The 60,248-nt window shown below is 45.2% G+C and overlaps 3 protein-coding genes and 2 non-coding genes across 8 annotated transcripts; 3 read left to right on the top strand and 2 right to left on the bottom strand.

Moving 5' to 3' along the window:
• Positions 1-4,940: 4,940 nt before the first annotated feature.
• LOC123450227 (putative B3 domain-containing protein Os03g0621600) lies at positions 4,941-45,341 on the top strand. Its single transcript, XM_045127586.1, has 7 exons — positions 4,941-5,065; positions 6,269-6,291; positions 6,437-6,511; positions 43,172-43,218; positions 44,075-44,531; positions 44,676-44,866; positions 45,090-45,341. Exons 1-7 carry the CDS (start codon positions 4,941-4,943, stop codon positions 45,339-45,341), a joined length of 1,170 nt encoding a protein of 389 aa, XP_044983521.1.
• On the top strand, positions 43,750-43,823 carry TRNAV-AAC. Its single transcript has one exon. It is a non-coding gene; the product is annotated as a tRNA-Val (tRNA).
• Positions 43,879-43,952, bottom strand: TRNAI-AAU. Its single transcript has one exon. It is a non-coding gene; the product is annotated as a tRNA-Ile (tRNA).
• A 6,736-nt stretch (positions 45,342-52,077) lies between the features above and the next one.
• On the top strand, positions 52,078-54,003 carry LOC123451117 (B3 domain-containing protein Os03g0622200-like). Its single transcript, XM_045128125.1, has 4 exons — positions 52,078-52,533; positions 52,676-53,129; positions 53,211-53,419; positions 53,553-54,003. Exons 1-4 carry the CDS (start codon positions 52,390-52,392, stop codon positions 53,826-53,828), a joined length of 1,083 nt encoding a protein of 360 aa, XP_044984060.1. The 5' UTR covers positions 52,078-52,389; the 3' UTR covers positions 53,829-54,003.
• A 595-nt stretch (positions 54,004-54,598) lies between these two features.
• On the bottom strand, positions 54,599-58,005 carry LOC123447743. 4 transcript variants are annotated; one of them, XM_045124392.1, is made up of 4 exons: positions 57,733-58,005; positions 57,551-57,648; positions 56,179-56,248; positions 54,599-54,802 (listed from the first exon to the last, which is right to left on the bottom strand). In XM_045124392.1, exons 1-3 carry the CDS (start codon positions 57,885-57,887, stop codon positions 56,226-56,228), a joined length of 276 nt encoding a protein of 91 aa, XP_044980327.1. In that variant the 5' UTR covers positions 57,888-58,005; the 3' UTR covers positions 54,599-54,802; positions 56,179-56,225. The 4 variants fall into 4 exon arrangements, 3 of the variants coding, with proteins under 3 accessions (XP_044980327.1, XP_044980326.1, XP_044980328.1); XR_006631529.1 differs by having other exon boundaries at positions 57,513-57,648; positions 57,733-58,003; XM_045124391.1 differs by lacking the exon at positions 56,179-56,248 and having other exon boundaries at positions 57,513-57,648; positions 57,733-57,988.
• Between the last annotated feature and the right edge of the window lie 2,243 nt (positions 58,006-60,248).

Below are 60,248 nucleotides of genomic sequence, written 5' to 3'. Positions count from 1 at the left end.
GAGAAATCAACCCGTCCATTGTTAATTTTACCATGATGAGAAATTGAGTGGAACAAGCAAAGTAAAACAAAGAGGCTACATGAATTTATCAATGAACTGTTATCTTATTTCACTAATGGGGTAGAGAATGTGGGATCAGATGACAAACTGAAGGTGGTGTTTCATTCTCTGTCTCTACGACAATGCAATCTTACATTCAATACATTCATTCATCAGCAAACAAATCCCCACAAAACAAAATTTCTTGCCGGTGTTTGGCACACGGTTGGAGGCATGGGGAGGGGATCTCACGAGATGATGAGTTTCTGCCGGAGGAGGGGATACGATGAGGGGAGCAAGGGTAAGGCGTCTCTATCTGGCCATAAGGAGTTGTCGTTGCCGCGCCATAACCTCGGAGTTCCCCGTGTGAGCCATGGAGGCCCACCTCCACCTGCAAGTACTTCGCTCCTCCACGCCTTATTTGCGTGCCGCCGCCGTTCTGCATCGAGCAGACGCATCATCCCCAGCCACTGTAGCTGTCGCGTTGATTTGATCCAGAAGCTGTGCTCGAGCGCCGAAACGGAGGCAGCAAGCGGGCAGAGGTACGGCCGCGGAGGCGGGTGGGTTAAGATCGACAACAGTGGTGGTTGAGGTCGGCCGCGGCGGCGAGTGGTGTGGCAGCGGCCTGGGCGCAGGCTATGGTGGACCAGGGTCGACACGATGCGCTCGAGCGCCGCAACGGGGGCAGTGAGCCGGGAGAGGTACGGCCGCGGTGGCGGGTGGGTTGAGATCGGCAGCGGTGGCGGTTGAGGTCGGCCGCGGCGGCGAGTGGTGTGGCGGCGACCTGGGCACAGGCCAGGGTGGCCCAGGGTCGACGGGAGGAGGCGATGCGTACGGGTATAATTTTTGCAGCGAATCTTTTTTTCTTTTGCGTTGCAGATAAATGATGGAGCGCGGGGCTTTTTATAAAAATGACGCGGTGGGTTTTCCGACGGAAGCGATAGCCTCTTTATTATTAGGTATAGATATACTATATCAGCAAGGTTTCCACTTTTCTGGTTTATTGACTTTTTTTTGCCTTCTACTGTTCAATTACGTGGGCAGCTTTGAATAGTAGTAGTTTTAGATTTTTTTTCTTTACCTTCTACTGTTTAAATTACATATGTAGCTATGAATATTAATATTGAACAGTACATACATGGAACGGTGACCGGATGTGCCAGCAACGAATTCCGAAATATCTAATTTCCCTTATTTTTAAGCTTTCAAAGGAGAAAAAATACTGAAAAGGACGTGGATGTCGCCTAGAGGGGGGGGGGGGGTGAATAGGCGCTTTAAAATAGTTAAGGTTTAGGCTTGAACAACTGCGGAATAAAACTAACGTTTAATATGTCAAGCACAAAACCTACAAACAACTAGGCTCACCTATGTGCACCAACAACTTATGCTAAGCAAGATAAACAACTAAGTGATAGCAAGATATATTACAATAAACAATATGTCTATCACAAAGTAAAGTGCATAAGTAAAGGGTTCGGGTAAGAGATAACCGAGGCACGGGGAGACGATGATGTATCCCGAAGTTCACACCCTTGCGGATGCTAATCTCCGTTAGAGCGGTGTGGAGGCACAATGCTTCCCAAGATGCCACTAAGGCCACCGTAATCTCCTCACGCCCTCGCACAATGCAAGATGCCGTGATTCCACTAAGGGACCCTTGAGGGCGGTCACCGAACCCGTACAAATGGCAACCCTTGGGGGCGGTCACCGAACCCGTACAAATGGCAACCCTTGGGGGCGGTCACCGAACCCGTACACGTGGCAACCCTTGGGGGCGGTTACCGGTACCCGTACAAATTGCTCGGGGCAATCTCCACAACCTTATTGGAGACCCCGACGCTTCCCGGAGCTTCACACCACAATGATTGAGCTCCGAGACACCACCAAGCTTCTACGACGCCAAAGCATCCACGAAGAACAATATCAAGGGTACTAAGTACCAAAGGTAGTAAGCTTCTCAACTTCTCACTTCCACGTATCACCGTGGAGAACTCAAACCGATGCAACTAATGCAATGGCAAGAACACACGAAGTGGTCAAGTCCCTCACACTCAAATCCCTCCACAACAACAAAAGCTATGGAGAAATATGAGAGGAAGAACAAGGAGCTCACAAAGAACTCCAAGATCAAGATCCAAGGGGTTCCCCTCACATAGAGGAGAAAGTGATTGGTGGAGATGTGGATCTAGATCTCCTCTCTCTTTTCCCTCAAGAACAAGCAAGAATCATTGGAGGGATAGAGAGTAATCAAGCTCTAAGAATGTCAACAATGGAGATAGAACAAGAGCTCAACGGATGGATGAGGCCAAGGGGGAAGAAGACCCCCTTTATATAGTGGGGGGAAGAATCAGACCGTTACCCCCACTCTCTGCCCGAGCTCCAGCGGTACTACCGCTGGCTGCAGCGGTACTACCGCTGGCACTCCAGCGGTACTACCGCTGGCCCCAGCGGTACTACCGCTGGGCCCCTGGTAGTGCAAAGGCACTACCACCGCCAAGAAAGTCTTCGCAAAAAGGTCCGTCCACGAACAACCGCTAGGCAGGCGGTACTAAGCTCCTGGAGCGGTACTACCGCTGACCAGGGGCGGTACTACCGCGAGCCAGCGGTACTACCGCTAGGGCCAGCGGTACTACCGCCAACTCTAGCGGTACTACCGCTAGGTCCAGCGGTACTACCGCTCGCCACTGAAACAGCCATAACTTTCGCATACGAGCTCCGAATCGAGCAAACCCAAGCTTGTTGGATTCAGGACGACAAGGGCTATCCAAACAGCGAAAGATATAGAGATGTGAGATCTCTATGAATGAAGAACCGGCAAAAACTCCAACATCGAAAACATCATAGTAGATGCATATGGACTCCGTTTTCGATGAACTCGAGCTTGTCATGAAGATGACCATAAGCTCTAAAACTCACAAAGAGAAACACCAACTAAGAACCAAGAAGTATGATGCAAGGATGCAAATGGTTTGAGCTCTCAACGAACGATACGATCAAGCTACTCACTTGAGAGCCCCCCCTTGATAGAACAACAATCTATCCTAACCAGAAAACCTATCAAGGGCAAACCTATACCTTGCACCTCATCCTCTTGAGCTAGATGATGATGATCTTAGCTTCCTCAAGATGGACCACCTTTCTTGATTGTGTTGGCTTGATGAATACTAGTTGATTGCTCCCCATACTCACTATGGGTGAGCCACTCTTCAGCATATCTTCACAAGTCCATTGCCACCATAATGGACGGCAAGCTTCAAGCATGCTATCTTCGTGCTGATCCACTTGAACTTGCACGTCGCAATCTTGATGACGATCACACCTTGACGTCATACTCCATGGGTTGTATGAGATCTTCCCTTTGACGCAAGCTCATGGAAACACACCATACCATGGGATCACTTGATCCCTCTCGGTACATCTTGTACGCTTTGTGTGTTGATCATCTTGGTTTACTCTTTGTCTGAGATCTTGATCAACCATTGATGATGATCACAACTTGACGTCATACTCCATGGGTTGTATGAGATCTTCCTTTTGACGCAAGCCCATGTAAACACACCTAACCCCCACATAGAACTCTCACGAAGACCATGGGTTAGTACACAAACACGTAATGGACAATGCTTACCATACCATGGGATCACTTGATCCCTCTCGGTACATCTTGTACGCTTTGTGTGTTGATCATCTTGATTTACTCTTTGTCTGAGATCTTGATCAACCATGTCTCTCTATGACCATTCTTTGGATAATACCTTGGATACCATCTTGGTCATCATATAAACTCCTTGAACCCAACAGATGGACTTCAAGAAGTGCCTATGGACAAATCCATACCATGGGATCACTTGATCCCTCTCGGTATATCTTGTAGGCTTTGTGTGTTGATCATCTTGATTTACTCTTTGTCTGAGATCTTGATCAACCATGCGTCTCTATGACCATTCTTTGGATAATACCTTGAATACCATCTTGGTCATCATATAAACTCCTTGAACCCAACAGATGGACTTCAAGAAGTGCCTATGGACAAATCCTATAAATGTAACTTAAGGCAACCATTAGTCCATAGGAATTGTCATCAAGTACCAAAACCACATATGGAGATACATGCTCCAATATATGCTCCAACAAATACGCACGTCAAAAAGATTTCTTACACAACATTTCTTTCTTCCTCATCCACCATCACGTCCTTATATAAAGAAGGGTTAAAATTTAGGATTTTTTTATACATTATTTCTCTTCATCGGCGTACCGACACAAAACCATCTCAATTGTCTCCCGATCCTTTATGATGGTGGTGTTGCTGGGGCACAAAATAGTAGGCTGAAACAGTATATTCGCATGAACAATAATTTATTGGGGAAAAAAGTTTTCATCGATTACTGTTCATTTTTACATCACGACATCAACGAATAGTTCACTAACAATTACCCCCAAAAAAACCAAAATAATATCTTAATAAACCTAGAAATGATATCCAAAACTATAAACAAAATAAATCAAAATAGCAACCATGAATACTTCAGAATAGAAAAACCAATGAAACCAAACAACACCGAATATTACTTGTAGCGGTTTTAATATGGCCAATGCTACTGTTAATTAGTAGCAACGCTGGGTGATGACAAGCGCTACTGCTAATCGTATTAGCAGTAGCGCTTGCTCTTGACCAGCTTTACTACTGTGATAGCCCAGGTCCATCACTCCCTTGCCCAACTTAGCAGTAGAGCATATTCCCAACACGCGCTACTACTATGCCATACCATATATTTTTCTTCTTTCCCGTGCCCCTCTCACTCTCTCCTCACTCTCTCGCTCGCACACCCTATGCCCCACACTCGTCGGCCCGCCCCCGCACGCGCGATCTCCCTCCCACGCGTGGCTGCCCTTCCCCCATGGCCGCCCTTCCCCACATACCGGCCCTCCCCCCCGCGGCCGCCCTCCCCCACATCTCGGCCCTCCCCCACATCCCGGCACTCCCCATGCGCTCCCCCATCCCGACGGTCCACCGCTGCCGCAGGTAGCCTCCTGTCCGACACAGGTAGCCCTGAGTAGTTTTGCTTGTAGATGAGAATTTTTTAGGTATTGAATTTCCTAGGACTTTACTAATATAAATTTGCAGTAAAAATAATAGGTATAGAAATTTTTAGTAAAAAAATTATGTCTAAAAGTTTTTAGTAAAAAAATTAGGCCTATTTGGATATTTGTGTATGTTATTGCAGGGAACACCTCCGAGTGGCATATATTTTAACAAAATATTGATTCATCTCCATTTCGACAAATTTTAGGCGCTCGATATGTCTTGATTTTAGAAAAAGTTATGCCAAAATTTTGGCATGACTTCTGCTAGAAAGTAGAAAATATCGAGTGCCCGTGATTTGACAAAACATAGGCCATTTAGAGATTTTCATTATCATTTTCACATTTTTATTATCATTTTTCACTAGGATTAGTAATGCTTATAGGGTTGACTATCATTCTGTCGAAGCTCTTTGTGTGACTTTCTGTATGTTCTTGATGGAGGAATACCGACTGTTGTCGTGGGGGTCGCTTCCTCTTCCTTTCTTCTTGCAATTTATACCTCGGTAAAATGCGCAAGAAGAAAGGGAGAGGTGTGACCATCACCGACGGTCAAAATATTAGTGTGAGGGAGAGAAGAAGAGGAGGAAGTGATCGACACTGATGGTCAAAATATCCGAGGAAGAATCCCGACTGTTATCGTGGTGGCCACTTCCTCTTTCGTTCCCGTGTGCTAGAGATTTTGGTAATGCACGCAAGGATGAAGGAAGGAGCGGTCATCACCGACGGTAGAAATAATAGTGTGAGGGAGTGTCCACCAACATACACCACCATACCAGTCTGAGAGAGTGTGCACCATATACGCCATGAGATATGAGAGTTTTTCAAGGAAGCGACGACATGTCGAAGCTTAACCCATGCGGATTTTTCATATATATCAATAGTTGTCGTCGATTTTTATTCTTTGAATCATGAACATAGGAAATATCGTCTAGCAACGAGGAGATCCGTGAGTGTGATTATTGCGGAGAAAATCAGGGTCTATGCGACCGTCACCTCACGTGCGAAACGGCAGGTTCTTCACCATCAAGCTTGATGAGACTTTTCATATTTTTACGGCACCCAACGATGACAATATTTTTGCTTCTTTGCTTTGTGTTTCTTTGCTTCAATGTATAATTTATGTTTTTTACAATTGGACTAGTGCATCCCCTGCCATGGAAGACCGTATGTCTTGAATAAGCTCGGTTTTCAAAAAATGGAGAATATGGAGACGGAGAGAGCTCACCTAAAGACTAAACATGGTTTCACATTTTTGGTTACACTATACAATGCAATTATCACTCACATTTTGGTTTCTCAACTTGGGAAGCTCTAGGCAAGACATATGAATTTCAGGAGGATATGGAAATAACCTTCGATATTGGTCGTGAAGATGATATTGAAGGTAATATCGACATTTAGGTGGATATCGATATGCTTCCATTTTTTTACCTCAATGTGAGTTTGACAACCATATTTGTTAAGTGATTTGCATTGTTTATTTAAAAATAGTTGGTGTTCATCCCGAAAATCCATTTCTTAGCCCAGGCTCATCTGCACCCCTGCTGAGTAAAAAAAATCAAAACAAACACTAAACAAATTTAAAAAAAAAATCCAAATTGTTTTGGTGATAGATGATTTGATGCGCGAGGTTCGCTCCAAATTTTGTACAATTTGAACATCTGACCAGCTCTTGGCAAAAAAGACAAATCGAGTTAAATGTGATTGCGTAAATAAATGTCCATCAAATCCTGTACATAATTACGTACCTAAATATATATTCCAGGATTTTACTTTTTAATCATTTAGTATATGATAATACATAGGGGTGTGTGACCCAATATTTGCAGAAATACATTGCTGTTTTATGATGCTAGAAAAAGTGATTGGAGACAATATTGATGAAATTTATATAATATGCTAGTATTCACACTTCATAAAATATTTCTTCTATCATTTACCTACTTGAAAGGAAGCAGGAATTAAGCTTGGGGATGTTGATACGTCTCCAACGTATCGATAATTTATGAAGTACTTATATCATATATGCCTATGTTTACAATACTTTTGTATGGTTTTGATGCACTATATATTCAGAACTACCCCGTACTAGCGTTGTTTTGAGTAGAATTACAGTGGTGTTATTTTTGTGCAGAAAATAAAAGTAATCAGAATCGCCCAAAACTTTTTTATGATTTTTTTTGGATAAAATAAGAAATACCGGAGCGAAGAGCCACCGGAGGGGGCCACCCGTGGGCCATAAGACAACAAGGCGTGACCTGATGTGTGGTGGGGCCCATGTGGCTCCATTTGGCGTGATTCCAATGCTGAAAAATCCTATAAACCCCAAAACCCTCAAAAATTAGGAGAGACTCTCCGCCTTGTTGCCGCAACTCTCTGTATTGACAAAAAACCAATCTCAAGAGAAAAGAGTAGCGAAAACAGGAGAGAAACAAAGACATAGATCCAATCTCGGAGCGGCTCTCGCCTCTCCGGGAGCCATGGAGGTCAAGGACGAGAGGGGAGAACCTATCCCATCTAGGAAGAGTCCATGGAGGAGGAAGCCTAAGGGGGAGATGTTGGACATATGTCCTAGAGGCACTAATAAAATAGTTACTATTTTATTTCCTGTTTCAAGATAACTGTTTATTATCCATGCTATAATTGTATTGAATGGAAACACAAATGCATGTGTGGGTGTATAGACAAAACAATGTCCCTAGTGAGCCTCTAGTTGACTAGCTCGTTGACCAAAGATGGTTGAAGTTTCCTAGCCATAGACAAGTGTTGTGAGTTGATAACGAGATCACATCATTAGTGAAAGGATCGATATGGTTGGCTAGAGGGGGGGGGGGGTGAATAGACAACGACCACTTTTTAATTAATCTTAGCAAGTTAAGGTAAACACTATACGGGTTCACAAATAATATGACAATGAGGTGAACCCTGTAGAAGCTAACAACGAGAGTTATTAAGACTACTAAGATATAGTCACAAGCATAAGCAAATACAAAGTAAAGGATAGAGATAACCACAAGTGGAACCGATGGAGACGAGGATGTGTTACCGAAGTTCCTTCCCTTTGACAGGAAGTACGTCTCCGTTGGAGCGGTGTGGAGGCACAATGCTCCCCAAAAAGACACTAAGGCCACCGTATTCTCCTCACGCCCTCGCACGATGCAAGGTACCGTGATTCCACTATAGGTGCCCTTGAAGGCGGGGACCGAACCTTTACAAACAAGGTTGGGGCAACTCCACACAAAGCTTGGAGGATCCCAACTAAACCACGAAGCTTCACCACAATGGAATATGGCTTCGAGGTGATCTCAACCGTCTAGGATGCTCAAACACCCAAGAGTAACAAGATCCGCAAGGGATTGGTGGGAGAATCAACTTTTCTCTTGGTGGAAGTGTGGATCTAGGCCTTCTCAACCAATCCCTAAAGAATCAACAAGTTTGATTGGCTAGGGAGAGAGATCGGGCACTTTTGAGCTTATGGAGCAACAATGGAGCTTAGAGAGGTAAGAGATAGGGTTCCTCAGCTAGAAGAACCCTTTATATAGTGGGGGGAAAATCAGACCGTTTTCCCACTCTCTGCCCGAGCTCCAGTGGTACTACCGCTGGTACTCCAGCGGTACTACCGCTGAACAGGAGCGGTACTACCGCTGCCTGGCGGTACTACCGCTGGATGCAGCGGTACTACCGCTGGGCCTCCAGCGGTACTACCGCTGACATCAGCGGTACTACCGATGGCCCCTTGGTAGTGCACAAACACTACAACCGCCGAGAAAGTCTTCGCAAAAGGGTCCGTCCACGAACTACCGCTAGGTAGGTGGAACAAAGCACCTGCAGCGGTACTACCGCTAGCAGTCCAGCGGTACTACCGCTGGGGACCATTTTGCAGAGATGCTAAAAACAAAGAGGCGAGGGCCGCTCCAAAGATAAAGGAAAGGGAGAATGTGACGTGTGCGTGTGTAAAGATAGATTCCACCCAAACCTTTCCATTACGGATCCCCTCTTAATAGTACGGCTTTCCTATGACTCAAATAAAGAGAATCGTAGAGAGCGCCGTGCTTCCGATCCATGAGAGAGGAGACGAGTCGTCTTGTGCCGTTGACGTGTGTTATCTGAAACCTTAACACACACAGTTAGTCCTGTACGGTACTGTCATCAATCACCAAAATCACTTAGGCATAAACTATGCCCCAACAATCTCCCCCTTTTTGGTGGATTGATGACAATACCGGATTTGCACAGAGAATAATATGAGAACTAAAAGATAAAGATATATGAGAGTACGGGGCATATGACTCACATCATATGATGGAAATAAATCTCACATAAGATCATGTCTCACAAAAGATAGCAAACTAGAAGCAAACCAAGTTCGAAGCAAACCATACGAAATAAAGCAAAGCAATGCAAAGTTTGAATATGAAAGCAAATCCTAGACTCTCTCCCCCTTTGGCACAAGACACCAAAAAGGGCACACCTAATGCCACAGGTAACTACTCCTCGTCTTCAGGATCACCAGACTCGTCTGTCCCCTCCTGGTCGGTCTGCTCCTCCTCTTCCGCCTCATCGCCAGACCACTGGTACCCCTGAGCCTGCATCCAAGTAGCCTCAGGAGTGATGTCATCCTTTGAGCCGCTGGAGATGTCCACATCCAAGGTCCTGAGAACACGCTTATGCCTCTGGCGGCTCTGCTTCTGAGCCACGTGTGTCTGGTACTGACCCTTGGCCTGCATACAGAAAAGTGTCTTCATCTTGTCCTGCAGTTTGATAGCCCAAGATGGCATGGCAGACGAGCGGGACTGAGAGGCGGTTCCTCTGTCAGCAGCAGTCTCTGTATCAGTATCCATGTGCTGAGAGGATGTAGATGGGTTGGCCCACTTGTCCTTGACGCGAAGCTTGATCGGGTCATGCACAATGTAATCAGACTGAGCATAGAGCAGCTCCTCCGGAAAAGCCTCTTGCCACTTATGGCTAATGTATGCGAACAGGTAAGGCCCATAGATAGGAACCTTACGCATGATGATGCAGTTCCAGAGCTCTGTGAACATCACATCAGAAATATCCAGCTGAGCAGACTCCTGAGACATAGCCTCCTCACAAAGTAACAACATCTCAGCCAAGGAGCCATGGACCTCATCAAAGTTACCACTCCGAGGGAAGAGGGTGTTGCGAAAGATCCGATGCATGATGTCCAGGTGCTTGGGAAGCACCCCCTTCCTCAGATACAATTTTTGCAGTCTGTCCTTTGCGGGAGCCCTATCGGCGGTGGCTGCAGCATGAGGACGCAGCCCAAAAGGAGTGTCAGCACCCTGGAAGTCAATGCGAAGGAATTGCATGAACTCCTGCCAGGTACCGGTCAGCTTCTTGGACCCAGTCATCCACACCATGGAACGCTCTGCATCAGGAGAGAAATGGACTGTGACATAAAACTGAGCAACTGCAGTGGGATCAAAATCCGTCTTGAAGGTGATGATGTCCTTGATGCCCAATTTGTCAACCAGAGAGAGGGCATCACCAAAGTAGTCCATGTTCCGCTGAAGATGTGCCAGGTCAATCCACTGAACAGAGACATAGTTCTTCTTGAAATGAGCTACCACATCACGGTAGATCCTGCACTGGTCCTTTACCCAGACATTGTCTACATCCTTGATCACTTCCCTCTCTTTGAGATAGGGGTTCTTGGTGTGAAATTGCAGAAAGTCATTGGGGGACATTGCTCGGATATTGACCTTCTTATCCTTGTGAGCGATCTTCTTGAAGGACTTCTTCTTTGGTGGCAGACCTGAGGTGGCAGACCCCTCAGGCGCCTCTTGGTTGCGGTATTATTTAGACTGCGTGTCCCGTGGGGGGTTCGAACGGCGAGAAGAGTCACCTGTGACACAGAACACATGGCGAAAAAAAGAGGCGACAAGAAGAGTCAAGGCAATGAATCTTGAAAACGCAAAACAAGTAAACACGCATTGCTAAGCAAAAAACACAGAAAAATGCATAGTGAGTGCTCATGGCGGTAGTACCGCCGCCCCTGGCGGTAGTACCGCTGGGGCCTAGCGGTAGTACCGCTAGCCCTGACGGTAGTACCGCTACCCCTGGCGGTAGTACCGCTGGGGGTTTGACTTTCAGATCTGACATGTAAAAATCGTTTTTCGAGGGCATGGGCTGAATATGAACACTAAGACTTACACCTCAGCCCTACTGTCATGAGGAACACTTAGTAACATGAAATAAGTGCATGCCTAGACAAGAGAGAGCACGTTTTAGATCTAATCCAAAAGTTCAAGTGCTAGATCTAAAACGAGTAAATCCTAGGGCATGACAACCAACTCAACAACAAACCATAGAACCTATACTCCCCTCAAATATCTCCTTCATGCCATCCAAGAACTAGCCATAAGATCAAAGATATGGATCCAATCCCCAATGCTCCTAACCCTAGAACACGAACATCAACCAAATAGAAGAAGGGAGGAGATTTACCGGGATTCATGGCTCTTGGAGGAGGAAGAAGAGGTGAAGCAACCCTTCCAAACCAACGGGGAGAAGGAGCTCCACGAAGTGAGATCCAACCAGGGAGATTTCGGGCTAGGGGAGGGAGGAGCCGCGAGGAAGAAGAAACAGATGAGAAAATCGGGCTCCCCCTCCCTTTATATAGCCCAAGGGGTACGGGCCAGCGGTAATACCGCTGGGGTGCAGCGGTAGTACCGCTGACCTGGCGGTAGTACCGCTGGGGTCCTGGCGGTAGTACCGCTCCCCCTTGAAACCCTAGAAATTTTCTAGCCGGTCGTGTTAGATTTTGAATCCTGGCGGTAGTACCGCTGGGGTCCTGGCGGTAGTACTGCTACCCCTGGCGGTAGTACCGCTGGGGTCCTGGCGGTAGTACCGCTACCCCTGGCGGTAGTACCGCTGTAAATGTTACAACACGGCTAAGGAAAAAGGATGAACTTGGGCACATGACAAGTGAGTAAAAAGAGATGGCATCCAAGAAAATGTACTGACTTGTCATTGTATATCCTTTCTTCTATACGCAAGAAAGGATGGAGGGGCGGTGGCCGAGGCCACCTATGTTTGAGACAGTGGTATGACACCGCGAAGAATTATCCTTGGGTTCATGACCAATGCTCGTCTTTGAAGCACAAGTGCCATTTGACAATGGCTAAAGTGAAAGACTAGATTGATTTACGCATAATGGGGGGAGGGAAAGTTCATTGAGAGAACAACACTCCCCCTATGTCCATGCCTACATCTAGACCAAGATGGAATGCAAAGAGAGGTGCAATATGCCTAGTTTCAATCCACATTACTTGAATCAATGATATTTAGCTCATGCCTTAACTCCCGGAACCTTGCTTCATCTAGAGGCTTAGTGAAAATATCTGCAAGTTGCTCTTCAGTGTGGATGAAGTGAACCTCAATATCACCTAGCTTGATATGTTCACGAATGAAGTGATGACGAATATCAATATGTTTGGTTTTGCTATGTTGCACTGGGTTGAGGGAAATCTTGATGGCGCTTTGATTGTCACATAGAAGAGGCACTTTGTCACAAGTGACACCATAATCCTTTAAAGTTTGCCTCATCCATAGCAATTGTGCACAACAACTTGCAGCTGCCACATACTCAGCTTCGGTGGATGATAAGGAGACGCAGTTCTGCTTCTTTGAAGACCAACTTACCAAAGAGCGACCAAGGAATTGGCATCCTCCAGACGTTGACTTCCTCTCCACAAAATCTCCAGCCCAATCTGAGTCAGAATAGCCAACTAGATTGAAGTTTGCTCCTTTGGGATACCAGAGGCCAAAGTTTGGGGTATGAGCCAAATATCGAAAGATTCGTTTGACAGCCATGTAGTGACTTTCTTTTGGTGCGGATTGAAACTGTACACATATCCCTACACTCAACATAATGTCTGGTCTAGATGCACAGAGGTAAAGGAGGGATCCAATCATGGAGCGGTATACCTTTTGATCCACTGCTTTACCATTGGGATCACTGTCAAGCTTGCATCTGGTTGGCATGGGGAACTTGACCGGTTTGACATCTTTGAGCTCGAACCGTTTGAGCATGTCTTGAGTGTACTTGGCTTGTTTGATGAATGTCCCTTCTAGACCTTGTTGAATCTCGAACCCGAGGAAGAACTTCAACTCTCCCATCATGGACATCTCAAACTTCTCAGTCATTAGTACAGCAAATTCTTCATTGAATGAAATGTTAGGAGAGCCAAAGATAATATCATCAACATATAGTTGGCATATGAACAAATCCCCTTTAACCCTCTTAGTAAAAAGAGTGAGATCAATCTTCCCAATTTCAAACCCACGATCTTGTAACAACTCAGTAAGATACTCATACCACGCGCATGGGGCTTGTTTAAGGCCATAGAGTGCCTTATTGAGTTTGTACACATGATTGGGGAGCTTGGGATGTTCGAATCCCGGGGGTTTTTTTACATAGACCAACTCATTCAAAGGACCATTAAGAAATGCACTTTTCACATCCATTTGCTGTAATTTGAAGTTATGATGAGAAGCAAATGCAAGTAACATGCGAATATATTCTAGACGAGCAACAGGGGCAAAGGTTTCACCGTAGTCGATACCCTCGACTTGGGAGTAGCCTTGAGCCACCAATCTTGCCTTGTTTCGAATCACAATTCCATTGGCATCTTGCTTGTTCTTGAATATCCATTTGGTCCCGATGACATTATGTTCCTTCGTTGGCCGAGGCACTAAATCCCAGACTTGGTTGCGCTCGAAGTTGTTAAGTTCTTCGTGCATGGCCATAAGCCAATCCTCATCATCGAGCGCTTCCTGTACCTGTTGAGGTTCACAATACGAGACAAACGCGTGATGCTCACAATAATTCCAAAGCTGTTGACGGCCAGATACTCCCCTTTTTAAACTGCCAAGAACATTCTTCATAAGATGTGACTTGGCTCTCAGCTTGTCCGCATTCTTGGCTGCTCGACGCTCCAAGAGTTCTTCATTAGATAACGTGGGAGCATCTACTTGTTTCGTTTGTTTGCCCTTGCGTCTTGAGCCGGTTGTTGGAGCTCCAGACGGGAATTGTGAGACAGTCTCCTGATCATCTTGTCCTTCGACTTGAGCAGGTTCACTAGTTTGATCTTGTATTAGTGGTTGCTCTTGATCTTGATCTTGTGCTGGTTCGGGGTCTTGGGGTAGTGCTTGAATATCATGGGGCACATCACCATTGTTAGGCAATTGATCTTGACCGTGAGCCTGATCAACTTGTTGAGAGTCTTCTCTTTGTTCATCGGAAGCGTGTGGGGCTTGTGAGGGTGATGGCTCCACTTGAGTAGAGCATTGTCCTTCTCCTTCGGCCACAAGGGGTTCCTCAATGGGGAGTATTTGACCAATCCCCATTCTTCTTATGGCTTCGGGAGGAATTTCATCACCTATATCACAAAGACCACTTTGCTCCACTTGGGAGCCATTATTTTCGTCAAACTCTACGTTACACGTCTCCTCAATTAGTCCGGTGGACTTGTTGAGGACACGGTAAGCATGAGAGTTTGTAGCATAACCAACAAAGATACCCTCATGTGCTCTAGAATCAAATTTAGCTAACTGAGCTCCCTTTTTGAGTATGAATCACTTACAACCGAATACCCGGAAGTACTTGAGATTGGGTTTGTTTCGAGTTAGAATCTCATACGGAGTCTTGTTCAAGCCTTTGCGGATGTAGAGCCGATTGGACGCATGACATGCTGTGTTGATGGCCTCTGCCCAGAAATTGTATGGAGATTTGAATTCTGCCATCATTGTTCTTGCAGCATCTATCAAGGTCCGGTTCTTCCTTTCTGCCATGCCGTTTTGCTGAGGGGTATATGGTGCAGAATATTGGTGCTTTATTCCCTCATCACCTAGAAACTCATCTAGGGTGTAGTTCTTGAACTCGGTGCCATTGTCACTCCTAATCATCAAGATCTTTGCTTCATGTTGACGTTGCGCTTCATTAGCAAAGTTGATGACCGTTTGTTGAGTTTCACTCTTCCTTTTAAAGAAATACACCCAGGTATATCTTGAGTAGTCGTCAACAATCACTAAGCAATATTTTCTGCCTCCAAGACTATCAAATGTTGGAGAACCAAATAGATCCATATGGAGAAGTTCCAATGGCCTCTTAGTGTAGATAAGAGTCGTTGGACGATGAGCAGTTTCATGAATCTTTCCTTCAATGCAAGCACTGCAAACACGATCTTTAGCAAAGCTCACATTTGTTAGTCCACGAACATGGTCCCCTGTCAGAAGACTTTGCAAAGATCTCATATTGACATGAGCTAAACGGCGATGCCAAAGCCAGCCCACGTCAACTTTAGCCATTAAACATGTCGCAGTCTTAGTGGGTCGCTTTGAGAAGTTCACCACATAGAGACCATTTTCGACATGTCCAACATAGGCTACTTTAAGAGTCTTGCTCCTTAGGAGGACCATAGTGTCAATATTAAAGAATGTGGAAAAACCCTTGATTGCAAGTTGACGAACCGAAAGTAAATTGTAGGCAAGTGACTCAACAAGCATGACCTTCTCAATAGATAAATCTTGAGAGACGACCACCTTACCAAATCCCAATACCTTTGACGAGGATGCATCGGTGAATTGGACATGGGTGGGCATAGATGGAGAAGGATGCACATCCACCACTAAGTCCTTGCTTCCGGTCATATGATTTGTTGCTCCACTATCGAGCAACCATGACACCCCACTGGAAGCAAACTCCTGCAAAAGATCAAGGCTTGGTTTTAGGTACCCATTTTTTAATGGGTCCTTTCATGTTAGAGACAAGGGTCTTAGGAACCCAGATAGCCCATTCAATATCTTCATCGTAGGAACCAACAAATCTGGCATAAACATGCCCATCACTAGCACAACATAAAACATATGAAGAATTGAGTTTGCCGGCTGTGTTAGTAGGAGCGGTTTTGCCCTTCTTGGGGTTCCCATAGTCCACCTTGTTCCTGTTCACCTTCTGAGTCCCCTCACCCTCTTTGACAAAGATGTCCATGAGGGTGAGAGATCGTTTGTTCTTGTTCTTCCTTTTACCTTTTGACTTGGAGGTAAGTCCAAGTCCTTCCTTTCCTACAACACCCTTTTGAGTGCTCAAGAGATCGTTCAGACTCTTCTCACCTTGTCTGCATGCCACAAGGCCCTTCTCAAGTTTCTCTTTTAACTTGGCATTTTCCTCCACAAGATGAACATGCTCACAACAGGGGTTAGTTGCACAAGTATTATCAATTAACACAAAGGGAGGACAAGTAGAGATCTCCTTGGTAAGCTTTGCTTGGAGTTGATCATGAGACTCTTTCAGAGAGAAATGAACACCTTTCAAGGCTTTGTGGGCCTTGTCAAGTATGTCAAACTCTTCTTTGAGTCTGTCACGGCCTACCTCAAGAGCATACTTTTCAGATTTAAGCATGCGAGTAAGAACAACATCATGATCTAGTTTCTTTTGCATTTTAGCACAGTCATCGTTATATGACTCCTCAAGAGCCAAACGAAGAGTGCGCTCTTCTTCTAGAGCACTAGATAATTCGGCAATTTCATCGGCATAGTCACGACTATGTCCCTGAAGCTCGGAGATGGTCTCCTCATGAGACTCAATGAGGTCAGTGGCCTCACCCAGTTGTTCCAAGAGAGCCACAAAGTGCTTCTTGGGTTCTCCCTTAATAGTGCATAGAAACTTATCAAGATCATGCTCATTAAGTTCTCCAACATCACTATCTTCTACACAATTTAACAATGAAGGAGCAGAAGCAATGTTGGTCTTAATGATGGGAGTTACCTGATTGGTACCTTTTTCCATGAGGCACTTGGTGATGTGGTTCTCGTTGGGGGCGTTGAAGAGAGACACCTTCTGGGAAGAGGTAGTGGCAATAGCAACAATTGCCGTTGCCACTGTATCATCATCATCACCATCATCATCAGAAGGATACTCCTCCAGGGCCACCATCCCTTTTGGGTGAGGTTTCTTCACAAAGTTGTTCTTGATTGGAAATGATTTGGTTTTGTCTTTGCGAATGAGCTTGCCTCCGTTGTCTTCCCTTTTATCATAGGGACATTCTGCCACGAAGTGACTCACGTTGCCACAGTTATAACATGTCCTTACTCGTTGTTTGGGTTTGAATCCACTCGAGTTGTTCTTGGTGAAGGTGGGTCTTGAGTTCCTTTTATTTCCCCAGAATTGCCTTGATGCAAGAGCCATGTGCTCATGATAAGCATACTTTGTGTCTTCAGGGCAGCTCTCTTCTTCCTCATCTTCTTCTTCTTCTTCAAGCATTTCTCTTGCTTTCAACGCAAGGTTAGGTGAAGTGGTTTTTGATCGAACACGAGCAAGTGCATTGTCGGCGGTTTCGTTCATGATTGACATTGCAATGAACTCATCCAACACTTCACTGGAAGACAAGGAGTGGAAGTCTGGCCGCTGACGGATGACAGATGACATGGCTTTATTGAAAGGCATGATGGCTTTGAGAAACTTGCGCTTGACCCATGTATCGTCCACATCCTTACTACCATGATCCTTTAGTGCCACAACAATAGCAGTCACCCTCCAATAGAGATCACGAGGGTCCTCGTCTTCCTTCATCACAAACTCATCGGCCTTGTCAAGTATCACTTCATAGTTGGATCGTTGAATACTTGAGCTTCCCTTGTATAACACCATAATATGCTCCCAACAATCCTTGGCCAATGTGAAGGGACGTAAGTGGGGAAGATATTCAGGTGGCACAGCAGACTGGAGAATAAACAACGCAGAGTGATTATATTGATTGTCTGCATCTTCTCTTGGAGTGAGGTTGCTTGGGTCATGGGGATAATATCCTTGCTCGATAATTCTCCACAAGTTTGTTGAGCTGTGATTCAGATGAGACTTAATAGAAAAGACCCAGTTAGCAAAGTCACCTTTCACAAGTTTAGGAGGAGGACCAACAGGATTAATACGAGGTGCGAGAACGGGTCCTCCATAGGCCATGGGGGTGGAACTGAGGCATATGTTCCAGTCCCATCCTTTTCGTGAGGTGAAGCCGGTCGCATACCTTTAGCCGCTTCCTTAGAGGAGTTGGCCTCCGAATCGGAAATGGTGGGTTTAACCACTAAAGCCGGTTCGGGTGAACTTTTAAGACCCTCAATTAATTCTTTAAGCATGGTTTTGACTTCGCTCGTCAAGGACTTCTTGAGGGCTGCCATAGCCGTATTCAAGTCGTCCCTTGTGACCGAAGTCAAGTCCATGTCCTCGGGTTGCCCATGGGTAACTTCCTCTCCGCCTTCCATACTCTTTGGGTGGTTAAACCCTTAATAAAGAGACGTGGCTCTGATACCAATTGAAAGGATCGATATGGTTGGCTAGAGGGGGGGGGGTGAATAGACAACGACCACTTTTTAATTAATCTTAGCAAGTTAAGGTAAACACTATACGGGTTCAAAAATAATATGACAATGAGGTGAACCCTGTAGAAGCTAACAACGAGAGCTATTAAGACTACTAAGATATAGTCACAAGCATAAGAAAATACAAAGTAAAGGATAGAGATAACCACAAGTGGAACCGATGGAGACGAGGATGTGTTACCGAAGTTCCTTCCCTTTGACAGGAAGTACGTCTCCGTTGGAGCGGTGTGGAGGCACAATGCTCCCCAAAAAGCCACTAAGGCCACCGTATTCTCCTCACGCCCTCGCACGATGCAAGGTACCGTGATTCCACTATAGGTGCCCTTGAAGACGGCGACCGAACCTTTACAAACAAGGTTGGGGCAACTCCACACAAAGCTTGGAGGCTCCCAACTAAACCACGAAGCTTCACCACAATGGAATATGGCTTCAAGGTGACCTCAACCGTCTAGGATGATCAAACACCCAAGAGTAACAAGATCCGCAAGGGATTGGTGGGGGAATCAACTTTTCTCTTGGTGGAAGTGTGGATCTAGGCCTTCTCAACCAATCCCTAAAGAATCAACAAGTTTGATTGGCTAGGGAGAGAGATCGGGCACTTTTGAGCTTGTGGAGCAACAATGGAGCTTAGAGAGGTAAGAGATAGGGTTCCTCAGCTAGAAGAACCCTTTATATAGTGGGGGGAAAATCAGACCGTTTTCCCACTCTCTGCCCGAGCTCCAGCGGTACTACCGCTGGTACTCCAGCGGTACTACCGCTGAACAGGAGCGGTACTACCGCTGCCTGGCGGTACTACCGCTGGATGCAGCGGTACTACCGCTGGGCCTCCAGCGGTACTACCGCTGACATCAGCGGTACTACCGATGGCCCCTTGGTAGTGCACAAACACTACTACCGCCGAGAAAGTCTTCGCAAAAGGGTCCGTCCACGAACTACCGCTAGGTAGGTGGAACAAAGCACCTGCAGCGGTACTACCGCTAGCAGTCCAGCGGTACTACCGCTGGGGACCATTTTGCAGAGATGCTAAAAACAAAGAGGCGAGGGCCGCTCCAAAGATAAAGGAAAGGGAGAATGTGACGTGTGCGTGTGTAAAGATAGATTCCACCCAAACCTTTCCATTACGGATCCCCTCTTAATAGTACGGCTTTCCTATGACTCAAATAAAGAGAATCGTAGAGAGCGCCGTGCTTCCGATCCATGAGAGAGGAGACGAGTCGTCTTGTGCCGTTGACGTGTGTTATCTGAAACCTTAACACACACAGTTAGTCCTGTACGGTACTGTCATCAATCACCAAAATCACTTAGGCATAAACTACGCCCCAACAATCTCCCCCCTTTTGGTGGATTGACGACAATACCGGATTTGCACAGAGATGACAATACCGGATTTGCACAGAGAATGACTTTCGGAAGGTTTTCGGGCATTACTGATAAAGTACCGAGAATGATGAATGGGTTCTGGAGTTCAACCGGGAGGGGCCACTTGATAACCCACAAGTATAGGGGATCAATTGTAGCCTTTCTCTATAAGTAAGAGTGTCGAACCCAACGAGGAGCTAAAGGTAGGACAAATATTCCCTCAAGTTCTATCGACCACCGATACAACTCTACGCACACTTTACGTTCACTTTACCTATAACAAGTATGAAACTAGAAGTACTTTGTAGGGGTGATAGGATAGGTTTGCAAGATAATAAAGAGCACATAAATAAAACTAGGGGCTGTTAAGATAAAGAAACAATTACGTTAATTTAACGAGTGTGGAAAAGTGGTGGTAGGAGTTGCGGAATTGTCCCTAAGCAATTGACTATGTTACTAGACCGATAGCAAGTTTTATGTGGGAGAGGCCACTGCTAGCATGTCATCCCTTACTTGGAATTCTATGCACTTATGATTGGAACTATTAGCAAGCATCCGCAACTACTAACGTCATTAACGTAAAACTCAACCATAGCAATAAGATATATTGGCCCCCCTTCCATCCCATATGCATCAATTTCTATGCTAAGTTGAAGCTTCTGCCATCCTTGCCCTCCAATACATAGTCCTATCAACATACTACTAACCCTATGGTGTGATCCACGCGCACGCTCATATGATGGGCACCAAAGTACAACAACATAACCACAAGCAAATTAAACAAATCATAGCAATTCATCAATCACCGATAGGACAACGAAAATCTACTCAGACATCATAGGATGGCAACACATCATTGGATAATAATATGAAGCATAAAGCACCATGTTCAAGTAGAGGGTACAACAGGTTGCAGGAGAGTGGACCGCTGAATATAGATGGGGGGAGGTGATGGAGGTGTTGGTGAAGATGACAGAGGTGTTGGTGTAGATCGCCGTCACACGATGATGTCCCGGGCAGCGTTCCGGCGCCGCCGGGAGAGAGGGGGAGAGATCCCCCCTTCTTCTTCTTCTTCATTGACCTCCTCCCTAGATGGGAGAAGGGTTTCCCCTCTGGTCCATGGTCTCCATGGCGGCGGAGAGGCGAGAGCCCTTCCGAGATTGGATATCTCTCTCTGTCCTTCTGTTTCTGCGCTCTCAGATTCTGGCCTTTCACTGTTTCTTAAATTCCGGAGATCCATATCTCCGATTGAGGTGTCCTTTTAACACGATTTTCTTCCGGATATTATCTTTCTTGCGGCGAAAGAAGGGCCCAACCGCCTTAGGAGTTGGTCACGAGCCTGCCAGGCGTGCCTGGGGGGGTAGGGCGCGCCTCCTGGGCTCATGACCCCCTCGGGCATCGTTTCGCGTTGATTCTTCTTCCCAAAAATCATAAATATTCCAAAAAAAATCCCCGTAGGTTTTTTATTGCGGTTGGACTTCGTTTGGTATGGATATTCTGCGAAACAAAAAAACATGCAACAAACAGGAACTGGCACTGGGCACTTGATCAATATGTTAGTCCCAAAATTAGTATAAAAAGTTGCCAAAAGTATATGAAAGTTGTAGAATATTGGCATGAAACAATCAAAAATTATGGATACGACAGAGACGTATCAGCATCCCCAAGCTTAATTCCTGCTCGTCCTCGAGTAGGTAAATGATAAAAAAGATAATTTTTGATGTGGAATGCTACCTAGCATAATCTTGATCTTATAATCTAATCATGGCATGAATACTAAAACACTAGTGATTCGAAGCAATAGTCTATCACTTGACATAAAGACAGTAATATTTCAAGCATACTAACAAAGCAATCATGTCTTCTCAAAATATCTTGGCCAAAGAAAGTTATCCCTACAAAATCATATAGTCTGGCTATGCTCCATCTTCCCCATACAACGTATTTAAATCATGCACAACCCCGGTTTTAGCCAAGCAATTGTTTCATACTTTAGTGTTCTCAAACTTTTTCAACTTTCACGCAATACATGAGCGTGAGTCATGTACATAGAACTATAGGTGGAATAAAATATGGTGGTTGTGGAGAAGACAAAAAGGAGGAGATAGTCTCACATCAACTAGGCGTATCAACGGGCTATGGAGATGCCCGTCAATAGATATCAATGTGAGTGAGTAGGGATTGCCATGCAAGAGATGCACAAGAGCTATAAGTGTATGAAAGTTCAAAAAAGAAACTAGTGGGTGTGCATCCAACTCGCTTGCTCACGAAGACCTAGGGCAATTTGAGGAAGCCTATCATTGGAATATACAAGCCAAGTTCTATAATGAAAATTTCCCACTAGTATATGAAAAGTGACAACATAGGAGACTCTCTATCATGAAGATCATGGTGCTATTTTGAAGCACAAGTGTGGTAAAGTATAGTAGCATTGTCCCTTCTCTCTTTTCTATCATTTATTATTATTATTATTTTTCCTTTTTTTTTGGTGGGATTCTTTGGCCTCTTTTTTATTTGGGCTTCATTGGCCTCTTTTATTACTTCCTCACATGGGACAATGCTCTAATAATGATGATCATCACACTTTTATTTACTTACAACTCGATATTTAGAACAAAATATGACTCTATATGAATGCCTCCGGCGTTGTACCGAGATGTGCAATGATCTAGCGTAGCAATGACATAAAAAAAGGATAAGCCATGAAAACATCATGCTAGCTATCTGATACGTCTCAAACGTATCTATAATTTTTGATGGTTTCAGGCTCTTATTTTGTCAACTTTGGATGTTTTGTTTACCTTTTATACCTTTTTTTGGGACTAACTTATTAACTCAGTGCCAAGTGCCAGTTCCTGTTTTTTCCGTGTTTTTGACTCTTTTCAGATCTGATTTTGGAACGGAGTCTTAACGGAATAAAATCCCCAAAATGATTTTTTCCAGAACGGAAGAAGATCGGGAGGCTTGAGGGCCAAGTAAGTGGGCCCATAGGGAGCCCACAAGCCCTGTTGCCGCCGCCGGGGGGGAGGCCGCGGCAACCAAGCTTGTGGCCCCCTGGCGCTCCCCTGCCCTAGGTCTTTGGCCTATAAATTCCCTAAAAATCCAGAAAAATCAGGGCGTCCACGAAAACACTTTTCCGCCGCCGCAAGCTTCCGTTTCCGCTAGATCTCATCTGAGACCCTTCCCGGTGCCCTGCCGGAGGGGACTTTGGAGTTGGAGGGCTTCTTCATCAACATCATCGCCCCTCCAATGACTCGTGAGTAGTTCACTTCGGACCTACGGGTCCGTAGTTAGTAGCTAGATGGCTTCTTCTCTCTCTTGGATCTTCAATACCAAGTTCTCCATGATCTTCATGGAGATCTATCCGATGTAATCCTCTTTGGCGGTGTGTTTGTCGAGATCCGATGAATTGTGGATTTGTGATCAGATTATCTATGATATATATTTGAGTCTTTGCTGATTTCTTATATGCATGATTTGATATCCTTGTAAGTCTCTCCGAGTCTTGGGTTTTGTTTGGCCAACTAGATCTATGATTCTTTCAATGGGAGAAGTGCTTGGTTTTGGGTTCATACCGTGTGGTGACCTTTCCCAGTGACAGAAAGGGCAACAAGGCACGCATCGTGTTGTTGCCATCAAGGGTAACAAGATGGGCTTTGTCGTAGATATGAGATTGTCCATCTACATCATGTCATCTTGCTTAAGGCGTTACTTTGTTCTTTTGGACTTAATACACTAGATGCATGCTGGATAGCGGTCGACGTGTGGAGTAATAGTAGTAGATGAAGAAAGTGCCGGTCTACTTGTTTTGGACGTGATGCCTATAGATATAATCATTGTCATAGATAACGTCACGACTTTGCGCGGTTCTATCAATTGCTCGACAGTAATTCGTTCACCCACCGTCTACTTGCTTTCATGAGAGAAGCCACTAGTGAACACTACGGCCCCTGGGTCTATTCACATCTATTGTTTCCACTTTCGCTTTTACTTTGCTTTGTTACTTTGTTGCTTTCAGTTCTCACTTGGCAAACAATCTATAAGGGATTGACAACCCCTTTATAGCGTTGGGAGCAAGCTCTTTGTGTTTGTGCAGGTACTTGTGATATTCCTTCACTGGATCGATACCTTGGTTCTCAAAACTGAGGGAAATACTTACCACCGCTGTGCTACATCACCCTTTCCGCTTCGAGGGAACACCAACGCAAGGCTCCAAGGCCACGGGGGAAATCCTTTGCATATTTGCCAAGGAAGTCCCTAAAGGCGTAGCCGTAGCAGAAGGATTCCTGGTGCCGTTGCCGAGGAGTATCTAGACAAGAATAGTCTCCCGTCAGCACGTGTTTCTGGCACCGTTGGAAGGTCTTTTGTTGCATCAGCAAAAGTATTTCTGGCGCCGTTGCCGAGGAAGGAGAGATCTATCCAAGTAGGTCTCACAAACTCATCTCTTGCATTTACTTTTTTGCGAGTTGCCTCTCGTTTTCCTCTCCCCCAGTTCACATTTGCCTTTCTCCCTTGCCGTTTTCATTTGCCTTTTCTCGTTTGCCTCTTTCGTTCGCCCTTTTCTTTCGCTTGCCTTTCCTTTGCTTGTGTTCTATGTGCCCTCAATATGCTTGCATATTCGCTTGCTGAAGATCTAGTGATATGGATCCTCACCCACTTGCTAATCTCTTTAAGAGATCCACTTATGTGGAACCAATTGCTAGTGAGTTGAGTGCACTTGACTATCTTTATGGAGTTTTGCTTGAGATGCGTGAATCTAAAAATCGTGATGAAGAAATTTATGAAGTGATTCACGAGGGCTCCTTGAATGAAAAGCATGATTGCAATGGTTTCACTATAAATCCTATTAGTGACAATCATGCTAAAAATATGCAAAACCCTAAGCTTGGGGATGCTAGTTTTGCTATGTCCACTACTTGTAGCAATAATCATGATTGGGGTGATGATCTTTCTTATGATCTTGAAAATTTGTTCAAACCTCATGATGAATATGATATTTGCAATAATATTGAAAGTGGGATTGGAGAAGTCATGACTTTAGTTGATGATAATCCCACTATTTTTGAAAAGCGTCAACTTTGCATGCATGTGGATCATGAAAAGAATATCCTTTGGGATAGCTATATTGTTGAATTTGTATGTGATCCCACATGTAATTGCTATGAGAGAGGAAAATATTGTGGTAGAAACTTTCATGTTACCAAATTACCTCTCGTTATGTTGAGATTGCTATTGTCTCTTTCTTCTTCCTTGCATTTGGTAACTATTGGTTGTCTTGTCAATTTGTTTTCCTATAAAATGCCTATGCATAGGAAGTATGTTAGACTTAGATGTGATTTTCACATGCTTCATGATGCTCTCGTTGTGCTTCAATTCTTGTCTTTTGTGAGAGCATCATTCAATACCTAGCTAAAGGCGTTAAACAATAGCGCTTGTTGGGAGGCAACCCAACGAATCTATCCTTTTTCTTTCTGTTTTGTGTTTTCCACACTTTCATAATTCTGTTATGATTGTGTTTTTGTGTTTCTTTTTGCGTTTGTGCCAAGCAAAACCGTTATGATTAGTCTTGGGGATGATCGTTTGGTTACGCTGGAAAAGACAGAAACTTTCTGCTCACGAAAAGAATTTTCATTTTTTCTGTAAGATATTTTGAGTTGATTCTTTTTGCTGATGATTGCTACGCAAATTCTTCAGACTGTCGTAATTTTTCAGAATTTTTGAAGTACCAGAAGTATACTAAGTATACAGATTGCTACAGACTGGTATGTTGTTAACAAATTCTGTTTTTGTTGTGTTGGTTGCTTATTTTGATGAAACTATGGATAGTATCCGGGGGGGGGGGGGTATTAGCCATGAAAGATTGAAAATACAGTAACCCAACATCAACATAAGTAGAATTTAAGTTTGCTACAGTACCTAAGGAAGTGGTGGTTTGCTTTCTTATACTAATGTTATCACGAGTTTCTGTTTAAAGTTTCGTGTTGTGAAGTTTTCAAGTTTTGGGTGAAGTTCTTATGGACGAAAAGATAAAGAGTGGCAAGAGGTCAAGCTTATGGATGCCCAAGGCACCCCAAGAGATTAAAGGATGTCGTAAAAGCCTAAGCTTGGGGATGCCCCGGGAAGGCATCCCCTCTTTCGTCTTTGATCCATCGGTAACGTTACTTGGGGCTATATTTTTATTCACCACATGTTATGCGTTTTGCTTGGAGCATCTTGTATCGTAGGAGTCTTTTATTTTTGTTGTGTAACAATCATCCTTGCTGCACACCTAGAGAGAGAGACATGCACTCACCGTGATTTTGTCGAGCTTCACTTATATCCTTTGGTAGACAATTCAGCTCACATGTGCTTCATTTATATCTTTTGAGCTAGTTGATTTTGCTCTGTGTGCTTCACTTATATATTTTAGAGCGCGGCGGTGCGTGGCTTGGTAGTTGATCTATGCTATGAAAGTAGTCTCAAAAGGGGTAGTTATCCAAAGGGATACGAAAACTTCCACCTTCATGTGCATTGAATAGTTATAGAAGTTTGATTCATCTCAACTAGTTTTGAGTTGTGGTTATGGTAATACTGAAGTTATATTAGTAAGGTGTTGTGGATCTAGAAATACTTGTGTTGAAGTTAGTGATTCCCATAGCATGCACGTATGGTGAACCGCTATGTGATGAAGTCTGAGCATGATTAGTCTATTGATTGTCATCCTTTGTGTGGTAGTCGGGATCGCGCGATGGTTTATACCTACCAACCCTTCCCCTAGGAGTATGCGTTGAATGCTTTGTTTCGATTACTAATAAAACTTTTGCAACAAGTATATGAGTTCTTCATGACTAATGTTGAGTCCATGGTTTAGATGCACTTTCACCTTCCACCATCACAATCTTCTTTAGTGTCGTGCAACTTTCGCCGGTGCACAAAACCCACCATTAGCCTCCCTCAAAACAGCCACCATACCTACCTACTATGGCTTTTTCAAAGTCATTCCGAGATATATTGCCATGCAACTACCACCATGACATGTGCCACCACGTCTACATTGCCATTACATGATCGTAAGATAGCTAGCATGATGTTTCCATTTATGTCTATGCCATGCTAGATCATTGTCACGGTACACTACCGAAGGCATTCCATATACAGTCATTATTGCTCTAAGTTTTGAGTTGTAAGTGTGATGATCATCATTGATGGAGCATTGTCCCATGTGAGTAAATAAAAGAGGCCAAAGATGCACACCAAAATTAAAAAAAGAGGCCAAAGAGCCCATCCAAAAAATGAGAGAAAAAGAGAGAAGGGACAATGCTACCACCTATCCACACTTGTGCATATTAAGCACCATGATCTTCATGATTGAGAGTCTCTCGTTTTGTCACCACCATATAGCTAGTGGGAAATTTTCATTATATAACTTGGCTTGTATATTCCAATGATAGGCTTCCTCAAAATTGCCTTAGGTCTTCGTGAGCAAGCAAGTTGGATGCACACCCACTAGTTTTCTTTAAGAGCTTTCACCTCTTATCCATTTGAGCAGTGGGGGGTTTGTTTGACATGGAGTGAGGAGCAGTGGCACGCCAGGGCACGTAGCACACGTGGTGAGCACACGGAGAGCAGGCCAAAATTGCGCCCTGTGCATTTGAGACAACAGGAGCACCTCTCCAGCAAGCTCTGGCTTGTCCGCGAGCGCCGAAGAGCTCCCCACCGCACGCGTGTGCCCTCTGGAGACTTCTCCCCCTCGTCCCCTAGCCCGTGGTCAGCCTCGACGCCTTGTAGCGACGTGGTCGCGGCGGTACCGTCTCAGAGCTTCGGCTACCGCCGCGAAGAGCTCCCCGGGCCTATATAAGGCGTGCCCCGAGCCCTCCTCCGACCGGCAACCTCCCAGCCCCCTTCCTCGAGCTCCCCGAGCTCTTCTCCTCGCCCACGACCGAGCTCTGCTGCCGGGATCCCCTCGGCCATCCCCGAGCTCAGGCCCCCCTTCCCCCCTCTCTCCGCCATTGGCTTCCCCGTGGTCCGGAGACCCTCCTCATTCCCTCAGCTCATCATCGGAGGCCCTGTGGCCGCGTGCCCAAGATCCGGTCGCCACTGCTGCTCCTGGCCTCTGCGAGCCGGCATTGCCCCGTCCCCTCTCCAGCGTTGTTGATGCTTCACACGGGTGCGGCTCCTCCCGTCGGTTCCGCCAGTGCCCTCGTCTCGACCTAAGGTGGCCAGAGCCGACCGGGTCGTCGCCGGCCGAGCGCTTGGCCTCGCCATCTCCCCTATCGCGTGGAGGAAGAAGAAGAAGCTAGGAGGAGAGAGAGAGGCACGGTGGTCCCTTGTGTCAGCGGCCGAGGAGCTGACCGGGCTAACCGTTGACCCGAGTAAGCGGAGACGACTTTTGTGAAATGTGTGTTATTCTTAGGAAAGCGTATTCTGGTGTTCTTCGGGAAAAAATACGCTTTCACTTCTCTGAAAGCGTATTCTCTCAAAAGCGCTTTCTGCCTAATCTGCTCAGGGACCCGTATGTGAATATTTGTTTTGCAGATTGGGCCGTGAGAGTGAAACTCTTATATCTTTGCATCCGTAGCTCCGATTCCGGTGATTCCAAAGCCCACGTCTTCGTCTCATACAACCCGTCAAGATGGTAAAATTTTCACTATGTGATCACACAGTGGAAATGACCATGTTGCCCTTGCCCGTAAACAGCTCCTCCGAGAGAGAATTGTTTCCGGCAATTCCTTCCATGAACTTCTCGCACTTCTTTCCGGTGGATCCCTCATTATCCCAAGCAAGCCACAACTCTCATTTGCTTAATTGCATTTCAATATCATAGTTTAACTAACTATTTTAGTCACAAGTATATTTGTTTATAGTCTGGAATTTGAGTATGCACTGTTTGAATAGATGACTATCATAGTGAGTACGTGATTGTTAGTGACTAGTGTCTTACACACTAGTCGATGCCATGATGTTGAGATTACTGCCTATGATTATTCGGGGTTTCATCCGACAGTTTGTAGATAAGAACCCATAGTAGTAGTTGAGCTTATCGGTCAATGGATTACTATGATATCGGAGTGTCAACTATGACGGAAATATTACTCGGGGGTAAGCTACTTAGTTGGTTGATCAAGAGTCACCTGTCCGGGCTTATCCGTGCAGCCACATTTGTCGGTATAGGACGGCCGTGACTTGGGCTGGTTGCGTGCTCCTTCACCGGTACCTCCAAAGAGGGAGGGTTATGCACGCGCGCTACCTTGGCCCGATAGGCGGTGATAACCCTGTGAGCCAGTTGATTGTTTGACCCGGGAGTCCACGTTTGGGATAGTTTAGTTTGGCCACGACGGTGGCAGGTGTCATGAGGACACAAGGGCCACCAAGGGTAGGACTCCGGGGGAGGATGAATGCCAGAGGTACGATGGGAGAGTCACGGATCAGGCAAGTTTCGTTGGAGCAACACTGGTCCACCCGAATGAGATCACGAGGTCAGTGCTGCATGATGTGGGTAAAGTGTGCAACCTGTGCAGAGTGTCAAATCTATTCGAATAGTCGTGTCCACGGTATTGGACAGCCCATGCAGACCTCAGTAGGTGGTCAACCGTAACTCTGATAGTAATGATGGAAGAACTCGTCTGAGTATGATAACAGTTGGGCATCATGCCGATGTCAAATTTTGAGGATATTAGCCGAAGATTTTGGGTAAGATCGCAAGAGTCGGTATCACCAGAGTACGGTCAGAGTAGCATGTTATAGTTATTTTTCAACTACCCCTTAGTGATAACAAATCTTTATCTAATCTTGATTGCTATGATGTTGTCTTGCCTTAATGCTAATGTTTGTTGTGAGCTTACGAGTACATTCAAAGTGTTGGAATTATGCCCTAGAGGCAATAATAAATATAGTTATTATTATAATTCCTGTATCAAGATAATCGTTTATTATCCATGCTATAATTGTATTGAATGAAGACTCATTTACATGTGTGGATACATAGACAAAACACCGTCCCTAGCAAGCCTCTAGTTGGCTAGCCAGTTGATCAAAGATAGTTAGTGTCTTTTGATTATGAACAAGGTGTTGTTGCTTGATAACTAGATCACGTCATTGGGAGAATCACGTGATGGACTAGACCCAAACTAATAGACGCAGCATGTTGATCGTGTCATTTTGTTGCTACTGTTTTCTGCGTGTCAAGTATTTATTCCTATGACCATGAGATCATATAACTCACTGACACCGGAGGAATGCTTTGTGTGTATCAAATGTCGCAACGTAACTGGGTGACTATAAAGATGCTCTACAGGTATCTCCGAAGGTGTTAGTTGAGTTAGTATGGATCAAGACTGGGATTTGTCACTCCGTGTGACGGAGAGGTATCTCGGGGCCCACTCGGTAATACAACATCACACACAAGCCTTGCAAGCAATGTGACTTAGTGTAAGTTGCGGGATCTTGTATTACGGAACGAGTAAAGAGACTTGCCGGTAAACCAGATTGAAATAGGTATGCGGATACTGACGATCAAATCTCGGGCAAGTAACATACCGAAGGACAAAGGGAATGACATACGGGGCTATATGAATCCTTGGCATTGAGGTTCAAACGATAAGATCTTCGTAGAATATGTAGGATCCAATATGGGCATCCAGGTCCCCTATTGGATATTGACCGAGGAGTCTCTCGGGTCATGTCTACATAGTTCTCGAACCCGCAGGGTCTGCACACTTAAGGTTCGACATTGTTTTATGCGTATTTGAGTTGTATGGTTGGTTACCGAATGTTGTTCGGAGTCTCGGATGAGATCACAGACGTCACGAGGGTTTCCGGAATGGTCCGGAAACGAAGATTGATATATAGGATGACCTCATTTGATTACCGGAAGGTTTTCGGAGTTACCGGGAATGTACCGGGAATGGCGAATGGGTTCCGAGAGTTCACCGGGGGGGGGGGGGGGGGGCAACCCACCCCGGGGAAGCCCATAGGCCTTGAGGGTGGCACACCAGCCCTTAGTGGGCTGGTGGGACAACCCAAAAGGGCTCTATGCGCCAAGAAGAGAAAATCAAGAGAAAAAAAAAGAGGAGGTGGGAAGGAAGGGAAGGACTCCCTCCCACCAAACCAAGTCCAACTCGGTTTGGGGGGGGAGTCTTCCCCCCTTGGCTCGGCCGACCCCCTTGGGGCTCCTTGAGACCCAAGGCAAGGTCCCCTCCCTCCCACCTATATATACGGAGGTTTTAGGGCTGATTTGAGACGACTTTTCCACGGCAGCCCGACCACATACCTCCACGGTTTTTCCTCTAGATCGCGTTTCTGCGAAGCTCGGGCGGAGCCCTGCTGAGACAAGGTCATCACCAACCTCCGGAGCGCCGTCACGCTGCCGGAGAACTCTTCTACCTCTCCGTCTCTCTTGCTGGATCAAGAAGGCCGAGATCATCGTCGAGTTGTACGTGTGCTGAACGCGGAGGTGCCGTCCGTTCGGTACTAGATCGTGGGACTGATCGCGGGATTGTTCGCGGGGCGGATCGAGGGACGTGAGGATGTTCCACTACATCAACCGCGTTCACTAACGCTTCTGCTGTACGATCTACAAGGGTACATAGATCACTCATACCCTCTCGTAGATGGACATCACCATGATAGGTCTTCGTGCGCGTAGGAAATTTTTTGTTTCCCATGCGACGTTCCCCAACAGTGGAATCATGAGCTAGGTGCATGCGTAGATGTCTTCTCGAGTAGAACACAAAAGTTTTTGTGGGCGGTGATGTGCGTTTTGCTGCCCTCCTTAGTCTTTTCTTGATTCTGCGGTATTGTTGGATTGAAGCGGCTTGGACCGACATTACTCGTACGCTTACGAGAGACTGGTTTCATCATTACGAGTAACTCCGTTGCTCAAAGATGACTGGCAAGTGTCGGTTTCTCCAACTTTAGTTGAATCGGATTTGACCGAGGAGGTCCTTGTATGAGGTTAAATAGCAACTCATATATCTCCGTTGTGGTGTTTGCGTAAGTAAGATGCGATCCTACTAGATACCCATGGTCACCACGTAAAACATGCAACAACAAAATTAGAGGACGTCTAACTTGTTTTTGCAGGGTATGCTTGTGATGTGATATGGCCAACGATGTGATGTAATATATTGGATGTATGAGATGATCATGTTGTAATAGAAAATATCGACTTGCACGTCGATGGTACGGCAACCGGCAGGAGCCATAGGGTTGTCTTTATACTAACGTTTGTGCTTGCAGATGCGTTTACTATTTTGCTAGGATGTAGCTTTAGTAGTAATAGCATGAGTAGCACGACAAACCCGATGGCAACACGTTGATGGATGATCATGGTGTGGCGCCGGTGACAAGAAGATCGTGCCGGTGCTTTGGTGATGGAGATCAAGAAGCACGTGATGATGGCCATATCATGTCACTTATGAATTGCATGTGATGTTAATCCTTTTATGCACCTTATTTTGCTTAGAACGACGGTAGCATTATGAGGTGATCTCTCACTAAAATTTCAAGACGAAATTGTGTTCTCCCCGACTGTGCACCGTTGCTACAGTTCGTCGTTTCGAGACACCACGTGATGATCGGGTGTGATAGACTCAACGTTCACATACAACGGGTGCAAAACAGTTGCGCACGCGGAACACTCGGGTTAAGATTGACGAGCCTAGCATGTGCAGACATGGCCTCGGAACACATGAGACCGAAAGGTCGATCATGAATCATATAGATGATATGATTAGCATAGGGATGCTTACCACTGAAACTATACTCAACTCACGTGATGATCGGACTTGAGATAGTGTAGGTGGATCATGAACCACTCAAATGACTAGAGAGATGTACTTTTTGAGTGGGAGTTTAGCAAATAATTTGATTAAGTTGAACTCTAATTATCTTGAACATAGTCTTAGTCCACTTTGAATATATTTGTGTTGTAGATCATGGCTCACGCGACAGTCATCCTGAATCTTAATACGTTCCTAGAGAAAGCTAAGTTGAAAGATGATGGAAGCAACTTTGTAGACTGGGCTCGTAATCTTAAGCTAATCTTACAAGCTGGGAAGAAGGATTATGTCCTTAATGCTGCGCTAGGAGATGAACCACCCGCTACGGCTGATCAGGATGTTAAGAACGCTTGGTTAACACGTAAGGAGGACTACTCAATAGTTCAATGTGCAGTCTTGTATGGCTTAGAACCGGGACTTCAACGTCGCTTTGAGCGTCATGGAGCATTTGAGATGTTCCAGGAGTTGAAGTTTATCTTTCAGAAGAACGCCCGGATCGAGAGGTATGAGACCTCCGATAAATTCTATGCTTGCAAGATGGAGGAAAACTCGTCTGTCAGTGAACATGTGCTCAAAATGTCTGGGTACTCAAACCATCTAGCTGAGCTGGGGATTGAACTCCCGCAAGAGGCTATCACTGCCAGAATCCTTCAATCACTGCCGCCAAGCTATAAAGGCTTTGTGTTGAACTACAACATGCAAGGGATGAACAAGTCACCCGGCGAGTTGTTTGCGATGTTGAAAGTCGCAGAGTCTGAACTCCGTAAAGAGCATCAAGTGTTGATGGTGAATAAGACCACTAGTTTCAAGAGAAACGGCAAAGGCAAGAAGGGTAATTCGAAGAAGAGCGGCAAGCCTGTTGCCAATCCACCGAAGAAACCCAAAGTTGGACCTAAGCCTGAAACGGAGTGTTACTATTGCAAGGGTATGGGTCACTGGAAGCGCAATTGCCCCAAGTATCTGGCAGATAAGAAGGCGGCCAAAGAAAAAACAGGTATATTTGATATACATGTTATAGATGTGTACTTAACCGGCTCTCGTAGTAGTGCCTGGGTATTCGATACTGGTTCTGTTGCTCATATTTGCAACTCGAAACAGGAACTGCGGAATAGACGAAGGCTGGCAAAAGATGAAGTGACGATGCGCGTAGGAAATGGTTCCAAGGTTGATGCAATCGCCGTCGGCACAGTGTCACTTCAGTTACCGTCAGGATTAGTGATGAACTTAAATCATTGTTATTTAGTGCCTGCGTTGAGCATGAACATTATATCTGGATCTTGTTTATTGCGAGAAGGTTACTCTTTTAAGTCAGAGAATAATGGTTGTTCTATTTCTATGAGTAACATCTTTTATGGTCATGCACCGAATGTGAGAGGATTGTTCATATTTAATCTTGATAGCGATACGCATATACATAACATTGAGACCAAAAGAGTTAGAGTTAACAATGATAGCACCATATTTTTGTGGCACTGCCGTTTAGGTCATATTGGTGTAAAGCGCATGAAGAAACTCCATGCTGATGTACTTTTGGAGTCACTTGATTTTGATTCACTTGACACGTGCGAACCATGCCTCATGGGCAAGATGACTAAGACTCCGTTCTCCGGAACAATGGAGCGTGCAAGTGACTTGTTGGAAATCATACATACCGATGTGTGTGGTCCGATGAGCGTAGAGGCACGCGGCGGATATCGTTATTTTCTCACCTTCACTGACGATTTAAGTAGATATGGTTATGTCTACTTGATGAAGCACAAGTCTGAAACATTTGAAAAGTTCAAGCAATTTCAGAGTGAAGTGGAAAATCATCGTAACAAGAAGATCAAGTTCCTACGGTCTGATCGTGGGGGTGAATATCTGAGTTTCGAGTTTGGTACTCACTTAAGACAATGTGGAATTGTTTTACAGTTAACACCGCCTGGAACACCACAGCGTAATGGTGTGTCCGAACGTCGTAATCGTACTCTATTAGAGATGGTGCGATCTATGATGTCTCTTACTGATTTGCCGTTATCGTTTTAGGGTTATGCATTAGAAACAACTGCATTCACTTTAAATAGGGCACCATCAAAATCCGTTGAGACGACACCATACGAACCGTGGTATGGCAAAAGGCCAAAGTTGTCGTTTCTTAAAGTTTGGGGATGTGATGCTTATGTCAAAAAGCTTCAGCCTGAAAAGCTGGAACCCAAAGCGGAAAAGTGCGTCTTCATAGGTTACCCAAAAGAGACAGTTGGGTACACCTTCTATCTCAAATCCGAGGGCAAAGTGTTTGTTGCTAAAAACGGAGCTTTTCTCGAGAAGGAGTTTCTCTCGAGAGAATTGAGTGGGAGGAAGATAGAACTTGACGAGGTTGTCGAACCTCTCATCCCTCTGGATGGTGGCGCAGGGCAAGGGGAAACCTTTGTCGTTGCGACGCCGGTTGAGGAGGAAGTTAATGATGATGATCATGAAACTCCAGTTCAAGTTTCTGTTGAACCACGCAGGTCGACGAGATCACGTGCTGCTCCAGAGTGGTACTGTAATCCCGTCTTATCAATCATGTTGTTAGACAACAACGAACCTGCAAATTATGAAGACGCAATGGTGGGCCCAGATTCCAACAAATGGCTAGAAGCCATGAAATCCGAGATAGGATCCATGTATGAGAACAAAGTGTGGACTTTGGAGGTACTACCTGAGGGCCGCAAGGCTATTCAAAACAAATGGATCTTTAAGAAGAAGACGGACGCTGACGGCAATGTGACCGTTTATAAAGCTCGACTTGTGGCAAAGGGTTTTTCACAAGTTCAAGGAATTGACTACGATGAGACATTCTCACCCGTAGCGATGCTTAAGTCCGTCAGAATCATGTTAGCAATAGCTGCATTTTTCAATTATGAAATCTGGCAGATGGATGTCAAAACGGCGTTCCTTAACGGTTTCCTTAAGGAAGAGTTGTATATGATACAGCCCGAAGGTTTTGTCGATCCTAAGAATGCTAACAAGGTGTGCAAGCTCCAGCGATCCATTTATGGACTGGTGCAAGCATCTCGGAGTTGGAACAAACGCTTTGATGAGGTGATCAAAGCATTTGGGTTTATACAAGTGGTTGGAGAATCTTGTATTTACAAGAAAGTGAGTGGGAGCTCTGTGGCGTTTCTAATATTGTATGTGGATGACATATTACTGATTGGAAACAACGTAGAGTTTTTGGAGAGCATAAAAGGTTACTTGAATAAAAGTTTCTCTATGAAGGACCTAGGAGAAGCTGCTTACATTCTAGGCATTAAGATCTATAGGGATAGATCAAAACGCTTGATAGGACTTTCACAAAGCACATACCTTGATAAAGTTTTGAAGAGGTTCAAAATGGAACAGTCCAAGAAAGGGTTCTTGCCAGTTTTACAAGGTACGAGATTGAGTAAGACTCAGTGCCCAGCAACTGATGAAGATAGAGAGCATATGCGTTCCGTCCCCTATGCTTCAGCCATAGGTTCTATCATGTATGCAATGTTGTGCACTAGACCGGATGTTAGCCTGGCCATAAGTATGGCAGGTAGGTTCCAGAGTAATCCAGGAGTGGATCACTGGACAGCGGTCAAGAATATCCTGAAGTACCTGAAAAGGACTAAGGAAATGTTTCTCGTGTATGGAGGTGACGAAGAGCTCGCCGTAAAAGGTTACGTCGATGCAAGCTTTGACACAGATCCGGACGACTCTAAGTCGCAAACCGGATACGTGTTTATTCTTAATGGGGGTGCGGTAAGCTGGTGCAATTCCAAGCAAAGCGTCGTAGCAGATTCTACATGTGAAGCGGAGTACATGGCTGCCTCGGAGGCGGCTAAGGAGGGTGTCTGGATGAAGCAGTTCATGACGGATCTTGGAGTGGTGCCAAGCGCACTGAATCCAATAACCTTGTTCTGTGACAACACGGGTGCCATTGCCTTAGTAAAGGAACCACGGTTTCACAAGAAGACCAGACACATCAAACGACGCTTCAACCTCATCCGCGACTACGTCGAGGGAGAGGACGTAAATATATGCAAGGTGCACACGGATCTGAATGTAGCAGACCCGCTGACTAAACCTCTTCCACGGCCAAAGCATGGTCAACACCAGAACTGTATGGGTGTTAGATTTATTACAATATAATTCACATGATGATGTGAGGGCTAGATCATTGACTCTAGTGCAAGTGGGAGACTGTTGGAATTATGCCCTAGAGGCAATAATAAATATAGTTATTATTATAATTCCTGTATCAAGATAATCGTTTATTATCCATGCTATAATTGTATTGAATGAAGACTCATTTACATGTGTGGATACATAGACAAAACACCGTCCCTAGCAAGCCTCTAGTTGGCTAGCCAGTTGATCAAAGATAGTCAGTGTCTTCTGATTATGAACAAGGTGTTGTTGCTTGATAACTGGATCACGTCATTGGGAGAATCACGTGATGGACTAGACCCAAACTAATAGACGTAGCATGTTGATCGTGTCATTTTGTTGCTACTGTTTTCTGCGTGTCAAGTATTTATTCCTATGACCATGAGATCATATAACTCACTGACACCGGAGGAATGCTTTGTGTGTATCAAACGTCGCAACGTAACTGGGTGACTATAAAGATGCTCTACAGGTATCTCCGAAGGTGTTAGTTGAGTTAGTATGGATCAAGACTGGGATTTGTCACTCCGTGTGACGGAGAGGTATCTCGGGGCCCACTCGGTAATACAACATCACACACAAGCCTTGCAAGCAATGTGACTTAGTGTAAGTTGCGGGATCTTGTATTACGGAACGAGTAAAGAGACTTGCCGGTAAACCAGATTGAAATAGGTATGCGGATACTGACGATCAAATCTCGGGCAAGTAACATACCGAAGGACAAAGGGAATGACATACGGGGTTATATGAATCCTTGGCACTGAGGTTCAAACGATAAGATCTTCGTAGAATATGTAGGATCCAATATGGGCATCCAGGTCCCGCTATTGGATATTGACCGAGGAGTCTCTCGGGTCATGTCTACATAGTTCTCGAACCTGCAAGGTCTGCACACTTAAGGTTCGACGTTGTTTTATGCGTATTTGAGTTGTATGGTTGGTTACCGAATGTTGTTCGGAGTCCCGAGATCACGGACGTCACGAGGGTTTCCGGAATGGTCCGGAAACGAAGATTGATATATAGGATGACCTCATTTGATTACCGGAAGGTTTTCGGAGTTACCGGGAATGTACCGGGAATGACGAATGGGTTCCGAGAGTTCACCGGGGGGGGGGGGGCAACCCACCCCGGGGAAGCCCATAGGCCTTGAGGGTGGCACACCAGCCCTTAGTGGGCTGGTGGGACAGCCCAAAAGGGCTCTATGCGCCAAGAAGAGAAAATCAAGAGAGAAAAAAAGAGGAGGTGGGAAGGAAGGGAAGGACTCCCTCCCACCAAACCAAGTCCAACTCGGTTTGGGGGGGGGGGGAGTCTTCCCCCCTTGGCTCGGCCGACCCCCTTGGGGCTCCTTGAGCCCCAAGGCAAGGTCCCCTCCCTCCCACCTATATATACGGAGGTTTTAGGGCTGATTTGAGACGACTTTTCCACGGCAGCCTGACCACATACCTCCACGGTTTTTCCTCTAGATCGTGTGTCTGCGAAGCTCGGGCGGAGCCCTGCTGAGACAAGGTCATCACCAACCTCCGGAGCGCCGTCACGCTGTCGGAGAACTCTTTTACCTCTCCGTCTCTCTTGCTGGATCAAGAAGGCCGAGATCATCGTCGAGCTGTACGTGTGCTGAACGCGGAGGTGCCGTCCGTTCGGTACTAGATCGTGGGACTGATCGCGGGATTGTTCGCGGGGCGGATCGAGGGACGTGAGGACGTTCCACTACATCAACCGCGTTCACTAACGCTTCTGCTGTACGATCTACAAGGGTACGTAGATCACTCATCCCCTCTCGTAGATGGACATCACCATGATAGGTCTTCGTGCGCGTAGGAAATTTTTTGTTTTCCATGTGACGTTCCCCTACACAAAGTACTCACCTGGCGTATCATGCCAGTTTGCAGGTCATGCCGTGATTGCTTGATTGTCGCGGATTCCGAGTTGCGAGTTAGGATACGCGTTCCAGCCAGAGTCCCTACGGAGTGGAGTTCATCACATCCGTCGTGGTTCCGCTGCTAATGTAGGATTTACCGTAGGCAGGTGTAGTATCGCCAAGGCAATGTAATCCATGTACCCTTGTAATCTTTTCCATAGTAATAAAGAGTTGATTTGTTCTATGCCAACAGTGCCGTATTCCAAAAGACTTGTCCCTGGGCTGGAATACGGGGCATTCCGGTTCCTCTGAGCCGGGGTGCCACATGTCCTAGAAGCTTGGTGGTGCCTCGGAGCTCAATCATTGTGGTGTAAAGCTCCGGGCAAGCGTCGGGGTGTCCAATTAGGTTGTGGAGATTGCCCTGAGCATTTGAGGTCACCTCAAAGCCATATTCCATTGTGGTGAAGCTTCGTGGTGTTGTTGGGAGCCTCCAATTAAGTTGTGGAGATTGCCCCAACCTTGCGTGTATGGGTTCGGTGACAGCCCCCAAGGGTCCCTTAGTGGAATCACGGCATCTTGCATTGTGAGAGGGTGTGAGGAGATTACGGTGACCTTAGTGGCATCTTGGGGAGCATTTTGCCTCCACACTGCTCCAAACAGAGATTAGCATCCGCAAGGGTGTGAACTTCGGGATACATCGTCGTCTCCGCGTGCCTCGGTTATCTCTTACCCGAACCTTTTACTTATGCATTTTACTTTGTGATAGACATATTGTCTCTTGTTATATATCTTGCTATCACTTAGTTGTTTATCTTGCTTAGCATAAGTTGTTGGTGCACCTAAGTGAGTCTAGTTGTTTTAGGTTTTGTGTTTGACAAGCTAAACGTTAGTTTTATTTTATATTTGTTTAAGTTTAAACCGTAATTATTTTAAAGTGCCTATTCAACACCCCCCTCCCCCGCGCGAGCTCGGCGCTTGGAGAGAAATTGTTGCTCAATATTGGATTGCTGGATTTTCGATAACATTCCTTGGGGAGGGAGCAAAAATCACTTCATTAACCTTAGCGACAGCAGATGGAATTGACGCCTAGACAACCTGATTTGACGTTGCAAGGGGTTGGAATGCCGAACAATGGACGTTGGCAACGTACAAATTTTATTCTCGCAGGCTGGCCACGTATGCCCATTTAGTAGACATCGAACATAGAAGGATTTGGGCTTTGCGGTGCACCGTGGGCCTGCAGTCGCCGGGCCAGGAGAAAGGCTTGCTGAGTAATTTTGAATATGCTGATTGACTGCTCTATTATTGCTCGAATTAACATTACTAGCACTGACACGGAATTGAAGTCTATCAAAAACGGCTATAACTGCCACCGAGGATTGAGCTCTTGGTAGAACCTGCCTTAATGGTTTGTTTCTTGTTTCTGGCTTGATAGAAAAAAATGAGGCGCTCAAACTGCATCTACGTACGAATTTGATCGCCTTGATTGCGAGATAATTGTCCAACCTTCACTATATTCAGGATCATTGATCGTTCGATATTTTGGTCCATTCGCATCCCAGAAAAGAAAACTCATACTGAATTCACTTTTGCTTCGGTACAACCCCCTCCCTCACAAAACGTATAAAGGAGAATGTATATCCACCTCGTATTGTATACTATAGGCCGCCGTACGTATATCCACCTCATATAGTATACGTATGACGACCTATAGGGTACAATACGAGGTGGGTATACATTCTTTTTTATACGTTTTGTGGGGGAGGGGGGTTGTACCGAAGCACACCTCGATTGAATTACGTCAGTGAAATATTTCCTCCATTGTAAATTGCAAATCCAACATCTAAGGAAGGGATTGAAAATTTGAACATTTGATCCTGAAGTTTGCAAACCTTGTAAAGCGACGCCCTTCCTCTGAAGCAAGGGAGAAGTAATAGTACCCACCAACTCGTGAGTGAGTCTAATCATTGATCCGGTGAATTTCGCAACCAGAAAGAATTCCCGGAGTCCACTCCCTTCTGTGAAATTGATTGGGAGGTTCAGAGTATTTCATATCCGATCCTCAGATGTGTTCTCTTTGTCAAAGCGAAGATCCGCTAGGACCATCTTGTGTAGGAAAACTCACCTTTCTCCAACAAACTTTTAAAATTCCTGCAGTTGGACCGGTCGCAATCGAAATGGTGGCGGCGAGGTTGAGGTGGCCGCCGCGACCAGAGTGACCAACGACATGGCTAGGAGAGGAGGCGGATCTATTATGTTTTCTTCTTCTTACTCCCACATGTTCTTCCTTCTCCTTCCTAGCTAGTAGCCACCACCCTCCGGTCACCTAACAGAACAGTGTGCGTCCACCCCCGCGGTGAGCGGCTGTCACCGCCTCGTTGCTCCGCCCTCCCCTCAACCTCCTCCCACCGTTGTGCCGGTCACCGCCCTAGCCATCCCTCTAAGCCTCGTACCACCGATAAGCAACTTCAATGATCTCCTGCTCCCCCATCCTTAAGATAGATAACAGAGATAACGGGGTTGCGGCTAGTTCTCCGACCATGTGTGTTCTGAAAATAAAGGAAGAAGTGAGGAAGAAAGAAAAAGTGACTAACGCAATAAAAAAAGGTATGGCTAGTTCTCAGTCGACTGAGATTTAACCAAATCCACTCAAGTGGCATATCATATGAGAATAAAAAAGAAATTGAAAAGGAAAAAGAATTATACGGATCTTCATGCAAGATCAAAGGCAGATAGCATAGACATAACGAAATCTAGAAATAGCAAAATCGGAAGAGTATTGATTCCACCCCCCCCTCCCCGGGGGCCTTTGCCTTGTGTCGACGGCCTCTTGCGGTCAAAGAGGATTTAATTCGGTTTGGGAGGCATGCGCTTGATAGCAGTGGTTAGTATTTATGCATCAATACTTGGTGGGGGGTAGATATAACGCTTGTTGCTCAAATTGAAGAGACATCCATCGGCAGAGCATTTCTCCCTACCTTCCTTCCTCCCGCGGAGGCGTGAACAGATCAGCTGTGTGTAAGCGCCTCCTTTTCTATTCGTGCCCTATGATTGCAATTTTAGTCTTGCTGCTCTGAATTCCTCCCTGTCTCCATTAGCAAGGGCATATACACATCTAATAGTTGCAAGATGAGCAGTCCTTCGAGTAAGAGGGGTGGCATAGGTGGTGCCGCAATTTTTTTTTAGAAAAGGAGGATTACCTCCGGCCTCTGCATCAGAACGATGCATACGGCCCCTTTATTAATAAAGTGAAGATAGTGCGGCAACACAAAGTCTTGAACAAAGAAACAAAATATTGGAAAAAAGATAAAAAAATGCCACAACCGGCAAAATAGGCCTAGATGTCTACTCATCTATCCTATTAGTGGACTGCCATCCAAACCGGTTGAAGATATGCCGCGCTACCGTCTCCCATCGGGTAGACCCAGTAACCAAAGGCTCCCTGGCTTCCACAAAAGTGAGTAATGACCAAGTACGGATCGATGCAGCCGCTCTGTGTAGTACCTGCAAAAAATGTATATTTGTATGTCTGTCAAAGACCACATCGTTCCTACAGTTCCAAATAGCCCAGAAAATTGCACAAACTCCAATGCGGATATGTCTAGCAATAATGAAAGGAACTCCATCTAGCCATGTCCCAAATAACGTGTCAATGCTGTCCGGAGGTGCAATATTAAAGGCTATTCGAACAGTCTGCCAAAGAACTTTCGCAAGAGGGCATTGGAGAAAGAGGTGTGAAATATTTTCTTCGTTGTCACAGAAACTACAGGTGGTGCTACCCTCCCAATTTCGTTTAGCCAGGTTGTCCTTTGTTAGAATTACCTTCTTGTGTACAAACCACATGAAGATCTTAATCTTTAAGGGAACCTTTACTTTCCAAATATATCTAGATTTTGGGATGACACTTGTATCAATAAGATCAAGATACATAGACTGAACTGTGAATATTCCACTATTTGTTAGCTTCCAACGCACCCTATCAGGTTCGTCAGAAAATTGTATGTCCATGAGTCTTCTAACTAGGTGAAGCCAATCTGCCCATCTATGTCCTATCAATGCCCTCCAGAATTGTATATTTAGAGGGTTAGATTGGAAAATTGTGGCTACATACGCATCCTTGCGTTGCACAATATTGTAGAGGGCTGGATATTGAGTGGCTAGGGGCCTCTCTCCCAGCCACGAATCCTCCCAGAATCTAGTACCCTCCCCATTTCCAATGATGAATTTTGTTCTATAAAAGAAGGATGATCTTACTTTCATCAATCCCTTTCAGAAAGGTGAGTCATTTGGTCTGACGTTTACCTGAGCAAGGGTCTTGGAATGTAGGTATTTATTTCGTAAAATTTGTGCCCAGATTCCATCTGTCTTCACTGACAGTCTGAACAACCACTTACTCAGCAAACACCTATTCTTCACCTCTAGATTCTCAATGCCCAGACCACCTTGGCCTTTGGGTCTACAGATAATATCCCATCTGGCTAACCTGTATTTCTTCTTGTCTCCATCTGCCTGCCAGAAAAATCTCGACCGGAAGTCTTGCTTGGTGATTTCCGTGATCGAATGGTAAGATACTTTGATCTGCACTGGTTTCCTTTCTGCCCACTAGACCATCCATCTGGATTCAGTCTCCAAAGTCCAGTTTTATTTTATAGACTGAAAAGCCCAGTTAGTAAAAGCAGACTGAATACAAAAGACGAGTTCTTGGAATCTTGCCATGCTGTCCTATACCAAGTTATTCTCTTAGTAAACCTGTTCTAGTACAATAATACATACAGTTTGTAGACATATTGGTTATGCTATCTTTGACAAAAAAGAAGAGCTATTCTTGTTGAAAAATAGTTCGCCTCTGTCTATTTTGATGTCTGAAAATGGGAAGGATTTGTTTGGAAGAATAGTTCAGTCATAGCACGAACTACCTAATTTTCTTCACATGGCATCTTTCCTTTTCTTATGGCAGTGGGCTATCAGTTAAGCATATATAAGCTCTGTGATTTTCCATCTGAAACAAGTGATTATTCAGTTAGTGGGTCTAACTGTTGAATTCTTCGATACATCTATTCTTTAAGAAATTATTGTAGTGAAAATTGGTATCAAGGTTTCGTGGTGTAGTTGGTTATCACGTCAGTCTAACACACTGAAGGTCTCCGGTTCAAACCCGGGCGAAGCCATTAATAATTCTTTTTTCGTTTTCGCATTTTCAGTTGTGTACAAAAAGAAAAAAGATGGCCCATACAGGTCTCGAACCTGTGACCTTCGCGTTATTAGCACGACGTTCTAACCAGCTGAGCTAATAGGCCTTTTTCGAGTTGATTAATATAACATAATTAAAAAAGAAGAGACAACTGTGAGGATGTTCGACCATCATAATACAGGTCTGTTTATACAGTATAAAATGTTCTGTCTATCTTTGCTGCTGCAGACAATACCAGACAAGTTTGTGCAACAATTTAGGAGCCAAATAACAAGAACTGTAAATCTGGAGTCACGCAATGGAAATACCTTTGATGTCCATGTCACAAAGGATTTGCACAAACTGGTCCTCGAGTCTGGATGGGAGGTGTTTGTAAATGCTCATGGCATAAGCACGGGTGATTTCCTGGTATTCAACTATGACGGAAACTCTCGGTTTAAGGTTCTAATATTTGAGCCGAGTGGTTGCGAGAGATTATCGCGGAGCTGCCTCTCCATGAAATCTGCTCCCCATGAGGACCAAGAGTGGGGAGAAAAACTCACTGGAACCTTGGGCATGCGCCATGATCTTCCCATGAGATCACCACAAAGTGAAAGGGGAACTACGATACAATGGCATAACTCAAACCATGGGGAAGATAATATCGTTCTTGGTTCATCAAGCGCTCCATCGTCCGAGTCATCAGGTTTGCAGTAAAATATTTTGAGTAGCATTGCCATTGTAAATTCTCAACAACAACAAAATTCTAAATATTTGGAAAAATATTATCATCAACAACATTTAAACTATCATTTGCAACATTACGGGGTTTGCTTCTTGGTGTATATAGGTTGTGTTTCATCTTCAGAAGATGAGCTACAAGCGCATCCTGTGCGGAGGCTGATCCTCGTACGAGGAACTTGTGCTACTGGTTCTCAGAAGAAGAAGCTGAAAGTCAAGATCCGAGATATTTATTCTGAAATTCCCATTCTTGGGTGCACCATAAGGAAGAGCAGTATCCATGGAAAACCTTATATGTTGGTGAGTTCAGAACTAAAAATCTCGCATAATGAATTATATTGCCGTATCTGCTAATTTCTAGCATTTTTGTTGATGTAATGAGATTGAAGTTCTATCCGAGTCCTGCACGCTATGTCTCTAATTTTTATACTAGTAGTACTTTTCTGGTAACTATGCCTTTCAGTTTTTCTGTTATTTGTTTTTTTATTATGGAATTGCCACCATTCAATAACTTTGTCCTCTTTTTCAGGAAATATGCAGAGAATATGCTGAGGTATACCTTCCATTTGAGGATGAAACAATTGCGCTTCGACGCCATGGCAAGATCTGGAAGGTGCGGTGTTGCATTAGTCAGTACGGTAGTAAAAGGCTCTTGAAAGGGTGGAGACAGTTTGTGCGTGGGAACAACCTGCGGCTGGGAGATATCTGCCTCTTCAAGCTACAGAAGAACAAGAAGAAGTACACTATGGATGTTTATATCATTCGCAAAGAATGAAATTTGGGATGCTGGTCTTGTCTGTTACTCCTGCGTTACTCTGCCTAGTCCGCTGATACACTTTGTATGATCCATGGTTAGTTTGCTTGCAATGGCCAGGTTCAGTCATGGCTTTGTTTTCATTTTATTTAAATACGGAGGTTAAACCCCTGGTCTCGGTATCATCGCGAGGTGGCCCGTCCCCAGAAAATTGTCTCACCCATTAATTAGCAAAAAAATGTCCGTCTAATTAGTAAAAACCCGGACGAAAATCATCACAATCCGTTGAGCGGCACACATGTTGTTTTACACAATAACAGTGTTTCATGCATAAGTGTACCGTTGTCGAAACGCACAGGTAATATTGTTACACCACGGATAGGTAATGTTGTTACACCATGGACAAACATTGGGCGATGATTACATTGTTAAATGTTACTGGTAACATATGTATGTTACTACTCTATGTAACTTATACTAGTAACATGTTTTACAACATGGTCTAGTTTACGACTGATAACGCAGACCAACATTGTTTTTTGTTCCTAGTTAGGTGTGTGGACTAGCTCTTGTACTATTTGTTAATGACTCACGCATAACTCTTCAAAAGGACCTTATCGAGACAACGCACATGCGTCATCGTCATCACTCCTTTCCTAGAAGGTGTCATCGTCATCTCTGTAAAACCCTCAGCAGACAACTCCAACTTTGCCGTAGGCGATCGTTGACCCAACATACACTGTAGAAGATGCGTGGAGCTAAATGAAGATCCCCGCCAGAATTCAGCAACCCACGACCAGACAATGCAGCTCTTACTCCGACGGAAAACTACATGAAGGAGAACTAGGCACGTTTGGATTCGCGGAAGACCACCAAACGGACCATGTGTTGTCTTTAATCATACGCCATGGGGACCCCGCCACCACAGCTTCGACTTCAGAACAACGAACAAGTCAGAGGCAATCCCACAGACTCGTCCGAGAAGAGACGGCTACCTCGACCATTGTTGTGCCTCCAAAATCGCTCCTCCATTATTTTTGCTACAGAAACCTTGATGCCAATATCTTCGCCTTCCGCTGGTCCAACCGTCGACGCCCAACTCCAAAGACGAAGCCCCAGGCAGGAATGTGACACCAATGCACCACCATTGTTCCATCACACAGAATCAAGGTTTTCCCAAGAGTTGCGGCGATGACCGAATCTACATAGGATGGATGTGAAAGCAGTGCAACGATGTCCATAGAAAGGTCAACGACGGCCATCGTCGCCGCCATCGTTGTTCACGACATAAAGCCAAGACAGGGTCTTCACCCAAGCTCCCAACACAACCTCAACTACACATCATCCTGGCGCTAGCAAGCCCACCAACCATCGCCACCATCGAACCTGACCATCAATGAAGAAGCACCGAGGTCTGTCGAAGCCAAACGCACCTCATGAAGACCACTCATGGCCAAAACTCCAACACAAGGCACTAGGCTCATCAACGGTCGTACGGATGCAGGACAACCACATGTAGCGCAAAGCGTCCTGCCTTGTTGAGCATCATGCCGATAACAAATGGAGGAGCGATACCTCGTCCTTCCTTGTCACGTGGACCATGAAGCATCGACCCGCCCCACGCACGCTACCTCATCCTTCCTTGCCACTCGGGCCACTCATAGCAGAAGCAGAATGCATCGACACTCGGCCGCTCGACGCTAGATCTCGGCTCTCGAGCCCCTTGCAAGCTTGCGTCGCACCCCCACAACGCGCCCACACCGAGCCGCACTATATTTCCGGCGCCACTGCCCCGCACGTGACGAGGCCAACCACGACCCGCCACCACACATTACCACCGCTCAGAGTGAGAATCAATGCGCCAAGTGTCGGGGTTAACTTTGACAGATCTCGGGTAGAGGGTCCCGAGCTGGTGGTCTTAGCTTGATGGTAACAAGACGAATGAGAGACATGATGTTTTATCTAACTTCGGGTCCTCTCGAAGAGGTAAAATCCTACATCTTGCTTTTGTTATATTGACTGTGTTAGAGTACAAAGTACATGATGATTTACCTCGAGATCGTTTCTATGAGTCTAACTTAACCTAGTCCTATGGACTAAACCCCTCGATTTGTATAGGGAGGGGGGTTACCTAGGGTCACACATATGTTAGTTACATCTAGGGATAAACTTGACGATGAGTTGAACATGTCTTGAATTGTGCGTCAAATCTTTAAACTATTCCATCTTGAGTACGTCGGGGACCATGATTGACACAACCCATTCTTCTGTTTGTCCGGGGGTCCTCGACACATCCCATGACTGACAGGACGACATGGCTAGCACCCCCTAGTTCAGCACACCTTTAGTAGTGCATGAACTAGTCTTCTAGCCCAGGATATTGATCAACTCCTCGAAGTGGCTTCAACCTATGGTCTTCATCTTCGTAGGTGAATTCAACAATCTTTGACGCTCCTTTGCCGGCTTGTGTCTGAGGACACCCTACGATCCAAAGTCCTTGTAAGTTCGTTGACCCAATCACTTCGGTGTTTATCTTTATTGTAACCATTGTTTAGTCCGAGAAGTAGAATACTTCAGACGTCTGAGGAACTTCTATCAACAACTCTCTTCAAAGGCATTTTGGTATCCATAGGATCCGAAGACACTACCTCAGCTTATGTAGCTTAACAGTGAAGTCTTTGCTAGACTAACGTAATGGGTTGATAGGTTCATGTTTTGACAACCTTGGCCGAACACCGAACCAGCACCAATACACTGTAGAACTAAAAGGTCTCATAAGTGTTCATTACACCGAGCTTTATCATGGCTCGAGGCTGTTACCATTGGCACGTCACGTCATTAAAGGGATCGTGCTTGGTATTTTTAGCGGTATCATTAACAAAATCCCTAGACTCTTGCACGCATATAATGCATGTCGTGTTGGGAAACGACAAAATTACCATACTTAAGGCTGACCATAGTGAGGAGTATCATATGATAGTATCATGCATATGATACTATTGTATGATACCACCTCCATAATGCATAGTATCATAAACTAGTATCATGGATGACCTCATTTATTAACATGCACGACACATACTCTAAGAGCAACTCTAGCAGACCCCGCATCCCGCCCCGACCCGCAAAATAACCACCAAAGTGCGGGTCGGGGCGGAAAAACCCGCCCGATCAGACCCCGCATCCCGCCCCGGCCCGCAATATTTTTGCGGGGCGCGGCAAAAATTCCCCCCTCCCCAACCTCTAGTTTCACGGGCCGGAAGGCCGACCCGAGCTCAGCCTCTATCCGCAGCAAGATTTGGCGGGAGCGACATTTTCGCGCGGCCTTTCCCGCTCCCCCCACCCGCCGCCACCATTGCCTCGCCACCGCACGCTCCGGTGCGTCGTAGGCGGCCGCCCCTCGCCGCCATGGACGCCTCCTTGCTGCCCCCCGTCACCGTCGAGGTCGCGCACGCTCCTTCCCCTCGGGCGGATCTCGTCGCCGGCCATGTTGGCCTCGCCGTCGCTCAAGCTAGCGCCGCGCCTACCCGCAAGCGGCAGGGCAACGTGGTCGTGCCGGGCGGAAATTCGACAGCCCCCGCCGCGAAGGCTCGCGCTCCGGGCGCTAAGGCTGTTGTGCGATCTCGGCCGGCGGCGGAGAAGGTCACCAAGGCTGCGGGCGTCAAGAGGAAGAGGATTCAAGCTCCTCCTTCATCCTCTCACTCCATCCCGCAAAGAGATGCCCCGGCGATGCCGTTCAACAGTGTCGCTCCCCCCTCCCCCGCAAGCGAGGTGTTCGACGAAATGGCCGGAAGGTATACGTCTTCGGTCATGGTCATTTCCTTTCTTTTTCGCCATTTGTTGCGATAGCTCGTGACTTGTCAATCGTTCAATATAGCCAAAGATCGAAGAACTACACGATCTTGGAAGATCAAGCTTTGATCCAAGCATGGAGTGCGGTGTCTCTTGATGTATGCACGGGTACATTTCAAACCGCCAAGAGATATTGGCAAAGAATCAAAAATCAATACTTCCGCATTATGACAAAGTATCCCAATAGGACTCCACGCACATTTCGGTCGCTTGAAGGGCGTTGGGAGAATATCAAGCCTATGTGCAGCCGTTGGGCAGCTTGCTTGGAGCAAGTACACAATGCACTTTCAAGTGGGACCGTTGAATCCGACTATGTGAGTTTTTTTACCTTTGTTCAAGTTGTGTGTAATCATATTTGCATCATGAGAATTGATTACATCACTTTGTTCATATTGTGTAGGACAAGATTGCCCAACATAGATACAAAGACATGGAAGCTTCGAAAGGCAAATTCTTCAAACTAGAGCATTGTTGGGAGTTGTTCCAAAAGTGCGAGAAGTGGAAGTTGATCGACAAAGAATCTTTGTTGCTCGCCGGAGAGAACAAGATCATGTCAATGAACCGCGATGACATAGATGACATCACCAAAACATGGCATGATATGGTAAGGAGAGAGATCTTGAAGAGGAGAATGGTCTTCTCTGCTCCATATGGTGGCAATGTCGATGAACTTCAAGATGGACTCGATGGCGCGGAGTGAAGATCGACCAAGATGATGCAAGACCCTCTTTTGTGTTTGTCGTACTGAACTTGGCTTTTATTTGCGCGTAAACCTGTGTTATGTTTGTTTGAATTTTAACTTATTTGTGAGAACTTACGTCAAATGCGAGAATTGAGCGTTTTCTGTTTTCGGGGCGACGTGGCCGTGTCCGAATAGACCCCGCAAAAGCCGACCCGTATAAAAGCATATTCGACGAATATACTTTTATACGGGTCCGTTTGGGGGCTCTGCATCCATGTCAGCCCGGGCCGGCCCGCAAAAGGGGTTTTGCGCGAACTGCAAATACGTTTTGCGGGCGGCATTATGCGGGGTCTGCTAGAGTTGCTCTAACCCTCTCTTTCTTCTTTAATTACCTGCCGCATCAACATGTTTTCTAGTCTCAAGTACATGATACTATCTAAGTTACTCTCACTATGGCCAGCTAAGGTGTTTTCCTTCTCACTCGTTTAACTGAATGATTGTGTTTGCATGTCCATATTGCAGAACTTGCGTACTTTTGCCAGATAATTCTAGTCATTGACGCATTAAAGGCCGCCCACCACACTTTTAGTAAAAAAATACTTGTAAAAAACATATTCACTAAACTTAGGAAGTGGTCAATTTTAAACATTGAGACTTGGATGATGTGTATTAATCAGGTGAAAAGTTTGAAGTTCAAATGATTTAAAAAAATGAATTGAATGTGGCATACGACGATCTTCCATTCGAAATCCTGACAGTTGGGGGCAACGTGTTTGGTTTATATACGAGGTGCATCCAGTTTTTTTGTAACGATCTAATTTTTTACCACATCCTACAAGGGTCTAATAAAAAATCATGTCAAGTTTCATCTCTTTTAGAGATCGTTTACACGCGCTTTCCAACCGTAAAGTGTTACACCCTTTTTAGTGTGACTAGAAAAACTGCTAATGCCTTGAAAATAGCAAGCCAAGTCAGGAAATGGGCAAATTTGAGCATTGGGCTTTGTATGATGTGTATTAATCATGTGAAAAGTTTGAATTCAAATGAAGTTCATGTGAAAATTGTAGAATAATAATAATTTTGTACTATCAAAAAATTCTAGACAAAAAAAGGGGCGGGCTCGTCCATCCGCCCACCACATGTATTTAGTTTTGTTGTGACGGGCACTTGCACCCTCCCACGATGCCGTTCCCTTCCGCCACCCGAAGCCCGATGACTAGGATTCCTACGCCGGATCTGACGACGATGATGATGGAGGATCCGCTGGCAAGCTCGGCATGACCTACAAGGTCACCATAAAGTATAGGATAGTGTAGAATTAGTTTTCTTAAGTTTTTCAGTGCATCGTACAAATATTGTATGGTTTAATGTAAAAATTATTCTAGTTTAAATGATTATTTCCCGGTTTGTTCAAGTTTGAATTAGATTTGTTTAGATGAAATTCATTTAATGTGATCGAATATATGCATGTAGTTTTAGGTGACAGTTTTTCGCATCGGTGTTTATGAACTGGTTCCTTATCCGCGGACGGATGTCGGAGTAAATTCAAAGGTTGTCATTGGATATGCCTAATGTGTGAAAACTCTTTTTATTTTCTTTATACTGGTGTATATGCCTATAATAAGGGAAACGTTTTCTTTCGGCGCACATGCGCCGGTCGCTCGCTGCTCACCGTCTCGTGCGCGACCCACGCGTATTGCCATGCAATATTTTCCTCTGTGGTGATCGTTTAAATTTACTACAACCGGTGTCCAAATTTGCTACATTTGTCCATTAAAAAATGTGCATATACGTTTGGTTGCAACCTCAGTTCGTCGAATTTTTTGCTACAACCATGTTAACTTTTGCTACAATCGGTATCATTTTTTGCTGCAACCGTTCACTAAAAAGTTGCATACACGTTCGTTAGAAATGCAACCGAATTCACCGGATTGTTTTGCTACAACCCTTATGTTATTTTGCTACCACGCATCATCAGCTTCATTTTTTTGTTACGACCACGTTGATATTTTTTTGCTACAACTATATTTTTATTGCAACCGTGAACGAAAATTGTTGCATCGTGAACGAAATTTATTGCATCGAAATTTTTTGTTGCGTGAAGATCTAACTATACGGTCCATTTGCAGCTGACGGATCGGACGGTCCGCCGGCCAAAAGTTTTGACGGGGCGCAGAGCACTGCCCCTATGATAATCTTTGCTGCTTTTCGTGGCTGCTTTTCGTTTCCGATAGGAACAGACATGAAAAAAAAAACAACCTCCCCGACAGTTGTTACCCTGCCTAGCAACGTACGTGTCACCCTGTCAGCTTGTTACCCTGCCTGGCAACGTGTCACCCTGCCTGTCAGCTGGTCTACACATTTGCCACACGTTGCCTAGGCCGGAGTGACTAGAGTGCCGGCATGCCATAGCGCATTCGAGAGTCCAGTGCCCATAGGAGCCACCGCCTGTGCTGTTAGAACAAAAACCAGGTGGGTTCTCATCTCTGACTGCACACCTCCATCCATCCATCCATCCTCTTTGATCTCTTCCTGATGATACCATCACCGCCGATGCAGAAGATGGGCAAGAACTGCGAGCGCTGCACGAAGTGGCAGGAGCATTGCTACTGGAGCCACATGGCTGACGAGAAGAAGCACCTCTTCAAGCTTATGGTTGGGGACTTCGCCGAAACCATGGTCAGACTCAGAAATCTTTCCCTTGTCTCCTCCATTTGTCCTTGCATTTGAGTTTGTCAGTCTTGTGTAATAACACTGATCCATACAATTTCTTGTTCTCTTGTAACATGAATCGATATGAGCTTGTCCGTCCTCCCTGCAGAGCGTACCTGGTAGGTTTGCAAAGAAGTTCGACGGGCACATCTCTGAAGCCATCAATCTGAAGCCCCCCGGTGGCAAATCTTGGAGCATCAAAGTGGCCGGCGACACCGCCGGACTAGTCCTCCGGTCTGGGTGGAAGGAGTTTCTCGACGCCCACGGCATCGAGGAAGGAGACGGCCTGCTCTTCAAATACAGTGGAGCGTCCTCCTTTGACGTCCTCATGTTCGACCCGACCGGCTGCCAGAAACCACCGTCTCCTCGGCCCGTCAAACGCCGTGGCTGTGATGATGACACAGAAGAGAACTCTGCCGGAGCTAAAGATCGCCGATGCGGCTACCATGCTTCCAACAAAGATGAAGAACGCGCGCCGCATCCGCCACCGGCGGCGAACGGCGATGGCGCTGGCCTGGAGTTGACACTGTACAGAGGCGCCGGCAAGAGCATTGCCCTGGCAGGTAAACATGACTGATGTTGTTGATGCTTGTATGTATACCATCTGTTGAGCAAAGATTGTCTTCAAGCTACAGATCAGGAAGGTGTTGGGATGGACCATGGAGATGCACCTGCAAATGCCAAGACTAGGTACTACTTCTGCAAGAATGGGCCCGTGAGCGAGTTCCATCTGACGGAGGAAGACAAGGAGGAGATATCGAGCATCCCTGTCCCGGCCGAGCCAAGGAACCCGGTGTTCGTCAATGTGATGCACCCGAACCATGTCTGCGCCGCCACCCGGACCAGCATTGTGGTAAGTGGCCTTCCTTCTGAAACCCAGACCAAGGTGGCAGATTGCAGTGACAAAATACACTCACCAATTGTGTCCAAACTTTGTGTAGAATACTGAACTTCGTTGGAATCGCGCTATGTGTTTTGTTCTGCAGCGTGTCCCCCCAGAGTTTGCGGCTAGGCACCTGCAAACAATTGGCAGAGAGATCGTGCTACGGAGAGCCGGCGGGAAGGGGAGGTGGCATGTCCGGTATGCGGCCGGAGACCACTATCGGGGCTTCTGCGGACGCGGGTGGCGCGACTTCGCCCGCGACAATGGCCTCCTTGCACACGATGTCTGCGTTTTTGAGTTCATGGAGGGTGCGCGGCGACCGGCGGCCAACGTTCACCTCCTGCGGAGGCTGCAAGGCCGCTTCGTGCTGCTGCACTGAACCGGATTTGTGCCTGTGTGATCTCCCTGCCAAGGAACAGACTTGACGGGCCTCTTCTTCATCATAGCAATGCAAGAACTTCTGTACTCTACCCTTAGAACTTGCAGCTCTATCTGATAAGAAACGCTGGTAGTACGAGCTTATCCCAGTAACCGTGATGTATCTCCTAGTACTCCCTCCATCCCAAAATTTTTGTCTTAGATATGAATGTATCTAGTCACGTTTTGGTATTTAGATACATCCATTTCTAGACAAACCAAAGACAAGAATTTTGGGACGGAGGGAGTATATGATAAGTTAACTTTTGTCTATGTATATAAACGTTATCCAAGTGCTCGGAAGAAGCTTGGCCTTAGCCTATAGATGTCACTGACTTACCTTAACTAAGAACATGAAAATAGTAACAGGGAAAATGATTACCAGCATGTCAAGACAAGATATTTACAAATTACAAATGGAAATTTTAGATTCATAAATTTGAACGGTTGAAGGCACAACACGATATAAAGTTTGGCCATCGATAACGATAGTACTCACAGATCACATGTGGGGTTTCTTTGATTCCATCAAACTCAACAATTTGGCCATCAATAACGATAATACTCACATATCACATTTGGGTTTTCTTTCATTCCATTGAACTCTCAGTTACAAATTCGCTGGAGTGTGGACTCATGGAGAAACAGCATGATACCAATTATGAATTAAAATTCTGAACATGGTCGCAAACAAGAACCACCCAATGAAACAAGTCAAGAATGACCATGCGCTGATCAAAAGGACGTTATTATTCATATAAAAATATCAAGTAGAATGTTCCTTTGTCTAGGAGACAAAAACTAGCACCGGGATTGGGGAGTTTCTTATAATTTCATAGAATCCAGGAAATGGAACTGAACCCAGAAGAGCTTCCAAAGTGATGCACCCAAAAGAACTGTATCCTTGCCAAGGGCAGCAACTATTGCTTTAAGTACCTGCAAAACAATGTTGCATGCCAGGTCGACATGAAAATCATACAAAACATAGGCAGTACAAGAGCAAAAGGGCAATGTTCAGATAGGTCGGTGCATTTTATTCAAATGAGGTTTACAACATGCTAGGGAATCGAAATCATAGCACGTACTAGCAGAACTAAATTAATGTGAGAACTCATAATTAATGACAGAACATGAGGCGGTACATAAAGTTAAAAGCTATAATTTTCACGACCACGTCTAGTTATACAATCATTTATTTCATCACAGGTATTCAATTTGCATTAAACATTTCTTACAGATACAAGATTGACAAAAAATTTAGAAGTACGCTGCTTGAACATCAGCGCCTTCACTATGCTTTAAATTGGCCGCCCAACCTGTCATTCATCATCTCCATTTCCTAACAACCCAACTACGGAAATCCTCAAATCAAAAATCTCACAAATGCATTGTTATAAACTACTGTATTTGGAGATTAGTAAGAAAAGGTGTTGTTTGCACATTTTTACAGTCTAACATGATCAGTAAGAGCAGTGCGGAAGAACTGGGACCTGGTGTACAATCGCACTGTACACGAGGACATAGTAAAATTTCAGATGAAAGGAAATTTAATGCCATCAGGATCTTCAGACATGATCCAAACATCCATATGTACTGTCTGTACGAATTTAAAATAGATTTCAGAAATTTATCAGACCAAGGCACACAATTACCGGTCTCTCCCGGCTTGCTATTTCCTTTGGTATACACTTTCCATCATATTGTTCTTTGTGTATGTGATTTATGCACAAGGCTCCATCCAAGAACCTCCCCCTTCCAAACAAACAATTTTCAGGGGAAAATGTGCTCCTACGCGCACTTAAGCATGCCCGCTAGGCAGCAACAGGACACCTAGAGCTTAATCGTGCTAGGCATGCACTTGGGCAAGATATGCGCTAGGCAGTCGCAAAATGCACAATTATAGCCTAGTGCTTTTTTTCCTTGCTGTTTTCTACAGGTCAGGCGAGCAATTTCTTCTTCCTAAGAGAAGACAAGACAATGCTGCTTGGCTATTCTCTCTGCGATGTTTGCCATGCAACCTAACAATCCTTACATGACTATAAACTACTCCCTCTATACCTAAATACTTCTTGTTGGGGAACACTAATACAAGTATCCCCAGCTACAAGTATTTGTGGTACAGAGGGAGTATTTCATTCATCGCTAACAATGATTAAGACTAGTCTATGACTCTTTTCTTGGACAGAACCTTGACTAGTAGTGGTGCAACTAGTCCATGAGTAGGCACCCCAGCAACTAACTCACTGATCCTTACTACACAATTTCATTATTTTCTTGCTAACAAAAATAGGCATGGGAATAGAGAGACCTACATTATTTGATGGAATGGGTCCCAAAATTATTCTGTCTGTCCTCTGCGTCAACCATCTTTCCCATTTTTCCCTATCAAATCCCAATTTTATATGCCCTTATATTAGTTGTATTGCTGTAATATAAATTCATGAATAGAACACAGAATGGATAGTTAGATACATCAGCAAGCAAACACCATTCTCCACTGCAATGCCAATTTTGTCAGTTACGATAAAATCTTTAGCGAGGAAATCATTTTTCATCCTATAAGCCATCAGTAGACCATACCACTGTTCTAAAAGGTGGACGCCTAGCGTAAGAACTCAGGGATTAGGTGCTAGGCGTCATCCCGATGCCGAATCCACAGAGCTCGTTGTGCACAAACAGCACCAGGAAAAAACAAGGAAGACAATTTTGCATCACTTCAGGGCACAAACAGCACACACACCACCAATTGAAGTCTGTTCGATGAGAAATGGATACGCAAGAATCTAAGATTAGTTTATGTTTGCAGCAAATTGTGAGGTGAGGTGGTGATGTGCTTACTCAACACCGTTAGAGCCTTCTTATCACCCTAACCATGGATTAAGCTAGCTGAATGGGCAATAAGCTAACGCACATAATCCAGACAAATACCATTTCGCATTTTAAAGTAAATAATGACCAAGGTTTATTATGATGTGAGGTAGATATGTACTTACGTCAACCACGGCAAAGTATTCTAAACACCCCAACCAAGGATTAAGATAAACTAATGTGCAATAAGTAAACCCACATAATCCAGCCAAATAACATTCCGCATTTAAGGATATGCTTCTGATCAAGACGGTCCTAGAGGTTAGTTGAGTGTCCGAACAACATCGCGACAGATACAATTTACACATTATGTGAACAAGGGCACCATGCATTTTAACCCCTTGAATTATGTAGGAAAAACAATTTCCAAATAATTCCAATGCTGATTTATATCATTGACTTGTCATGACTATAATCATGAAGCAATTTCAATTCAATATGACATAATCAACTACAAATCACACTGCACATATACACACTTCCATATTAAAACCTAGTAGTACGAAAATGCACCATTGCAGTGATAGAGCAAATAACTGAAAACAACGGTCCGCAGGCCACAACCCACCAACCAAGAGAAATTTTGTCGAGCCATGATAACAATCCTCCCAACGCACACATACCAAATCATCGCGCAAATAATGATTGCATGAGCATTACTTTTACATCTAGAACGTTCCCCTAAAATAACTACACATCTAGAATGTTGAAGGGGCAGACTTTGGTGCAGAGAGGTACGATAAAGTAAAGTGGTGCGAACACATTCATGATAACTAACTTGTTAGCGATCCTGACAAGTGCGGCAGAAGGAGGTACCCTGGGAGAGCTCACAGCACGCCCGCGCGCTCGCCGCGCAGCGCCCCGTCAGCCTTGCAGAAACCAGCGCCGGCGACCCCATCAGCGCCGCCAACGGCCTGCATCGGATTAAAGACCACTTGTTACCGTCACATCACATCACCGACGAGTGGCGTGTCGGGGAGGCGTTCCGTTCGGATTACCTTGCGGCGGCGAGAGGGGAGGAGGGCGCCGAGGCAGGGACGCGACGGGGGAGGGCGGAAGGGATTGGGGCCGCGCGCACGCGCGGGGCGGTGGAGGCGGTCCGGCCGCGGACGGCGGCGAGGAAGGAGCGAGAGGCCGCACCGCGGAACGCCATCGCTAGGGTTTCGTCGGAGACGGCGGTGATGGCGTGGTGGGGAATTGGAAATGGCGAGGTTTAGGGTTTTAGAAAAATGCTACAGCTCTGGGCTTCTGGCCCAACGCATGCCATCCAGTAGAATGGGCAAACTGAGGCGGGCGCAGCTACATATCGCGTCACGGATCGCGGTAAAGGGATCGGCCCGGATAGGTTGTTCGGCCATTTTTTATTTTTATTTTTTCACATCTCCGCTTTTGTTTCTGCCTCTTTTCTTTTTTATTTTGCTTGTATTTCGACAAATTCTAACTACGTCTATTATAAAATAAATTCACTTAACAAAATCAAAATGGTAATCGTGCATTTTCTAAATTCTAATCGTGTATAAAAAATGGTTTCTCACATATACAAAAAATGTATAATGTGTATGAAAAAGTAAACAAAAAAATATATGTTTTTAATATGTTAATTATCTGTCTTTAAAATGGGAAACATGTATAAAAAATGATTATTATGTATACCAAAAATTTACAAAGCATATATAAAAGAAAATACATTGAAACTAAATATATTTACAAAAGTTAATAATGTATCGCAAAATGTTAATAGTATATTATTAAAATATTAAAATTGTATACATATGTTCCTAATGTATACACAAAACATAGAAAGTATGTGAAAAAAGTGGACAAAAAGTATTATGTATAAAAATGTTAATCGTGTATTATAAAAAATGTTAATCGTGTATTAGAAGCACTTATATTATTTTTAATTTTTAATTGGATTTTGAAAAAATATATGAAACTTTTCTCTTTAGGCCAAGTTCTAGAAATATCCAATTATGATTTATAAGAACAAATGATAAATATTACCTTTTTTATTTGGTTGTTTGAAGAAACATAAAAATACTTGAATGCATGGACCTTTTTCATTTTCGAGCAAACCTTATGATGATATAAATAATAAACGTTAGCATGATTGAATCCTCGTATTTGGGAGGAAGAAAACTTTTGTGTCCATAGTTGAACATTTGTATGCTGGAGGGGATGTTCCTAAACACCAACCTCGGAAAAATGTTGAAATAAACCATGATGGAATTGCATGATGTGGGCATCGATGGTGTCATAGAGCAGGTGTTAGGGCATGTTTATCCCTAAGTGATTTTGGTGATTGATGACAGTACCTCAACAGACTAATCGTGTGCATTGAGCATTTTAAATAATACATGACAAAGGCACAAGATGTTTCGGCACCCCTCCGTGGATTAGAAGCACGGTGGCTTCTACGGTTCTCTTTGGTGATTTTGAGTCGTAGGAACGCTGTACTATTAAGAGGGGATCTGTGTCGAAAAGGTTTCCGTGGAATCAAAGTCTCACCCGCACATTTTATCGCCACCTCTTTTCCCTTGCTGCTCTGGAGCTCCCACCTTGTTCTTCTCTCTCTCTCTCTTGGCAAAAAGGCTCTAGCGGTAGTACCGCTAGAGGTGAGCGGTAGTACGGCTAGTAAGCGATAGTACCACCCCCTGGCTAGCGGTAGTACCGCTCCAAGACTGTAGTATCGCTCTCATAGCGGTTGTGCTACGTCGGACTTTTTGCAAAGACTTTCTCAGCGGTGGTAGGCCTGGTAGTAGCTCTTGCACTACCTTGGGTAAAGTGGTAGTACCGCTCTAGTCCTAGCGGTAGTACCGTTGGGGCTTGCGGTAGTGCCGCTGGGGGCAGCGGTAGTACTGCTACCCTTGAGCGGTAATACCGCTCTGCTCGGGCAGTAAGTGGGGGTAACGGTTGGTTTTGTTCCCCCACTATATAAAGGGTTCTTCCACTTCCTAAACCCTACCTTTGACCCTTCAAGACTCCATTATTGCTCCCTAAGCTCATATGTGCCCGATCTCTCTCCCTAGCCAATCAAACTTGTTGATTTCCTGGGGATTGGTTGAGAAGGCCAAGATCTACACTTCCACCAAGAGAATTTTGATTCCTCCCACTAATCCCTTGTGGATCTTGTTACTCTTGGATGTTTGAGCACCCTAGACGGTTGAGGTCACCTCGGAGCCACATTCCATTGTGGCGAAGCTCCGTGGTCTTGTTGGGAGCCTCCAAGCTTTGTGTGGAGATAGCCCCAAACTTGTTTGTAAAGGTTCAGTCGCCGCCTTTAAGGGCACCTATAGTGGAATCACGGCACCTTGCATTGTGTGAGGGCGTGAGGAGAATACGGTGGCCCTAGTGGCTTATTGGGGAGCATTGTGCCTCCACACCGCTCCAACGGAGACATACTTCCTGTCAAAGGGAAGGAACTTCGGTAACACATCCTTGTCTTCATCGGTTCCACTTGTGGTTATCTCTTACCTTTACATTGTGTATGTTATTGTTGTAGAGTATTTCTTAC

This window comes from Hordeum vulgare, chromosome 4H (genome assembly GCF_904849725.1).
Source record: "Hordeum vulgare subsp. vulgare chromosome 4H, MorexV3_pseudomolecules_assembly, whole genome shotgun sequence".
NCBI lineage: Eukaryota > Viridiplantae > Streptophyta > Magnoliopsida > Poales > Poaceae > Hordeum > Hordeum vulgare.
The sequence above is the reverse complement of the archived record's forward strand: the minus strand, read 5'-3'. Positions and strand labels throughout refer to the sequence as shown.

Bases quoted from the DNA above. Each gene is read 5' to 3' on its own strand.
- LOC123451117 (XM_045128125.1), top strand. From the start codon at position 52,390: ATGATACCATCACCGCCGATGCAGAAGATGGGCAAGAACTGCGAGCGC. The intron at 52,534-52,675 runs GTCAGACTCAGA...TCCTCCCTGCAG, and splicing joins GGGACTTCGCCGAAACCATG to AGCGTACCTGGTAGGTTTGC. The intron at 53,420-53,552 runs GTAAGTGGCCTT...TTTGTTCTGCAG, and splicing joins CCACCCGGACCAGCATTGTG to CGTGTCCCCCCAGAGTTTGC.
- LOC123450227 (XM_045127586.1), top strand. From the start codon at position 4,941: ATGGCCGCCCTTCCCCACATACCGGCCCTCCCCCCCGCGGCCGCCCTC. The intron at 5,066-6,268 runs GTAGCCTCCTGT...CAATTGGACTAG, and splicing joins ACGGTCCACCGCTGCCGCAG to TGCATCCCCTGCCATGGAAG. The intron at 44,867-45,089 runs GTGAGTTCAGAA...CTTTGTCCTCTT, and splicing joins ATGGAAAACCTTATATGTTG to TTTCAGGAAATATGCAGAGA.
- LOC123447743 (XM_045124391.1), bottom strand. From the start codon at position 57,887: ATGGCGTTCCGCGGTGCGGCCTCTCGCTCCTTCCTCGCCGCCGTCCGC. The intron at 57,649-57,732 runs GTAATCCGAACG...AATCCGATGCAG, and splicing joins TCCCCTCTCGCCGCCGCAAG to GCCGTTGGCGGCGCTGATGG.